Below are 60,948 nucleotides of genomic sequence, written 5' to 3'. Positions count from 1 at the left end.
AAAAGATGCAGCTTGACTTCAAATAAACGGCATTCTCCTCACACGAATGACCCACTGTGTCTGTGTGTTGTCTGTCTTGTCTGTCTCATAACCCTAGTCCCTCCGCTCGACTTGGAGCTCGGGGTACGTGGCGACGCGGGCGTTGCCAACAAACGAGTCCAACACCCACTGATGAATTCACAAGTCAAATGTATTCTATTCCAGTAGTAGAGTATTACTTAGCCATGTGCTTCAACATGAACAAACCTGGAAATCATTGCAGTAAGTGAGAGAAATTAGATGCAAAGGCCACACAGTTTAGCAGTCCCTTTGTATGAAATGCACAGAGGTCAACCCAAAGTGACCGAGAGCCAATGACTGATTGCTGGGCCTCGTGCAGAGAGTCAGGCATGAAGTTAAGGATGTGGGGTTTCTTTTTGGAATGGTGACGTGCTCCAGAACTGGTGATACTGGTTGTACATGTTGTGCGTGTAGTCAGTTTCAGTAAATGGCCAATTTGAAACTGCTGAGATTTTATTTAAGAGGCAGACAGCCAGGAGAGTGTTCACATTTGCTGGTTCCTTCCCAGATGCTCCCGGTGGCCTGCCGAGCTGGGCCAAGGCTAAAGCTAGGCCTTGGGAATGCAATCCAGCTCTCCCGTGGAGGTGGTTGGAACGATCAAGGCCTAGACTGGAACGAATGCGCTTTTGCCAGGTTCTTGCCTGCTAGAGAAGCAGCCTAGGAATAGGTCCAACTACAGACAAGGTGACAACGTTTATTTAAAATATGAGGAAGTCACATACACACCTGTGCCCTGTTCAGGGGTAGAGTGGGCCAGGAATGGTGGGGAAGGGATGTTTTCTCTGCTAGCTCATGTGTGTCCCCCAGAAGAGACAGAGAAAAATGCCTCCCCGATTGCCAGGCTTCTTAGGAGCCTAGGAAGGGGAGTGATTACTGAATACTGCCCCCAGGTCCCAGGTGAGGGGAAGTGCAGCCTGGGGCCAAGGGGTCAAGTCAAGTGCTACTGGTTGGTTGTGTGACCTTAGACCTCTAGGTTTATCTTCCCATCTGTAGAACAGGAAGCCAGTCTTGCAAGTCCCTTTCTCCTTCTCTTTTTTCCTTCATCTTTCTTCTCGCTTTCTCCTTCAGCATATTTTTCCATTTTCTGAAACTTAGCTTCATCTATTCGTTTCCCCCAGACAAGATCTAAATCTTTTTACTATGCAACTTCCTTCAGTGGCTCCAGGAGCACCGGTGTTTTTCTCAGTAGCAGACACCAGGAGAGATTCATTCCATGTCAGCCAGGGTATTCTGTGCACTGCAGGTGGAGCAGGGCAGCTTCCAAAGGGACTGGAACTAGTGGGTGTAGATAAGTGGGCCCCGGAGTTACAAGCTGTCCAGCTTGCAAACCACACAGGCTTCCTGTGGGCCACGCGGTACACCGGCCTCACCAAGCACTTTAACCATCATTTTTGGGCAAGGGCTCCAATGGTAGGATTATAGAATGATGTGGAGGGATGTTAATATAAGTGTGCAATCCTGGCCTGATTGAACCCTCAGAGAGCTGTGATTCTGCAGTTGCCCACCTAAATTTTCTTTCTGTGTATAATTTGCAGCAAGGTAATAATGATGGTTAAAAATGTGCACTCATTTCCATCTTATTCTTTTTTAAAAAAAAAATTATTTACTTTAATTAGAAAGACAGATTTACTTAGAGAAGGAGGGACAGAGAGAAAGAGCTTCCATCTGCTGGTTCACTCCCCAAGTGGTCACAATGGCTGGAGCTGAGCTGATCTGAAGCCAGGAGCCAGGAGCTTTTTCCAGGTCTCCCATGTTGATGTTGGGTCCCAAGGCTTTGGACCATTCTATGCTGCTTTCCAAGGTCACAGGCAGGGAGCTGGATGGGAAGTGGAGCAGCCAAGATACAAACCAGTGCCTATATGGGGTCCAGGCATTTTCAAGGCAACATTTAGCCACTGAGCCATCATGCCAGACCCAAATGAATAACTTTATTCAAAAAAGAAAGGATTTGGTTCATAAATGAAGACAGGGAAATGGAGTTAAATGAACACAATGTCTACTTGCTGTGCTGTGGCCAAAAGTTTGACCTTGAACTAGATCAAGCTTCCAATACCACAACACCAATTTACAGGAATTAGAAGGAGAGAGAGGGTTAAACTAGCCTGGCAGACATAGCAAAATCTAGACTGTGAGAAACCCCAAATAGCAAATAACTGCATTCATCAATATCAAAATAAAAAAAGAAAGAACACAGATTAAAGGCAAGAGACAGAGAGGGAAAAACAGAGGGGTCTTCCATATGCTGCTTCACGTAAAAAAAATATATATTACAAAGTCAGATATACAGAGAGGAGGAGAGACAGAGAAGAAGATCTGTCCAATGAATCACTCCCCAAGTGACCACAAAGGCTGGTGCTATGCCGATCCGAAGGTGAGAACCAGGAACCTCTTCCGGGTTTCCCTTGCGGGTGCAGGGTCCCAAAGCTTTGGGCTGTCCATGACTGCTTCCCCAGGTCACAAGCAGGGAGCTGGATGGGAAGTGGAGCTGCCGGGATTAGAACCGGTGCCCATATGGGTTCCCGGCACATTCAGGACAAGGACTTATGCCACTAGGCCACAGCACCGGGCCCATCTGCTTCTCTTTTCAAACGGCTACACAGGTCTGGGCTGCATCAAGCAAAATCTAGGAACCCAGAAATCCATTCTGATCTCCCTGCGGTTGGCAGGGGCCAGCATACTTGCTCCCTCCTCTGCTGGGAGTTGGATCAAAAGTGAGAAGCTGGAGGTTAAATTGGCACTCCCAGGTGTGACGTGGGTGGTTCGGGTAACATTGGGACCCATTTCATCCTCATGACCTACCCCCCATGTTTGGGATGTTGCTCCCCAGTGGCTGGGGACTTTGCAGGACTGTCTCACACAATGGAGAATGACTTGATTGCTGACTTCAGTGCTGAGTTCCAATGACAACATTTCAGAGATGCACACTGAGGTATCTACGGGTGAAATGACTCAGAACAGTGTGGGGTAGGGAAGCAAGTGGCGATCTGGGCTGTCAGTGGGTTGGGTAAGGAGCTGGGCTCAGATACACTCTATTTCTATTCAGATACATTGGAAATTTGAACAAAGCATTTTTAAAAATGTTTATTCTGGGCCCAGCACCACTGCCTAGCAGCTAAAGTCCTCCCCTTGAACGCGCCGGGATCCCATATGGGTGCTGGTTCTAATCCCAGGAGCCACACTTCCCATCCAGCTCCTTGCTTGTGGTCTGGCAAGCAGTCAAGGACGACCCAAAGCCTTGGGACCCTGCACCTTTGTGGGAGACCCTGAAAGAGGATCTGGTTTCTGGCTTCAGAATGGCGCAGTACCGGCCGTTGCACTCACTTGGGGAGTGAATCATCGGATGGAAGATATTTCCCTCTGTCTCTTCTCCTGTCTCTCTCTATGTATCTGACTTTGCAGTAAAAATAAATCCTTAAAAAATTTATTTCTACTGGAAAAGCAGATTTGCAGAGAAGAGACAGAAAGATCTTCCTCTGCTGGTTCACTCCTCAAATGGCTGCAGTGGCTGGAGCTGAGTCAGTCAGCAGCCAGGGGCCAGGCGCTTCTTCCAGGTCTGGCATGTGGGTATTGGCTCCCATGGCTTTGGGCCATCCTTCACTGCTTTCCCAAATCATAAGCAGGGAGTTGAATGGCAAGTGGAGAGACCGGGGCAGGATCTGGCATCCATATGGGATGCTGGTTCTTGCAAGTTGAAGATTTGCCAGTTGGGCCCGGTGTGATGGCACAGTGGTTAAGGTCCTCGCCTTGCATGCCCACGATCCCATATGGGCGCCGGTTCTAATCTCAGCAGCCTCACTTCCCATCCAGCTCCCTGCCTGTGGCCTGGGAAAGCAGTCGAGGACGGCCCAAAGCTTTGGGACCCTGCACCCACGTGGGAGACCCGGAAGAGGCTCCTGGCTTCGGATCAGCTCAGCTCCAGCCATTGCGGCTGCCTGGGGAGTGAATCATCGGAAGGAAGATCTTCCTCTCTGTCTCTCCTCTCTGTATATCCGCCTTTCCAATAAAAATAAAATAAATCTTTAAAAAAAAAAAAAGAAGAAGATTTGCGAATTGAGCTATTATACTGGCCCCAGAATGAAATTTTTGTTTTGTATGCATCTATTTTATTTTTCATGTTGTTTATATAGTTGAGAGGGATGCATGCCCATGTAGCCTTTGATTAGACTAGGGAGGGTCAGTAGTAGATGCATGTGGGCGGGACACAGTTTCAGATTTGCCCCACCCCTCCTTTGTCCTCAGGGGAGAAGGGGAAAGGTGTCACTCCTTGCTGCCTAGCAGGATCAGCACCCAGGGGTGGGGGTGGTCTTTTGATGATGCCAGTGTGGGGCAGTGTTCATGAGTGGTTTTGATAGTTTTGAGAAGTGGTTGGTTTCATTGCTCCAGGGTTGAGAACATCTTTCCAAGGGCAGCTGGTTCACAAGGCCCACCTTAGTGCATCCCCAGGCCCAGCAGAATCCAACCTGTTTTATTTTCCATCCTCTGATGAAGCAAATGACACCCCCTGCTGGCCTAAATGAGCTTGCCATCATTTCCCATCCTGCATATCTGGAAATGCTGTCCACTGCAGAGGCATCTGCAACTGAGCAGGCCCAGTTCTGATGCACAGACTCCAAGGTTGGACCATCCATCCTGTGATTTTCTCCTGTAAGCAGGGTCTGAGTCCAGTAGTCCGGGCGGGGAGTCTCCCAGGAAGCCTTGCCTGGGTATGACCTCAGGTTGGGCTCTTATGTGTGCCAGCCAGCCAGTGCAGGGTCAGGTGTGATCCGTCACATGCACCAGCCAATGATGTACCGGTGGGATGCAGCTGCTTGGTCAGTTCTGCCTCAGCCCCCAAAGCAACAGGTTCTGCGGCTTATCCCACCTAGCCCAACATAGACCTGATCCTCATACATACCAGGGAGTGCGTGACCTAGTTAGAGTGACCCTTAATATCCCTCATCAGGCCCACCCCAATCCTGGTTTTTGCACATGCCAGCCTCTGCTGCAGCCTCCCTTGGGCCCATCCCACATTTCATCCAGCTCCTGAGCACACCCATGGGTTGTGGTGCTTAGCTCAGCTTGACCCACCCCCAGACTTAGCCCTCATGTATGCTGCCTCCTGGCTCTCCTTGGCTTACCCACAGCTATAGTTCTTGTGCTCTTCAGTGGTAGTAGGTACAGGCTAGCAGGGGTGTGCCCACAGTTCCCCCTGTCAGGCATGTTCCCAACCCTGGATCTTATACCTGCCAGGTGGCGATGTGATCCAAGGTGACATGACTCATATGCAGTATCAGCACTTGCCACCTGGTGCTGTGGCCTAGCTCAACTGCCCTGCACCTATTCTAGCTCTCAGGCGTGTCAGTGGGTTCAGCAGCCTAACCCAGCCTGACCCACCCTCAGATCAGCCCGTCCTCTGTCCAGCTCTCATGCTCACCAGTGGGAACAGGAGCCCAGCAATGGAGTCCCCAGAGTTTCCCTACCAGGCTAGCTCCCAACCCTGGGTCTGGCATGTACTAGCAGGTGCTGTGGCTGAATCTGAAATGGCCCTACCCCAGTTTCCACATTCACCAGCAGGTGCTCGAGCCTGGTTCAACCCAGCCCAACCCCAGTCCCAGCTCTTATCAGTACTTGCAGAAGCCTACCCAAGCCTAGCCCACTTCAGCCCTCATGTGAACTGGTGGGTGTTGTAGTCCAACCTGGCCTGGCCTGCCATCTGTCCTGGCTCTCACTCATGCCAGTACCCATTCTAGCTGTCACCAATGGGAGCTACAGCCTAGCCCAGCCTTGCCCACACCCATTCTGACTCTTGCAAGCATCAATAGATGCTGGAACACAGCCTAGTTTGGTCTGCCTTCAGAACTAGCCCATATGTATGCCAGTGGGTGCTGCAGTCCAGCCTGGTTTGTCTAGCCCCTCAGTGAGAGCTGCTGCCCAGCAGAGGAGTCCTCAGAGTTCCCCTACTACACCTGTTCCCAGTCCTAGTTCTTGCGAATGCTGGAAGGTGTTTCAACCCAGCCTGACATGGCCCATCTGCAGTCTCAGCTCTCGCTGGCAAGTGTTACAGCGTGGCCATTAAGGCATGGTCCACACCCTGTCTTGGTTCTTGTGCAATGGGTGCTAAACCTGACTCAGCCAGCTAGTCTTCAGATCTGGCCTACACAAACACGGTTGAATATTGCAGCTTTGCCTCCCTGGCCTGCCCCCCAGGGAAGTTCCTCAAGTTTCCCTTCCAGGCCTGCTCCCAGCCCAGGATCTCATATTGCCACTGGGAGCAACAGCCCTACTTGGCATAGTCTGCTCTCAGTCCTAGCCCTTGCATGTGCCGGCAGGTGCTACAGCCCAGCCCTGCCTGGCATTTTCCCAATCCCAGCCCCAGCCTCAGCCCCCATGAATGTCAGGTGAGTCCATGTCAGGTGAGTTCTGTGATCTAGCCTGGATTGGCCAATCACCATGCCTAACTCTCTGTGTAATCCAGTGGGTGCTGCAGTCCCACATGGGTGAGCCCACAGTTGCCCTACAGAATCTGCCCTAGATCAAGTCCTCTCACATTCTGGTGGGTGCTGTGGTCCAGCCTGACATGGCCCACTCCCTGCTCCAACACTTACGGGAGGGTTCTTCCATATACTCCAGCCATGCATGATGCCCTACCCCCAGCTTTTGTAAGCACCAGTGGGCAGTGGATGCTGCTGTTTAGCCCAGTCCAGGTCTCCCACATGGGTGGGTTCCTTGGCTTGACCCAGACATGCCCTCTGGTTTCCCCCCTTTTAAGCCACTGCATCCCAGCTCCCTATCTTACCTGTGAGTGCAGTGGCCCAGGCCATGGAAGACTCCAGAAAGAAGTACTTCTCTGTGAGATATGCGAAAAGAAAAAAGAAAGTAATGTCCTAGCCTCTGTCAAAAAAAAAAAAGAAAGAAAAAAGGCAACTATGCTGGTATACTGGTATACTTAACCCAAATTTAGCATTGACCAGCCTCAGAATGCCTGCCATCTATTGGCTGATTTTCTCCCCGCACTGCAACACTTGCCTAGGTACAAAGCAACCTAGGCAGTTGTCTACAGCTGGGGATGAAGCAATTTTTTAATTATTATTTTACTTTTACTTTTGATGATCTTTATGTAGTTGATTAGTGTGGGAAGGGTCGAGGATTAGGGAAAAGTGGGTGAGGCTGTTGTTTACAAATTTTATTTTTCTTCTTTCTGCATCTGGGTAAATGGGGGAGAGAGTGGGAGAAGCCACACGCAGCCTCCCAACTGCCTCAGTACCCGGGGATGGGGAACAGCCACCCGATGTCATCCCAGGGTCCCCAGTGTGGAGCATGCTCAGAGGGTTCTGTTCAAGTGGTTTCAATTGTCCTGAAATACTGTTACTATCACCTATTAAAGGATGAGGAAATCCTTCCTAGGTCCAATGGCTGACATAGTCTACCTTAGAATCTCCATTCACCCAGATATTTGCTGTCAACATTTGACGGGGGTGGTTGACCAATTTGTCCCACCCTCCTTTCTCAGTTATGATACCTGATGTCCTCCGCAGGCTCCAGTGGCCTGCCATATCCTCCATGTGCATCTGGGTATGCCATACACTGTTACTTTTTTTTTTTTTTTTAAGATTTATTATTTCTATTGTAAAGGCAGATATGTACACCAGAGGGAGCTGCAGCCTAGTTAGAGTCCCCACTAACCCTCACTAGGCCCGCCCCCACAGCTGTTCTTGTGCTTGCAAGTATGTGCAGCCGACCGGTCCAGTCTGTCCCACATCCCATTCAGCTCTCGCACACTTCAATGGCTGTTGAAGCCCAGTTCAACTCAACCTCACTGTTCAGTTCACACTCTAGCCTGGGGGTGTCACTGCCTGTCTAGCCAGACCTGCCCCCAGCCCTAGTGCTCGTGCTTACCAGTGGGAGTTGCAAAGCCACCAGAGGAGTACTCACATTTTCCCTACTGGGCCCACTCCCAGCCCCCGGACCTTGTACTCTTCAGGTGGTTCTGTTGTCTAACTTGACAGGGTTTGTCCCCTGTCCCAGCACTTGCCAGCTGATGCTGCAGCAAAGCCTAAGAAGCCTGCACTTACTCTGGCTCATGCCTTCACCAGTGGGTATGGTTGGTTAGCCCTGCCTGGCTCTCCCTCTAATGCAGTTGACATGCAGGCCAACAGGCATTGTAGCGCCTCCTGTCCTGTTCTGCCCCTTATCCCAGTTCTTAACACTCACCAGTGGAAGCAGTGGTCTTGCTGGGGAACATACGCAGCCCCCCATTGGGCTCATAACCCCCCACGTCCATAGCAAAAGTACTAAACCTGTATATTTGGTATTGCAAATACACTTATGCCTGATCAAGCAATGGATTCACAGTGAAATCCACAGCTGTGCAAGCCTGGGAATGATTTACAAAAACTGTAGAATCATTAAAAAGTTGTTTCAAAATATACACTTTTTGTGCCCAGCCTCATGGCCTAGCTGCTAAAATCCTGACCTTGAACACACCAGGAAGCCATATGGGCGCCGGTTCTAATCCTAACAGCCCCACTTCCCATCCAGCTCCCAGCCCTGGAGGACGACCCAGGGCCTTGGGATCCTGCACTGCATGAGAGATGCGGAAGAGTTCCTGGCTCCTGGCTTCGGATTGACTCAGCACTGGCCATTGCGGCCACTTGCCACTTGGGGAGTGATTCATTGGACAGATCTTCCTCTCTGTCTCTCCCACATCTACATATGTATATATATCTGACTTTGCAGTAAAAAGAAAGAAATCTTTTAAAAAGCTAATCTTAAAAAATATCTATACTTCTTGCTGTAGACACCCACTGTACATACAACTATAAACTTTGTTCCCTCTAAACAAAAAAGGAAACATGTAAAAAGGAGACTCGAAAAGTCTGAACATTTTCTTCCCACCAGATACTAAAGTCAATGTCTTTCATCTAAGACATTATATTGAAAAGACTATTATATTTTTAAATTTATTTTATTTTCGAAAAGTTTAAAAAAGATTCATTTATTTTTATTCCAAAGTCAGATATACAGAGAGAAGGAGAGACAGAGGGGAAGATCTTCCATCCGATGATTCACTCCCCCAAGTGACCGCAACGGCCGGTGCTGCGCCAGTCCGAAGCCAGGAGCCAGGAACTTCCTCCAGGTCTCCCACACAGGTGCAGGGTCCCAAAGAGTTGGGCCGTCCTCGACTGCCTTCCCAGGCCACAAGCAGGGAGCTGGGTGGGAAGTGGAGCTGCTGGGATTAGAACCAGTGCCCATATGGGATCCCGGGGTGAGTTCAAGGTGAGGACTTAAGCCACTAGGGCCCAGGACTATTATATTTTCAGACAAGATTACTGTCACCATAGGTATTCTTTCTAAAAGTTAAAAGAAAGCTACATAGCTGTGTTAATTAGAGTGCTTATTTTATACAATAAAATAATAATGACCTTGAATTTCTTTCAAAAATTACAATAGGCTACAGTTATCGAAGATGCAAAGTTATCTGAGTAGTTTATACAGGAGCTTTTTGGACTTTCATTATGCTAAAATAGTGGTGTTTTAGGATTTGCGTGATCGTCCTCTCCAATACAAACAATGGGGCCTGTTACAGTATACAGTCCACTATTTTCATACATGTGCAACATTGGTGGAGGAAGCCTCTGGGTTTACCAGCTGCACACTGTAGGACTATTATGGAAGTAAAAATCTCTCCTGTGATACTGAAAGGTGATTAGAGTGTGCGAACTGATACAGTAGCTTTCATCTGCCTCTTGATCCCTCATGGCTGTAAATTGTTCCGTTTCTGCAGTATGTAAGATTTCAAGCATCCACCATTGTGCATCTGCTTCAACTTGGTTTCTGTAAGAATCTTCTATCGTGCGATCATACTTTTCAACAAAAATTCCTTGAACGAACTGTTCAGTCAGAGCAGACTTTCCAATACCCCCTGAGCCAAGACTAGCCAGTTTATATTCACGCATGATGCAAACCTGTCAAGATGTAGCACCCTCTCACGCTGTCACTGGGTGCTGGCAGCCAGGGTCACGTGACGCCTCCTTGGGGTCGCTGTTCTGGGCGTCCAGGTGGTCCTTTTGCTGCCGGTGCCGCTCCAGCTGAGTTACACGCCTGACTTTGGGCGAGGTTTCAAGGCGAGCAAAATTTTTTTTTAAAGATTTATTTTTTTAAATTTTTATTGGAAAGGCGGATATACAGAGAGAGACAGAGAGGAAGATCTTCCGTCCGATGACTCACTCCCCAAGTGAGCGCAATGGCTGATGCTATGCCAATCCAAAGCCAGGAGCCTCTTCCGGGTCTCCCACGCGGGTGCAGGGTCCCAAAGCTCTGGGCCGTCCTCAACTGCTTTCCCAGGCCACAGGCAGGGAGCTGGATGGGAAGTAGGGCGCCGGGATTAGAACTGGCATCCATATCTGATTGCGGGCGTTCAAGGCGAGGATCTTAACCACTGCGCGACAAGGCGAGCAACTTTTAAAAAGGCCCATGAGGTGACTAGCCATCTCTGAGCCTTTCTTAAAGACCTCTTCCTCTGTTTTTAGATTCTTCAGAGGCTCTGCTTTTTGTTTTCTATTGGGTCAGGCTGAAGTTCTGTGTCCTCAGATCCGCCCACCCTGCTGACAGGGAGGGGGAAGTGTGTAGGCTGACCTTCGCAGTCTATTTCCTCCTCTGCACATAGCAACAGAGGCGTGTCTGCCAACCAGCAGCTGCTTGTCCGTTCCAGTTCACATCTTGTCTAGCATTGCTAAAATTGTGACTTTGTTCTCTACCTGAAATAGCGGTCTTTGGTTTCCATTCGACCCAAAGTCTTTCAATTCAGTCTAACTTTCATTTGTAGAGTTAGTTTGGAAAGAAACCCCCTCTTTTCGGTAGCAGAATTTGTGTACTATCCGTGTGATCATCTTCTTTACACATGTCATAGACTCTGTGTGGTCATCTAGGTGTAGGCTTGGTTTGTAAAAAAAATAGTTACACTATAAATCAATTATTGAATCTAGAGATTTTAAGCTATTTCTTCTCAGGTGACGCTTCATAGTTTGTGTCTGACAAAGTTTTAATAATTTTCACCATTAGTGAGGTCAAGTTTTTCATGATTTTATTTGTCTTTTTTTTTAAAATAAGAGTTAGATTTTCTTTTATTTTTCTTTCTTTTTCTCCCTCCCTCCCCCTCCCCCCTCTCTTTCTCTCTTTTTCTTTCTTTCTTTCTTTCTTTCTTTCTTTCTTTCTTTCTTTCTTTCTTTCTTTCTTCCTTTCTTCCTTCCTTCCTTCCTTCTTTCTTTCTTTCTTTCTTTCTTTCTTTCTTTCTTTCTTTCTTTCTTTCTTTCTTTCTTTCTTTCTTTCTTTCTTTCTTTCTTTCTTTCTTTCTTTCTTTCTTTCTTTGCCTTTCTTCCATTCTGCCTTTCTGCCTCTCTTTCCATTCCTTCCATCCCTTCCATCCCTTCCTCTTTCTTTCCTTAGGAATCTTTATTTGAAACAATTACAGAGACAGAGGGAGAGACACATAGACTCACACACATAGAGCCAGCGAGCAAGAGAGAGAAAGAATGAATTAGCTCTTATGTGTTAATTCACTCCTCCAATGGAAACCTTGTCCACCATTGGCCCAGGCTGAAGCCAGGAGCTTAGAATTCCATCTGGGTTTCCCATGTGGGTGACGAGAGCTCAGATACTTCAGCTGTCGTCTGCTGTCCCAGCTGCATAAACAGGAAACTGAATTGCAGGTGCAGCTGGGACTCTAACCAGCACACATAGGAGATGCCTGTATCTCAGGCAGCAGCTTCACCTGTTGTGCCACAGTGATGCCCCGAATCCAAGTCTGCTAGATGACAGAAAATAAGCAGGCACGTAAAATTTCTTTGTTCACATTAGAAAATATACTCAGGGCCCGGCACCATGGCCTAGCGGTTAAAGTCCTCGCCTTGCATGTGCCGGGATCCCATGTGGGCACTGGTTCTAATCCTGGCAGTCCTGCTTCCTATTCAGCTCCCTGCTTGTGGCCTGGGAAAGCAGTCGAGGACGGCCCAAAGCCTTGGGACCCTGCACCCATGTGGGAGACCTGCCTGGAGGAAGTTCCTGGCTCCTGGCCTCAGTTCTGCGCAGTACCAGCTGTTGCGCTCACTTGGGGAGTAAATTGTTGGACAGAAGATCTTCCCCTCTGTCTCTCCTCTTCTCTGTATATCTGACTTTGTAACAACAACAACAACAATAATAATAATAATAATAAAATACACTCAAGTTTAAAATCTTGGCTTTTATACATTCTTGTATATTTGGTTTTTGTACAGTGAATGTGAGAGGCAGGAAGCTAGGGGAGAGGTTGAAATTGGTTTGTAGCCAGTCACTATGAAAGCAGGCAGAGGGATGGTGACCCTGAGATTCTGTTACTTCCCGGAGAACCTCGGAGAAGAGACAGCTCTGGGCAGGGTTGTTGGCTGTAGGTCCCGGATTGGTCATTATCTTCCCTTTCGTGTTACTGGCATCCAGCCCCAGTGTTGTCAACAGGCCTGTTCATTCCAAACACTGGGATTTTCTTTCTTTCCTATTTTTTTTTCTTTTTCTTTTTTTTTTTTTTTAAGATGTATTGTATTGGAAAGTCAGACATACAGAGGAGAGACAGAGAGGAAGATCGTCAGTCCATTGATTCACTCCCCAAGTGGCCGCAATGGCTGGAACTGAATCAATCCGAAGCCAGGAGCCAGGAGCTTCTTCCGTGTCTCCCACGCAGGTGCAGGGTCCCAAGGCTTTGGGCCGTCCTCGACTGCTTTCCCGGGCCACAAGCAGGGAGCTGGAAGGGAAGAGGAGCTGCTGGTATTAGAACCGGTGCCCATATGGGATCCTGGGATGGTAAAGGCGAGGACTTTAGCCGCTAGGTCATGATGCTGGGCCCTAAACACTGGGATTTTCATAAGCAATCAAGCCTCAGGCAATAGTTTTCTTTTCTTTCTTTCTTTTTTCTGGAATATGAAAAATTTATTACTAGACTTCTGACACCGACATTTATGATCTTGGTCTCTCTTTCTCGTCTTTGTATAAGGCCAGGAGGGACACATTCGCTCCTTTGACCACCTTAAAGCAGACTCCGGGAATGTCACCAACAGTGTGGTCCTTCCGCCCAAATCGAGCCACCAGCACTTGGTCATTTTCCTCGATGAAGTTGAGGCAGCCGTCGTTGGGCACGAAGGCCGTGATCTTCTTGCCGTTCTTGATCAGATGCACCTGGACGCACTTCCTGATGGCCGAGTTGGCTTGCTTGGCCTCCACGCCCACTTTCTCCAGCACGATGCCCTTGTCGTGGGACAGGCACCCCGGAACGGATTGGCCTTGAGCGCCGTGCTCAGGTGCGCCTTCCTGTACTGTTTGTCGTGCCACTTCTGGTCGCACTGGTGGCTGCTGACCTTCCTGACCGGGCGGAGGCCACGGCACTTTCCCATCTTGCCCATGACGTGCGGGCCTGAGCCAAACTCAGGCAATAGTTTGGGTCCACTTTTCAGGGCTTTGTCTGGGGCCAGTCTGAAACGGTGGGAAAACCATAGCTTTGGGAGCAAGACAGACTAAGCTCAAAATTTGGCTTTGTCCTTCATGAGCTGTGACTCTAGGGCAAGCTCTGATCATTCTCTGGCTTTGTAGTGCCACTGGGGTGTTTAAATAAGAGAAGGTATGCATTGAGTACGTGACATTGAATCATAGTGACTCTTGAAGTGTGCCTAAGCATAAGCATTGCTTGGAAACTTGTTAGAACTCGCCTTCTAGGTCTTTCCAAGGCTTGGTGAGGTCTCAGAGCATATTCTTTAGCACCTGATAGAAGTGCAGAAAATGCTGCCTTTCCGACTCTGTTTGTTTGCTCTCCGCATAGATGATGTCTGATACTTTCGCCAATGCGACAGTTCAGGAGTCAACACGTTCTCTCCTCTAACCTCTCTTTCTTTTTGTTTTCCCTTCCTCCTCCCTGGTGAAAGTTGACATTCATCACACAAACTCAGAGAATGTTAACATTGCCAAGTGCCAAGTAAGGAGGGAACCGCCCCCCGTTGGCATTCCAGAGGCTTTGTTTATTTATGTGACTCATAAAGTGCTTGGGCTCAGCGGGTTATCAGGAAGATTCAGAGTGTGCCTGGAAGGAGTCTTGATGTAGTATCGTCTCCTGCTAAAACCGCTGCAAGTTCATGGCCACCTAGTCCTGATGAGGGCATATGGCCAACTTAGCACCCAGGATGAGCACCAGGGAAAGGTAAGATCAATAAATGAAAGAAAAACGTCAGTTGTATAAAAATGATCATAGGTAAAAAATAAAATCTTATTTACATAGAGTGTCATCTTTCAAAAGAAGATTTATTTATTTTTTATTGTAAAGTCAGATTTCCGGAGAGAAGGAGAGACAGAGAGATGTTCCCGGCACTCGCCCTTGGCATCTCTCTGCAGGGCCTCATCTTAGCTGGACTAGATGATTGTGGGTAAGTGGCTCAACTGTTCTGCCTCAGTGTTCTTCTTCCTTTTTATTATTATTTTTTAAGATTTATTTATTTTTGTTGGAAAGGCGGATATGCAGAGAAGAGGAGAGACAGAGAGGAAGATCTTCTGTCCACTGATTCACTTCCCAAGTGACTGCAACAGCCAGAGCTGAGCCGATCTGAAGCCAGGAGCCAGGAGGTTCTACCAGGTTTTCCATGCAGGCGCAGGGTTCCAAGGCTTTGGGCCATCCTCAACTGCTTTCCCAGGCCCCAAGCAGGGAGCTGGATGGGAAGTGAGGCTGCTGGGACACTGACCAACACCCATATGGTATCCCAATATGTGCAAGGTAAGGACTTCAGCATCTAGGCTATCATGCTGGACCCAGTTTAAAGCAATCTTGCAGAACTATTGTGAGAAATGTACAAAATTCCCAGACATTATGTGACCTTTTATGAAACACCCTGCAAATATAATATTGTCAGGTTATTACTAAGTGGTAATAGGCATCAGGTGAATAGTGATTTGATTAATGGCTAATTGAGTGATCATTTGAAGGAATGAACAAAATCTCATGCTTTTTGATAGCAAAGGTTTCTCTCCCGGCATGAAAACAAATTTCACGAAAAACTGTTGTTTTAAGTACTAAGTGCACCCCAATGCCTGTAAATGCCTGGATCAACACAGCTGAACAACACAATTTAATGTGTACTAGCCTCAAGCTGGAAGCCATCCAAAGGACTGTCAAAAGATGAATGGACTGGGCCTGGCGCGGTGGCACAAGTGGTTAAGGTCCTCGCCTTGCACGCCCGGGATCCCATATGGGTGCTGGTTCTAATCCCGGCAGCCCCGCTACCCTTCCAGCTCCCTGCCTGCGGCCCAGGAAAGCAGTGGAGGATGGCCCAAAGCTTTGGGACCATGCACCCACGTGGGAGACCCAGAAGAGGCTCCTGGCTCCAGATTGGCATGGCATAAGCCGTTGTGCTCACTTGGGGAGTGAATCATTGGACGGAAGATCTTCCTCTCTGTCTCTCCTCTCTGTATATCCGCCTTTCCAATAAAAAATAATAAAAATAAATCTTTTTTTTTTTTTTAAAAAAGATGAATGGACAAAGAGATTGGCTGTGGGATGTTCTTACACTGGAAACCAGCAAGCAATACCAAGGAACTACTGACAGGTGAAACGACTTGAATGAAACTCAAAAGCAGGATGCGGACCAAAGCCAGCCAGACCTTGAGGGGTGCATAGATGACTTCATTCTAGAACATTGTAGAAAAGGCAAACTTAACCTGGAGTCAGGAAGCACAGCAGTGGTTACCTGATCAGGAATGGTCTTTAGGATGAGCAACAAAAGGGGCTGATGGAGAGCTTCCCTGGGGGTCAAGAAGTGCTGAATCTTGGGAGTTGTGGCAGCAACAAAACTGTAGGATTTTGTTAGACTCCATTGTAAATGGATGGATTTTATTGTCAATGACGCTTCAACTAAAGTTGCCTGCGGAAAGGGAAAAAAAAAAGTACAGTTACAGTAGTCTGCCCTGTGTCTTCGGTGTGCTGTTACTCAGTCTCCTTTACCAATGCTTGCCACTCCAAGGGGGCACAGCAGGGGGAAGGACTATGTGGCAAGCAGATATTCTGAGCCTGTTCCCCAGGGGCTTTCCTGTGTTGCTCTTATTAAATGCGAACCTTTTTTTAAAAATATTTATTTATTTATTGGAAAGTCAGATATACAGAGCGGAGAGACAGAGAGGAAGATCTTCCGTCCAATGATTCACTCCCCAAGTGACCGCAATGGCCGATGCTCTACAGATCTGGAGCCAGGATCCAGGAACCTCTTCCAGGTCTCCCACACGGGCACAGGGTCCCAAGGCTCTGGGCCATCCTTGACTGCTTTCCCCAGGCCAGAAGCAGGGAGCTGGATGGTAAGTGGAGCTGCCAGGATTAGAACCAGTGCCCATATGGAATCCTGGTACATTCAAGGCCAGGACTTTGGCTGTCAGGCCATGCCACCATGCCTGCGAACCTCTTATTTTAGCACTAACCTGGCATGTTTCCCGAATGCATTTAACACCAGTGCTCAAGCCTCGCAGGAATTATTGGGGGGACCTTGTTCATTCTTAGCGAGTTGTGCCACTGTGACAAGCTGTCACATCATTTTCCAGCCTACACAGTGAGAGACAGTGGCTTCCTCCCTGTTGGGGTGTGGTTGCAGTGATTTCCCCACGCCTGAAAGGAAAAGGGCCAGCATTGGATGGAGCAGTAGGAATGTGGAAACTGCTGGGTCTACCACCTCCCAGCCAGCTCTGAGCTCCCCCTCCCCCAGCTTAAGCAGCAGGCCGCCCCCAGCTGCCTAACATAGTAAGGACCGCCCTGTTACACAGTAACTTGCTGTCCCATCATAGCTGTCTGGTCAACATCTTTGGGGTTCTCCTTAGAAGGTTCCTGAAGATACCAGAGAGCATTGGCTGCAGCATGTGCAGAGCACCTCAAGCTGAGCTACCTTAGGGTTCATTATGATCTTGAGTGACACACCTCCAATGACAGCATCATCTGAACCATCAGCTACCCCATAAAAGGACTGCCCCAGTTTTGCTGGAGAAGCAGTGGCCATTCTTCCTCTAGAAGAGTCTGCTTGCGTTGCTCTCAACACTGCCCTCTGCTGGTGCCCTATTGTGTCTCCTTGACACAATCGTGCTCCATTTGCCCTAACCACACTTTCCCCAACCACTTTCTAAAAGAGAAAGTAATTTGGTCTCCCTCCCCCTCCCACCACTCTGTCTCCTAGAGAGCTTGTCATTAGAACTAATCTCTTTCTCAGATGATGAGCTCACTGTTGTTGTTGGAGTTGTGCTTTGTCCACAAGTGGATAGACCTGTTGCCTAACAACATATCCATCTCGTATCTTCTTCATGTTTTACTCACTGAGCTGAAAAATCAAAATAGTCATTTGACTCATTTGGAATCTAGGAAAACTCTCAAAAAACTACAGATAACTGTTGATTAAATGTTGGGTCTCTTTTAGTTTCAGGGATGTACTTTTCTCTTCCCTCCAACTTATTTAAAAGAAAAATATGATCTTACTGAACAAACTATTTTATTTTTTGATTTTTCACCACTTAATCATCTATTTGGAACATTTCCTTGAGTCATCGAATACTCTGAATGAACTTTCTGTTAATTAACTATTGTCCCATAACAAGTGGCATCAGATTAGTCTCATTTAGCTGTTTGAGGTCAGTTTGGGTGACCTTGGTCCATTTGTCTTCATCCTACTCTTAGGATCAGCAAACAAGTTCTAGAATGATTTCACGATGACAAGAGTGCACAGGCCACACCTAAACCACACACTTCAAGCCTCTGTGTTTTCACATCTGCTAACACCACAATGGCCAGAACGAACCGTATAAAGTGAGCCTGATGTCAGGGACAACGCCCTAGAATCCACTGTTGTGGGAGAATTGCAGCTATACAGCGAAGGTTGTAAATAGAGGAGAGGTTTAACCTGGGGCCAATAATTAGACCCATTACAAAGCTCCTATTCAGGGGCCTGCACAATGGTACGGAAAGACGAATCCTCCACCCTGCTACTGTTATAAATGCTTTAAAAATATTGAATTCTCAGTACAGGCTTATGAAGGATTAATTATTATTGAACATCTTGATGTGTTTATTAGAGAAGGAGAGTGGCAGACATGCACACACACACACAAACACAGAAAACTGATGCAATGTTTCACTCCCCAGATACATATTACATCCAGTGTAGGGCAACGCTTGGAACTGCAGGCCACATCTCCTCTATGGGTGATCTGAACAGGACTGCCTGAGTCATCAGCCCCACCTCCCTGGGTCTTCACTGGCTGGGAACAAGACAGGAGCCAGAGCTAGGAGTCATACCTGGAGCTGGAGCTAGGAGTCCAATCCATGTACTGCAAGAGCAGGCATGGGCTCCTTAATGACCAAGTTAAATGCCTGTTCCCAATAAGTACCATCATTCACTTTATTTAACAGACAAGAAGACTGAGTTAGGGGCCTGGCATGTTAGCCCAGTGGCTGGAGTCTCTGCCTTACATGCGTGGGAATTCAATATGGGTGCTGGTTCGTGTCCCGGCTGCTCTGCTTCCCATCCAGCTCCCTGTGTGTGGCCTGGGAAGGAGTCGAGCACCGCCCAAAACCTTGGGACCCTGAACCAATGTGGGAGACCTGAAAGAGCCCCTGGCTCCTGGCTTCGGATCGGCACAGTGATGCCTATTGCGGTCACTTGGGGAGCGAATCACTGGACAGAAGATATTTCTCTCTGTCTCTCTTCCTCTCTCTCTCTCTATATATATATCTGACTTTGCAATATAAATAAATAAATCTTTAAAAAAAGATGACATCCATATTCTCTCAATTCACACACAGAATGTTCCATTTATGTGTAAGAGATGTACAAAGCTATTTAAGCAACAGAATCAGCTTAAAAAGCACATGAATACACACAGTGGTAGAAAAGTGTATTAGTGACGGTACTGTGAATATAGAAATACAGATCCTCAGGCTTGAAATGGCATGTTATTTCCATTCATACCAAAGACCAGAGTCACTGCTATGAGTACAGCACATCATAGAATATTGTAAAGAAGTTGGCCTGCCCTGATGATACTTCTAGACAAGGTGGAGGAATATTGGTATTTGTGGAGGCAGAAAAGTTATTTGAAAGCAAATCAGCATCACTCACACAATACTGTATATTAAATGATGCTGTGTGCAGAAAGGGAATTCTATTTACATTTGCCTGAATTTGGTCAAAAAAAAAAAGTCTGAATGTTCTTCAGTTTTTTCACAAACCTAGAAATGGCACCAACTGTATTGCTTAAAATATATTATACACAGGAATATAATCTCACAATCTATGCTGAATTTGCAGATTTAGAAGCTATCCTGTTTCAGGATTTCAACTGTTACATCTTGGTGGTACTCACTGAGATAAATTAACATTGGTAACTTGGCACGGTGACATGGCCTAGCAGCTAAGGTCCTCGCCTTGAACGTGCCGGGATCCCATAAGGACGCCGGTTCTAATCCTGGCAGCCTCACTTCCCATCCAGCTCCCTGCTTGTGGCCCAGGAAAGCAGTCGAGGACTGCCCAAAGCTTTGGGGCCCTGAACCTGTGTGGGAGACCCCGAAGAGGTTCCTATTTCCTGGCTTCAGATCGGCGCAGAACTGGCCATTGCGCTCACTTAGGCAGTGTATCATTGAATGAAAGATCTTCCTCTCTGTTTCTCCTCCTCTATGTATATCTGACTTTGTAATAAAAAAAAAATAAATCTTTAAAAAAACAACAACAAAAAAGATTGGTAACTTTAAACGTACAAAGTCTTTTTTCTATGAAGAACTTAGGTAATGATTGCACACTGTGTAGCAGAAGCTGGGTCACACTCACTCTAGGCAAGTGTACAGCAGGCAGACGCTGTGACCACACTAGGTGGCCAGGGGTTTGCACACAGAGCAGGAATTTACAGGTTTAATGTGCAAAGCTCCACAACCACCTGAAGCTGGAAAGCATGAATGCTGAGGAGCGTGAAAGCACTGGTACGCCACAAGGTGGCAGCAGCGGACAAACACACTGGTTACCTGGCTGTCTGAGGTGCTCAAAACTCACAAAGCAGCAGACACATAAGCTGGTCCTTTATCCACAGAAGCACATCAAGGCCAAAATCTTAAAACAAAAGAAATGAGCAGGGGTACCAGAAAAAGAAATTGTTCAGATGAAAAATCCAACACTCCCCCCAAAGTTTAACAATAGTAATAATAAAAATTAGCTCAAACTCAGAGTTGTGAGACGGAGACTTTGAGGAGCTGCATGATAGAAATATTAAAAAATAATCAAGAAACAAAATAGTCATGAAAAAGAAAAAGACAGTGAGAAGGACTGGGAAGAGCCTAAGGAATTAAAAATAACGTTTTTACAGGAATTCAGCAGGTCCAACATGAAATTTCACAACTGAAAAACACAATAGCAACCTTGACCAACAGAATGAATGCTGCAAAGGGAAGAATGTCAGACATAGAAGATAATCAGATTCAGAACACACAACTAATAAGAAACCTGGAAGCAAATCTGATCAAAACCAAGAAATCTATACAGGAAATTAACAACAGCATCAAATGTCAAATACCAGAATTATAGGAAATCCGGAAGGTGTGGGGAGTCAGTCATGATTGCAGGAGGTGTTGAAACAATTGTGTAGGTGAATAACCCACACTTGAAGAACATAAAAGCAAGTCAAAATCAGGAAGGCTGGAGAACCCCAAACAGATCCTATCCACAAAGACCCTCACCCAGACACACTGTAATCAAGCTCCCCTCAAATGAATAAGGAAAGAATGCTGAAACAATATTTGTCACTCCTGTGTTGGTAACTCAGTGGCGTGTTTCATTTTCTTGCAGTCTTGTAATAGCCTCAGTCTCCATTCTGCCTTAGCTATTTATTCATCTATTTTATTCTGTAATCCTAAACTGACTGGCACAGGGTTTTCAAAAAGATTCAATTATTTTAGAAGCTTTTTTTTTTCAAATGAATAGTATTTTTGAATGTGAAACATTCATTCAAGACGTCATCCCCTGATAAGATGAAAACTTCTAGAGTATTTCTACTTCCTCCTGATGTTCCCTTTGTACTATACTATACAGCTTTTGCTTTGTGGAAACTGCTTTGCAGAAGGATGGTCTCAACAGAAAGGAAAAATAAAAAGAAACAAATTCAAACTATCTAAATGCACACACGCACCCACACAGACGCACTTTAAAAGATTTGTTAACATAATCTATGGTCTCTCACGCATGTTAGTAGTAGGGTGCTGCACTGGAATTGTGAGGTAGCTGGACCATGAACTAAGCACACTCATATGGGATGCCAACGCTGCAAGTGATCACTTCAAAATTGCTGCCAATTGAGCCCGGCGGCGTGAGGTAGCGGCTAAAGTCATCACTTTGAATGTGCTGGGATACCAAGTGGGCGCCGGTTCTAATCCCAGAGGCTCCACTTCCCATCCAGCTCCCTGCTTGTGGCCTGGAAAAGCAGTTGAGGATGACCCAAAGCTTTGGGACCCTGCGCCCATGTGAAAGACCTGGAGGAAGTTCCTGGCTCCTGGCTTCAGATCCGCACAGCACCGACCGTTGCGCTCACTTGGGAAGTGTAATCATTGGATGGAAGATCTTCCTCTCTATCTCTCCTTCCACTGTGTATCTGACTTTGTAATAAAAATAAATTAATTTCTTTAAAAAAAAAACTGCTGCCACATCACAATGCCCATCCTTAATGTCGTCCAGGAACCAGGAACTTCTTTCCAGGTCTCCCACACGGGTGCAGGGTCCCAATGCCCTGGGTTGTCCTTGACTGCTTTCTCATGTCACAAGCAGGGAGCTGGATGGGAAGCGGGCCTCCGGGATTAGAACCAGCACACATATGGCATCCCGGGGCATTCAAGGGGAGAACCTTAAGCATTACGCTATTGCGCTGGGCCCTAAAATAAATCTTAAACAAAACAAAACAAAACTGGTGTTGCTAAATGGAAAAAAATTAATAAAAAAATATATAAGGAAATTAGTGAAAGAAAAATTTGAAGGAACAATATGGATATATTATGTTTTCCTTAAAACTTTCTTCCCTCAAAATAAGATTTTATTTCTATATATATAGATGACTATTAAAATAAACATGAAAAAATAAGGATGGCTTTTATATAAAATGTCACAAAATTACCATTTGAAATGCACAAAGCAGAACACCATGAGAAGATGATTTGGTTTTCCAAATGAATAAAATCTAAGCATTGTTACGAAGGGCAATGGTAGGGTCCCTGCAGTGACACAACTGGCTTTGACTCCCCTCTGGCCGCCCACTGGTGTCCTGATAGTCCACTCCGGATCCAGCTCCCGACTTGTGGCCTGAGAAAGCAGCAGAGGACATCTTAGATGCTGCATCCCCTGCACCCACAGGAGAGACCCAGAGGGCATTCCTTCTTCCTGGCTCAGCTCCTGCTGTTGCGACCATTTGAAGAACAAACCAATGAGTGGAAGTTCAGGGTGACCCAGAAGAAGCTCCTGGCTCCTAGCTTCATATGAGTTCAGCTCTGGCCTTGGCATCCATTGGGGGAGTGTACCAGTGAATGGTAGACCTCTCACTGCCTCTCCTGCACTATAATTCTGTCTTTCAACAAACAAACAAATATCATTTTTAAAGAAGGAAAAATGATAGGATGTATTAGATATGATTAACCATAGTGAACATCGTGGTAGAAGTATAATGAATTATTAAAATTAAAATAGCTGCAGTTCATGGTATGTAGTTCTAATCTGACACATGTAGCAGGTATGCAGGACTGGCAGGAATGCAAACGTATATGAAACGGGTCCTTCCTTGTACTTAGAGTGATGATCATGAAATGCAGTCCGATGAAAGGAAAAACAGGGAAAGCACAGTGACGTTTTCTTCTGCTTGGCTCGTTATTAATGCTGGCTTCTCTTTCCTGGCCACACCCTGACTGGTTGTTATGTGTCAGTACTTATTCAGATGATCAGCATAATTAAACAGTAAAACAAAATACCCAATCCATTCTAGTTCCATTGACCTTCATTAAGACTTAAAAGAGACAGAGGAGAGGTCTTCCATTCACCCCAAATGGATGAAACGGCCAGAGCTGAGCCAGTTTCTTCAGAAGCGAGGAGCCTGGAGCTTCTTTGGAAGTCACCCCCAAGGACCCAGGGGTGCAAGGCTTTGGTGCATCCTCTTCTAGCAGAGTTTTATTTTGATTTTCCAGGACTGCAACTCGATTTTCCAGGCATTTCACATATTCTTCTTTCTGCGACATTCTCTAGTAGCTTCCCTGTTTTTCATCAGCCGTATTCCTCTTTGCACCTGGGGGCCATCTGTTTTAGTTGCCTGAGATGTCAGTGTCAGCGGTGACGTCATCACCACCGTTTGTGGCAGTGAAGTCACTGAGGGCGTGGTCCGGATCTGGTGTGTCTGCACATCTCCCGATGCAGTTGTGCCACCACCTGGTTGCTGGGCACAAGAATCTGCTGTCCATCAGAGGTGCACGCATACTGGAGAATCGTCAGTGCTGGCCCAAGCAGGTGGATCCCTGTCATCCACGAGGGAGACCGAGACTGAGTCCCTGAGTCCTGGCCTGGGTACGTGTTAGTCTGTGTTAGTCCTACACATTGCAGCCATGTGGGCAATGAAATCAGTGCAAGAGAAGCTCTCTGAATCTCTCTCTCTCTTTTCTTCTGAAACAGAAATGCAAATAATTAAGAGTCTACAATTCTGAAAGTCGTGTGAACGATTCATATTAAAACGTGTGTATACATACCAATTTGTCAAATGATGCAATTGAAGCTGCACAGATAGCAAATGTGGCATAAACTGAGGATATGACAAATTCAACTGCGTTTCATTAAAATGCACACAACTGAAATTATCTCCAAAATTGTATCATACAATAATGAATTCTGACTCATTGTGATTCGATTAACATACAGTGATAAAGACCAGAAATACATATAATTGTAGATAAAATATGATGTCTAGCTTAGCATGTATAGATGGATCTAAAAAGACAATGAAAATCCAGGAAGACTTTTAGGCATCAGGCTTTACAAAATGCTACTTCATTCCTATTTCTCATGTATTGATTATTGTTGCTTCTGTTTTCTTTTAGATCTCATTTTTTTGTATTCCCATGCAAGTGAAGATTTGTATTCAATATTTTATAAAATAATTTAGAAGATTTAAATGTATTTTCTTAGCCCAGAAAAATCCAGCAAGGAAGTTCAGATTGAGGATTGTGGAGATTCAATAATGATAGTAGTGCCCGGTGCGGTAGCCTAGCAGCTAAAGTCCTCACCTTGAACAAACCAGGATCCCATATGGGCACCAGTTCTAATCCCAGCGACCCCACTTCCCATCCAGCTCCCTCTTTGTGGCTTAAGAAAGCAGTCAAGGACGGCCCAAAGCTTTGGGACCATGCCCCTACGTGAGAGACCTAGAAGAAGCTCCTGGCTCCTGGCTTTGGATCGGCGCAGCTCCGGCCATTGGATGCTTGGAGAGTGAATCATCAGACAGAAGATTTCCCTCTGTCTCTTCTCTCTGTATATCTGCATTTCCAATAAAAGAGATAACTATACTAACAGTCATGATAAGGTAAGAAAAAGAAAAATACGGGAAAGAGAATAAGTAATTAAGAACATTGATTAAATCATTAGATCTGAGCATTAGAACAATCAAGACCATGCAGCACACCTTTCTCTGCCTTTTTAGAAGGGTGCATCTTTCATATCAGATACCCAGGGAAAGGGGAGCCAACTGCTGTCAAATTTCACCGTAATCAGACTCACTGATGAATCCGGATGTGTTTCTGCTCTAAGATCACTTGGACAAATTCTGTTCCACCCTGAGAAGTGTAACAGCCGAAACACACAATACATAGCTGTAACCTCTAAAGTCAGCAGGAACCTGAGTTGGAATTAACCCCGTTCTCCTTGTCCAGCAATATGGAGTCTTCCACAGCTTCTGCTCCTGCAGAATTTCATATTCCCACATGTGATCCATCGACCTCGTTCAGGTTGCCCTGGCATCCCAGGTCGCCTTTGACTCTGTTGTAAATCAGTTGTATGCTTCTTTGTTTTTTCATTTCCGTGTGCTTTTGCCTGTTTGATTTTGCGGTGTGAGCAAAATTTACTTCAAAAAGACAAATGGGAGTGCAGCTGAGCCCCCTCGGCAGGTGGGTCTGCGCTGAGTGCGCAGTTGGCGTCAGCCGCAGCAGGCACCAGAGCAGGGCTGTGCGTCCTAGGTGGGGTTGCAGTGCTCTCCCTCCTGCCCTGGTTGGCTTCCTGGACAGCACTGGAAGGAGGTGGGGGGACCCGCCCTGGCCGGCCACAGTCACCTCCCTCCCCCTCATCGGCTTGGTGTACAAGGTGGTGAAGATGCTGACGGCTGACCCACTTGATGGCATCAAGTTGTTCCCCAACCCGGAGGACCACACTGACCTGCATGTCACCATTTGGGGCCCTGAGGGAACCCTGCACGCATGCTGGAGGCTTGTTCCCGCATGGTACTCCTGCTGGGGAAGGACTTCCCTGCCTCTTCCCGCAAAGGGCTACTTCCTGACCAAGATCTTCCACCCTCACGTGGGCGCCAATGGCGAGAGCTGTGTTAATGTGCTCAAGAGGGACTGGACGGCAGAGCTGGGCATCCAACACGTGCTGCTGAGCATCAAGTGCCTGCTGATCCACCCCAACCCTTAGTCTGCACTCAAGGAGGAGGCCGGCCACCTGCTCTTGGAGAACTGCTAGGAATGTGCCACCCATGCCCGCCTGCTCACTGATCCATGGCAGCATGAGAGTCGAGGGTGGCCGGGCCCTGGTGAGTGAGTGGGGCTGCAGCTGCCTCCTCCGACCCTGGGCCCGGGGAGGGGCTGAGGGCCCCAAGGCTGAGAAACATCTGATGAGCATGATAAGAAGCTGGTGGCCAAGAAGACAGACTAGATGCTGCCCTGCAGAGGCTGTATCTGCTCTCGTCCCCCTCCCCTTCCCCCTCCCTACAACTGTCTCTGTTATTTAAATTATGGCTGGGTGGGGGAGGGCGTGGGGGGCACTGGGACCTGCACTTGTTTTTCTAAATAAAGTTGGAAAAGCAACAAACAAACAAACAAACAAACAAAAAACAAGAGCCCAATTGGGAAGATATAATCAGAGAGAGAATTAAGATATACTTAATTCTTCATCATGCAAAGAATTTTATGTTTGATATATGAGATACTATTACCTGCATTACTCCTTCCATTTATAGGTGAATGTGTAAGCTGGGGAATGTAATCTATATTAGCAACCATCTTATCCAATTATTAGTAATCCAGATCGTTCAGTTAGATGGCAGAGGAAATTCTTTGCATCATCAGAGTGCTGCAGGGTTTGTCTCAAGGGATAAAACACCCTCCACGCTCTTGTTCTAGAAAGTATTCACATATCTTTGCTCTATGTATTAGATGTTAAGAAATTTTCCATTAAGCGAAAAATAAGGAATTTTCATTGCATATCTTTCATTTCCTTTTTTTATATAAAGATTTATTTATTTTTATTGGAAAGTCAGATATACATAGAGAAGGAAAGACAGAGAGGAAGATCTTCCATCTGATGATTCACTCCCCAAGCGACCACAATGGCTGGTGCTACACAGATCCAAAGCCAGGAGCCAGGAGTTTCCTCCAGGTCTCCCACGCGGGTGCAGGGTCCTAGGGCTTTGGGCCATCCTCAACTGCTTTCCCAGGCCACAAGCAGGGAACTGGATGGGAAGTGGAGCTGCTTGGATTAGAACCAGTGCCCATATGGGATTCCAGCATGTTCAGGGCAAGGACTTTAGCCGCTAGACTACACCGCTGGGCCCTTATCTTTTATTTTCATTGCTTATCTTTCCCTTGCATTGAATTCACATAATATCGTTTTAATGAATATATCCTTTTTTATTTCCAAAAATCTATTGAAACTTTAGCATGTGACAGTGCTGTGAAATCCAAAAGGTATAATGACCACTGAGGTCTGTTTTCTGATTTCAATTTCCCTCAGGAGGGAGAAAATGATTTAATGAGAAAGAACATTGAAGAAAGACCACAAGAAACATGAGAGAGGTGCATATTTTAGGGCCTAAAATCAATTCAGAATGAAAATGGAGACTCGGGTCTGGAAGGAAATGGCATGACCCAAGCAGGTTTATTGTGTGAGTGATGGGATTTGAGTCATGACTCCACAAAGAGGGAACTATGAAGGATATATTTTCAAACTGGCTTCATGTACACTTTTCTCTTGATGTGATCATGTTAGTAATACTATCTATTTCACAAAGCATGATAGCACTAATGCATGCACTATGGGACAGAGGATGTGGCAATGATGGGTAGGCATTGAACTCTACTGGGTTCTAGCTCCCTGTTGGTGTGTATCCTGGGAGACAACAGGTGAGTACTCAACTAGTTGGGGCCATGATACCCAGCTGAAAAGCCTGGATTATTTCCAGCTGAGGCATTTGTGGAGTAAATCAGCAGATGGGATCATATTGCCCTCTCTCCATCTTTCATTTCTTTCCATCTCTCCTTCTTAACTACATGCTAAGTAAATAATAAATAGGTAAATAAATAAGTAAATAAGCAAGTGAAGATGAGCCAGTGTGTCCAGATGACTTTTAATTTAAAGCATGATCTCAAACTCAACTTGTAACCGTATGCCTCCTCCATCTCTGTCCGTCAAATGGAAGGACAACATATTTTACAGGTTTGTTCTTTTTTTGTTTTAGATTTACTTTATATTGGGACCCGGCGTGATAGCTCAGCGGCAACAGCTTCTCAACGCACACCACTGAGAACTTGCTGTCTCCGAACCACATGACCCAGCGGGTCCCCTCAGCTGCTGGACTCCAGCCCGTCCTCCACCAGGACACTATGCGGCCTGGCCACCAGGAGAAGCCCCGCAGTTTCCCCCACACCAGCTCCCCAATGCCAAAGCCCCGGCCGTCCTCGTACTCCGGCTCGTCATGGGCAGATTTGGTAGCATTCTTGTCCCCGGCATTGGCGCCCACAGGCTCAGGTGTGGTGGCCACAGTGGGGGACGCAGGGTCGGTGGGCTGCTGTACAGCAGGAGGGCTGGCCTCCTCCACCTTCTGAGCATCCCGGAGCCCTGGTGTTCCTCGACGGCATTCATTACTGCAATGGCCTTGGCTTCCTTCTCAGCCCATAAGGCCAGGTGCAACCCCTCTGCGGTCGGGCTCAGGTGTGAGCCCCGGCCGGCCCTGAAGCTCTCTGAGCAGCTGCCCGTCTTGGGGGAGGGAAAGCGGGCGCTGGGGCTGGGGGCAGAGAGGGCCACCGGGAGGGAGAGGGCTATTTCACATTTCTGATGAGCTTTTCAGGATCTAACGCCACTGTAAATCAGGGAACAGCTGGAATCCTCAGGCAGTTTATTTATGTTACACTGGATTTTCAAAATCTCCATGACAGTCCATTAAATGTGTGGCATGCAGGATGGGCATTGTCACTTGGCAGCAACTTTGAAGTGGTCACTTGGAAGGCTGGCATCCCATATGAGTGTGCTCAGTTCAAGGTCCTGCTACTTGCCACTTCCAATGCAGCACCTGCTACTAACATGCCTGAGAGAACACAGATTATGTTACAAAAGCTTTGAAATTATACATGTGTGTGTATTTGTGTGTGTGTGAGCCCCTCCTTCTGCAAAGCAGGTATCACAAAGCAAAAACTGTATAACACCAAGCAAATATTAGGAGGAAATAGAAATATTCCATAGAGGTTTTCAGTCCTATGGGATGATGTCTTGGAGTAATGTTTTATATTCAAAAACAGTGTTCATTTTTAAAAAATGAGCATCTAGCATATCAGAATCTTCGTGAAAACCCTACCCCAGTCAATCTCTCATATCCTTCAGCACCTCGCATGCTTCCTTATATTCCACAACTTTTTCTAAAATCAAGAATATATATTAAAAACACATCCTTCAGTAAATTTTCCTCTGGAGTGAGTACAAGTAGTTATTGGCATCACACTTTAAATATTTTCTTTCCTTATGAGCTTTTTTCTACTGTCTAAATTTGCCTTCCTTTACCAGCTTATTTTTATTAGTAGGTTTCCCTTCTCTCACTTCCTCACTTTGGGGTTTAGTTGATTTCTTATTATATTGATTTTTCATACAAAAGAAATCCATTCCTTGTTTAGAGATACTCCAGACATTTCTGAGAAACCTGACTTGCAATGGAACACGTTGAATCTATTTCCAGCTACTCTGTTTTTTTCAAAGAATTATGATTTCCTCATTAAAGAATGGTATTGACCAGATATCCGTCGACTGATGACTGAATAAGGAAAAGGTGGTATATATACGCTATGGAGTACTCAGCCATAAAAAATGAAGTCTTTTGCAACAAAGTGGATGCAATTGGAAACTATTATTGCTATTAAAATAAACCAGTCTTAAACATACAAATGTATGTTTCTCTTGCACATGGCAGTTAAGATAGAATACAAATATCTATAGAAATAAATGGATCATTTTGGTATATGATTATTGGTTTTAGTCTTTATTTATACTCATGGGGATTTAGGGTTTTCTATACCTGTTTAAAGTTTGATTTGTGGTGGATAAAGCCCGTAGGTATAGAGTGGATTGAAATGATGTCTCGGCAAAAACCAACAGAGTCCAGAGGGAGGGAGCGGGATGATGGCAACAGGGGAGTAAGAAGAGTGAGGTGGTCTTGTTCAAACTACCTATGCAGTGAATGAATCCAGCCCCTTCGTGCTAATGTAATAAAAGAATGCTGTTGAAAATGCTGTCCTTAATACCATTTTAGATGGTTTCAAATGAACTCTTTAGGGAAAATGGAAACACAAAAAAGAACAACAGTGCAATCGGATAAAGCACAACCATTTAGCAGCATAAAAGTGCTTAGTGAGCTGGGTACACTGCTTTTGGTGGAGATGTGCCGTGTAACACTTGATGGACAGAAAGTGAGACAGAAATGGAACTGTGGGTCATAAATACTTTATTTTTCTTGGAAATTGGAGTAGAGACATTGGTTATTGTTTTATATGAAAGAGTTACTCAAGTGAAGTCAATTTCAGTATTTTTAATAAAATATTACATTTGTATGCTGAGGGAAAAGTCTAGGTGGTATAGACGAAAGGGTTAATAGACAATAGAAATTTGTAGAAGTTCTCAGATTAGAGTTTCCATTGTGCTTAGTGAAATAAAACAAATTAACTGTAAAATATGATTGGAGGAATCTTGGGGATTGAGGAGAGAAAAATTGACATACACATTTTAGGAGAGTAGAATACAATATTTTCTTGCCAAGAGTAAGAAGTTCAAAGATGTTCATTGAAATTGACATTCATTGAGATTGATTGCATTTTATATCACAGGAATCAAGGCAAACAGTTTTTTCTGTCTTTACCATGGTCAACAGCAATGTAATGTGTACTATATATTGAAATAATAGGGCCCAGAGGCGTGGCCTAGCGACTAAATCCTCGCCTTGATCACTCCGGGTTCCCGTATGGGCACCAGTTCTAATCCTCCCCTCTCACCGCCCCCCCCATGCAGCTCCACTTTCCATCCAGCTCCCTGCTTGTGGCCTAGGAAAGCAGTCGACAAGGCCCAAAGCCTTGACACCCTACACCTGTGTGGGAGACCCGGAAGAAGTTCCTGGATCCTGGCTTCAAATTCGCATAGATCGGCGTTACGCTCACTTGGGGAGTGAATCACGGATGGAAGATCTTCCTCTCTGTCTCTCCTCCTCTCTGTATATCGGACTTTGTAATACAAATAAATAAATCTTCAAAAGGCATATATGTAGAAGTGTTTGGGTTAGTTGGGAAGCCAGGAATTTAAAAATAAATAAATAATAATAAAACTACTACTAATAATAGACTGGGAACGGCGGTGTGGCCTAGTGGGTAAAGTCCTCAGCTTGAACGCGCAAAGATTCCATATTTGCGCCCGTTCTAATCCCGGGAGCTACACTTCCCATTCAGCTCCCTGCTTGTGGTCTGGGAAAGCAGTTGAGGACGGCCCAAAGCCTTGGGACCCTGCACCCACATGGGAGACTTGGAGGAAACTCTTGGCTCCTCACTTCGCATTGGCTCAGCTCTGGCCATTGCAACTACTTGGGGAGTAAAACAGCAGATGGAATATCATTCTGTCTCTCCTCTCTGTGTATCTGCTTTCAAATACAAAATGATTTAAAAACTCCAAAACACAAAAAAGCTCATTATTGGTAACTGAATGAAAAAACATGGAGACAGGAAATAAAAAGAATTGAAATATATATCTCAGGAAGCTATCTTCTAATTTTACTGAAATCTTTGCACACACATTATTATACTTAAAGGAGAGAGAGAGAGGTTGAGAGACAATCTCCCATCTGCTGATTCACTCCCCAGAGCTGAGAGCTGGGTGCTCCATTCAGATCCCTGACAGGGCTGACAGGGGCCCAAGTAGTTGAACACTCATCTACTGCTTTCTAGGCATGTGGAACAAGTGTGTTGGCATTTGCTGAATGAGAAGCTCTGGAGGTGAAACATGTAGTTTAGGATCTATTGAGTGTTGTGGGCTAAGGAGTTAATTAGCGCTCGTTAAGCTCAGCAGCAACAGGAACTGGGCTTGTGGCTAAAAACACCTAGACAATTGGACTCCTTTGTATCCAATATCCTGCTAAATGAGGACCTGGGAGGGAGAGTAAATAAGGAGAGGGGAAAGAGCAATGAAGGGAGACTTCACAGACTTGCACCATCACTGGTCTCCTGTCCATGCTTCATCCCCAGACCCTCTCTCTGTCCACCTTACTGACTCTGCTGGCTGGTCAGAGCAATTGAGCACCAAAATATGCAATTCTCTATGGAAATAAACACACAAAACATGTGTTGACAAGTTATCAGGGAGCTGGAGCTACACAGATGCAATGAAGCTAAAGCTGTTGTTTACTAACTCTTAGAAACAAACTTGAAGGTGCAAAGTATGCAGGTTTGTGTTGGAAACAGTAGTGTGATATCCATGACGACCAACAGCCGTGGCTCTGCAGGATCGCCTCCTCTTGGTGTCTAACATAATGCTCCATTCAACCTCAGAGGCGCTAGTGCTCACATCTTAGACATTGCATTTTCTTAAGGGGCAGATAGTGCAATGTGATATTGGAAGCTCTGGAGCACTCTCTTTTCTTCTGCAATAATACTAGTAAACTATTATTCCAAAGAGAAGCATCCTTTGTGTCCACAGAGAACTGGCTCAGTCTAAAATGTTACTATGAGACCTGCTGGCCACTCAATGAGGGTCCCTTCCTTAACCTGATGATGTCAATGTCCCTGGATATAAAGTGAGCATAGTAATGAGCAGCTCCTCCTGTTTGCTTTGCAAAGTTGTTTCTAATGAGCTGAGATTCAGCATGGATCTAATGTGCAAGTCTCCATAGTTCTGCCATTTGAGTGACACAACCCTCACATAACAATGCAAGTGCATGAACACTAAGGATTCAAATTCCTATCATTGGTGTCCAGACACAAAACTCTTTGCAAGCAAACTGTTCTCATGAGAGTCGAAATTATAGCAATCATCTTTAAATCTATGGAATAGTTCCAGACACATAAAATGTCATCCTGTCAGATACACTATTCCTAATGGAGGAGGAAAACTAATGACAGTTAAGTTGATTTTATGACCATAAAGTCCTAGTATCAGCCTGTTTTCATATTTGTATCATAAGATTATAGGCCGTGGGAGAAACCCCAAATGTTTGGACTCTATTTGCAATAAAAGTGACTTCCACATGAATGCTACTAAAATCGGGAAATGCACCATGTCTGAAATTCTATTTCAGAATAAACGCTGCACATGGATTAGTTTCCTGTTGCTTCCAAACATAAATTTGAAATTCATGGAAGAACAAGGGCTAGCCTTATACTGTTGAACTGTCAGTGTAACCATTTAAAAATGCAATCAATAAAATTCACAAGCCTACTAACAAATTGCAAGCAGTTATTGAAGTCAAAATCCTAACCAGTTAAATAGATTTCCTTAAGATAATGTGACAATAGCTCTCATTTTAGTGATTTTGTTACCCCTCTAACCAAATATTTAGGTCATATTGGACAAAAAATGTTTTTATTGGATTTACAAATTATTTATATTACAAACTATTTATATTAAAAATAATGCTGGAGGGCCCAGCAATGGCGCAGTGCTTAAGGTCCTCGCCTTACACTCCCGGGATGTCATATGGGCGCCGGTTCTAATCCCGGCGGCCCCCTTTTCCCATCCAGCTCCCTGCCTGTGGCTCAGGAAGCAGTTGCGGATGGCCCAAAACTTTGGGATGCTACACCTGCTCGGGAGACCCGGAAGAGTCTCCTGGCTACGGATCGGAATAGATTGGTCTTTGAGCTCACTTGGGGAGTGAATCATGAGACAGAAGATCTTCCTCTCTGTCTCCCCTCTCTATATATCTACCTTTAAAAAATAAAATAAAATGAATCTTTTTTAAATTTTTTTTCTATTTTTTTTATTAACATTATATTATGTGAAACAGTTTTATAAGCACTGGGGAGTCCCCCCGCCCCTCCCACACCCCTCCTCCCATAGTGGATTGCTCCATCTTGCTGCATAACCACAGTTCAAGTTCAGTTGAAATTCCTTCATTGTGAGCATGTACCTAGCATAAAGTCCAGCGTCTTATTGTCCAGATAAGTTCAGTGGCCTCTTGGGGAGACCTTCTCTGGTCTGAAGGTAGAGCTAACAGAGTAAAGTTCTGGTCAGTTAAAACCCCCAACAAAACATCAGCGTCGATATACAATGTTATGGGATTAATTGGTATAGTGTTGAGTGAACAATATGTTAAAAAAAAAAAAAAAGTTCAATTCTTCCACACCTCTGGGTTTAGACAGTATCAGGTTCAAAAAGTAACAATCAACCAAGCATAAATTACAGGTTAAATCCAGGCAAACATTAGATGTCTGACATAGTATTGAGTAGACAATATGTAAAAATTACATGTAAGTTCTTGATTACCTTCTACAAGTATTTCAATGTCACCTCCTCAATTGAGGTGTGTAACGATTTTGGGGGGTGTTGCAGAGAAATCTCTCATACCTTGCTAATGAGTACTTGTTCTTTATGTTCCATCTAATAGTATATGAGTGAGTCCTTGATGACCTATCTTTATTGTTCTTTGGTTATCTCATCCTATTAGTGTGTGTATATGAGTGTGTGTGTGTGTAGGGGGGGAGGGGGGTTTAGGAGGAACCTTGTTGGTCTTTATAGGGGGTGGAGGCCCAGAGCTGAAACTAGGTAAGGACTGGAGAGGATTCTTCCCCCACTGTCCCGCCAGAAGTTTATTGATCTTCTGGTTCTGATGACCGATCGTGGTTCCTAGTTGTTGTTCTGATGTCGTTGGTTCCTATGTGGAAGGACTCGGGCTTCTTCCATCTCGTGTAGTTGGTCCAAAGAGAGGGGGTGTCTGTCCTCTGGGTTCACAGCATTCGGATGCATTCCAGATCCCCGTGTTCTCTTTGGCAGTTGCGTTGACGTTCTTGTGTCCGTTCTGATAGACCTTGGTGGGAGTCCAGGAGTCCTTATGGGTGGGGAATAGGCCTCCTCCAGTCCCTCTGTTCCGCTCTGGGGTTCTCCCCTATTCTGTGCATATGACCACTTGTTAATAGACTGTTCGGGTCGTTCCTAATTCCCCTGTGTGTCATTATAGCTTTTGCTGTTGTCTAATGCTGGTCTGGATCTATCAACTTTAAGATACTTATCTAGTTCCTGCAGGTTACACTACATGGATTCCTAGCTAAAAAGCAATAATAATGCTGGGCCCGATGTGGTGGCCTAGCTGATAATATCCTTGCCCTGAACACGCTGGGATTCCATATGGGCACAGCTCAGCTGCACTTCTCATCCAGCTCGCTGCTCCTCTGTGACCTGGGAAAGCAGTCAGCACGGCCCCAAGCCCTCGGACCCTGCCCCCGCGTGGGAAACCTGGAGGAATCCTGGCTTCAGATCCACGCAGCACTGGATGCTGCTGTCATTGTTGGAGTGAATCCACAAAGAGAAGATCTTCCTCTCTGTCTCTCCTCTCTCTGTGTATTCACTTTGCAATTAAAATAAATCTTTAAAAAACCTAATGCTGAAGATTTGAGTTGAGTGTATCCATGTACTAACTATTGTTAGATTCGCTGCTCAACAATCCATAGACTCGCCGACCACCAGGAAAAGAATAACTCAGTCAAATATATGAAAAGAATTTAGATGGTCTTTATTTCAGGGAACCACTGTCACGGGCTTCCCTTCCCCATGCAGCAGAAAGGGCAGACAGGAAGGAATGAGCTGCAGAGGAAGAAGAGTGGGGAAGAGACTGGGAAGGGGCCCTTTTAAACTCTCCTTGACACAGAAGCTGAAATGGGGGGTCATCTCGGTCCTTATTGGTGGGGGGATATGCATCTGTGCCCCTCATTGGTGCAAGGGTGGTCTCATGGCCTGAGGGGCCCACGAGAATTCCAGCATCAGTTCCAGGTTTGGTTGGAGGCAAACTCCATCCTTCTCTGGCCACCATGGTAGCCATCATTCTGGCCTCTTGGTAATAGGAAAGGGGGCGATGAAGTCCATCTGGCTGCTTCCTGCTGAAGAGGGTCGTCGTCTCTAAGTGAGGTCCAGAAGAGGCTACAAGGGCACCAGAGTGTAGGGGTGGAGCAGCGTTCATTTGAAGGTGGCCCATGGGGCAGATTGAGTCTGGGTGATGAGTCTTCAGTAGAACCGAGTCTCTGGGTTGGAGAGGAAGGGCATCTGGGTCCACTGATGTGTTCGAGTCAGGACACGGGAGACACAGGTCTGCGTGTTCTCAGAGAAGCTTGAGAATCAGAGTCAGATAAGGTAAACAGTTAGCCAAGGTAGAAGACTTTGTAGGAAGCTGGTGCTTAACCAGGAGGGGTCGGCCACACATCAGCTCAAATGGGCTCCATTCAAGGGGCTTGTGAGAGGTGACCCTGATGTGTAGTAGGGCCCGGGGGAATCAATCCACCCATGAGGATCTGAGCTCCAGGTGATGGGTAAGACCTCTGACACCTGTTGAGTGACCTGTGAGATGAAAGCCGGCCCATTGTCAGACTGGATGGACAGAGGCAAACCAAACCTGGGAATGATGTGTTTCAGGAGGGTCTCTGCCACCACTGCTGATGTCTCCTTGGCCATTGGGAATGCTTCTACCTAACCTGAAAGGGAGTCATGTTTTGAAGTAGGGTAATGAATTTCTTCAGTGTGGGCATATGGGTGAAATCTATTTGCCTATCCACCAAGATGATCACCTCTAAGTTTGTGAGTGGGCACCCTTGGTTGAAGTGCTCCTTGTGAGGAGAATACGGAGCAAGTTGGGCATGAAGTGTGCATCTGTGTGAGAAGCCCACATATATTAGGGCATGAGAATAATGGGGTAAGAATCCGGAATAAGGATTCAGGCCCCACATGCAGAGAATCATGGGTGTCAGCGAGGAGGGCAGGGCATCAAGGTTTATCCTGTGGGCTGTCCCGAGGAGACAAATACAAATCAGTTAAGTTTAGGACAGGAGTGTGTAGTGAGTGGCCCCTTAGGGGCTGGGAGAAAGGAGGCTGGATTGAGTGGTGGTGATTGGGTCAGAGTGCTGTCTGGGTTTTCAATGAAAAGTAGCAGCAACTGTCAGGGCCCCGCACTGAGCTGCCGCCCACAGTCCACAAAGAGTGAGGTCAGGTGACTGTGGAGGCCAGGATGGGTCGAGGACATTTCTCCCGTTTGATTCTTCAAGCTGAGTTTGGGCATGGTGTTCTCTTGGTGGGGGTTTCAGTTTGGTGTGGGATGAATGGGAGGTTGCTAGCCCTGCAAAAGAAACTGGTTGATGGTTTGACTAGACATTGAGTGGTGACACTAGAATGAAGGGAGGGGTTATTTATAAAAGCCCCTTTGAAAGGATGGCTGGAGTGCTTGCTGAAGCTCACTGGAATAGGCAGTGTCTGAGGGTGGGTCTTGAGGAGCTTCTCGGGGAGCCTCTGTGCTGGCGGATGGATCATTGTGGCAAGTGTTGACCTTCCCAGCCAACTCCGCATTCCCACCATCTTCGGATGGAGTGTTCATTTGGCTTTGGCAGGGAACTAGGGTCACTTGTACTCAGCCCCAGTATCCCAGCCTTTTGTTGTATGATCTTAGTGGGGAGCCTTAGGCTGGAACATGTGTGAACAACTGAGTAAGCCTGTCTAGTAAGGCTTTAGAAAGAAACAAGATATAAAAAGAAGCAACAAAATAACATATATGTTTGTGGGAAAGAGAAACATTTCTGACCTTATTCTAGTGGAGATAAACTAGCCTGCTGTTGGTCCTATGCTCTTTTTCTCCCCCTGCTCATGGGACTCTGGCTGCCAGCAAGAGCTAGGGTGATTGTTTTGGTCTTTCTGAGTTTAGCAGGAGGAAACTAAGGGCCTGCGGTAAGGCCAGGGCTCCAAGTGACAGTGACCTTCAGGGCTCAGTGCCAGCTAGCAAAAACTGTTTCTGATGACTTATATACATGTTTACTCCAGTTCGAAGTCTAGATGCTCCCAGGAAAATTGTGAGGTGGGTTAGGTGCATGTGAGGCCCAGGACCATCTATCTCTTCCTGTGGGGTGCTGGAAAAGATAACATAAAGGAAGTGTGAAACTCCATGGGGAAACAGCCCGTTGATTCCCATTGCCTGGCTGGACAGAAAGGAGAGCTGGCCTTGAAAGGGAGGCTGATACAGAACAGATGGAGTCTCTGGATGAAATACACAGCTTTACCTGTGATGCTGTTGACCGTAGGCCGTCCCTCCATGGCAATGAACACTTCAGGAGCTGGGCAGAGCTGACAAGATGCTTTGAAAGCCACTTCTAGGATTGGCAGCTGCGTGCCCAGTCTTCTGGCTTCCCAAGTTCAAGCAGGTGCGACTTGAGGGTGGACTGGCCCTGCTGGGTCTCCTTGAGAACAGGTTACTGGATCAAGCCACATGAGCAGGCCTCCTGTTGTCTGGCTCACTACTCTTCCTCTGGGCCCTGGTCCAAGTGGGCCACAGAGGCAGCCTTGGGATGTCAGCCAGGGGGATGTTCAATTCTATCCCTAAATTCTTTAGTGGACTGAGCTAGAAATTTGTAGTCATGGACACATCCTGACACTTTTAAGATGATGTCCATGAGGAGGTGATTAGGCTAATAAGTTAGCCACACCTTTATGGTCTGAGATCAAACTGTGCACTCTGAGTCCTCAGTGTCAGAGAGAGAGAATGAGGAGAGATGAAGAAAGGGGCTGGAGACACCAGATTAATTACACAACATTGTCATGTGAAAACTGTCAAATAAAAGCTCTAGAAAGCATGTACCAAAGGTCTGAAGTGGGTTGTACCTTTGAAACAAGAAAAACAAAGCTTCCTGCAAGAACTCTAAAAGTGAATTGACAAGATCAAAAACATGTTTTGATCAATAAACACAGATAATAGCAAATGATGACAATTTCAAACTTTTTCAAAAGCCAAATGTTGAGGCACACTCTGTGTGGTGCCACACACACACACACACACACACACACACACACACACACACACACACACACATTTAGATCCAAGCTCGGCAATGCAATCTTTGCTTGAAATTAGTAACTGAAAAGTTATGTTAACTCAGCTCAGTTCAAAATCTTGAGAAAAAAGGATTATTGCTGGGCCCAGCTGTGTGGCCTAGCAGCTAAGGTCCTTGCCCTGAATGTGCTGGGATCCTATATAGGGGCCGGTTCTAATCCTAGGTGCTCCACTTCCCATCCAGCTCCCTGCTTGTGGCCTGGGAAGGAGGTTGAGGGCTGCCCAAAGTCTTGGGAGCCTGCAACCACATGGGAGACCTGGAGGAGGTCCCTGGTTCATGGCTTCGCATCGGTACAGCACATTGCCATGGCAGTCACTTGGGGAGTGAATCATCGAATGGAATATCTTCCTCTCTGTCTCTCCTACTCTCTGTGTATCTGACTTTCCAATAAAAGTAAATGAATCATTTAAAAAAATGCTCATTGCTGTGAACTCAAGTTACAAGTTAGTTGTATTTCCTCTCACCCTCCCCCCAGGCTTTCTGCTCTTCTTTTTTTTCTCCATTATAGAGATGTTTTCCTCTTACCTCCATGCCGTGGGAGGAGAGTTTGACAAAAGAGAAAAAAAGGTGAAAGCAGCAGAGCAGGACAGGGAGAAGCAGGAGCAGGAGTGGGAGGGGGCGGGCCAGTCCCCTGGTTCCAGACTCTGGTGCTGGTGGGGACGTGGGAGGCGGGGCTTGGCCCATGGCTGATAGTATGACTATTATCAGACTCAGCAGCATGCTAGGGTGTAACGAATATTGTTAAGGTGTTAGTTTTCTAAAGTTGAGAACTCACTTGACCAAGTGCTGTTATTTCTTTTAGGCTTACTGAAGCAAACATAGTGCTTCCACAAATATCTAATTCAGTATTTTGTTTGAATTAGATTTCAGTCCCGAGCTGCCTCTTTCTACAGTCCAAGTCCTTGAGGACTATTTCAGGTTGTTGAGGTCATGTTTAGCAAGCTCTGATGAGATCTGAACATTAGGTAACACACGCACAGATCTCTGGAGTTTGGAAGAGGCTGCTTTGTGGTATGTTAACGTATTTAAAGAAGGGATCATGTCATAACTTTTAATCAATTTCTGAAAAAAATGTTTCCAAACTGAGATTTTCATACTTTTTCAGAAAGTTTTTGAAAAGGTGATACGTTCTGAAAGCAACTGTTTGAACACTATCACACAGCACTCACTCAGCAAATACGGAGCTGCAGAAGAACTATGACCACACCCTGACAGTGGACGAGCCTGTCAGTGAAAGGATCTCAACTGAGGAACATCCAACCGATCTACAAAACACACCATGGCAGGAGCCTAAGCAGCACAGCCACAACCAACCTGAAATCCTGGGGTGAAATTGACCTTGCATTATCCCCCCACAGCTGGATATGGTAGACCAGTACTCCATCACTATTTCCATAATTGAGAAGCCATGAAACAAGTCACCAACTGGTATGAGCTAGACCAACAGCCACAGCAACAACAACAAATGACAGCACCATGAAAAAACATGTCACTGAGTAACCATACATCCCTGCTTCCAGACGAGAGATGAACTCCCAATGAAACTGTTGGACATGTGTAGACAATGAGATGCTGGCCTGTCTGACATTGTCTGTCCCAACAATGTCGGGGTACACTTAAATAAGAGACTGATAGAATTATGATGCTTTCTGAAGGACTAGACCATTGTAGTCAAATGGGGGAAAGCTGGAAAAAAATATTTTAAAAAAGAATTATGCTTTGCTGCATGATTGTCACGAGACTTGAGTTCAAAAAGTTCTTTTGCATGTGGTATGGATGAGTTGGTTTTACCTAGAGCATTTTTGAGACAAGGTATGAAGGGATGTTTGCCTAGAACATCACTCCACATCGGGGCCCCTTGGTTGACATATGGTGGCTGCTCCCCATCCCCGGGTACTGGGGCATTTGGGAGGCTGGGTGTGGCTTCTCCCGTGCTCTGCTCCCTACTGCCAGATGTAGGAAGAAAAAAAAATCTGAAAAAGATGGTATCACCCACTTTCCCCTAACAGTTGATCCTTCCTACCCCGATCAACTCTGTCAATATCAGCAAAAAAAATAACATTTAGGAAGACAATCTTGCATGCTTTACCTAGGCCCTTATGTGTTGGATAGCCAAAACCCAGCTAAAATCCTAGGCATAAAGATTTAAATAAGTATAATACTTCAAATAAAACTACCAGAAATGTAGGATATTTTTTCCCCCAAATTTGAGTTTTTAGAAAAAAATGAAATCACCAAAACAATCAATAAAATGCATTAAATGGACATGACGGTTTAAACACATACTAGAGAACAATTCAGGAAAAAAAGCATGACAAATGTAAATATTTTCCACAAGTGCAAATAAAGACTGTATTTACAACACAAATACAGAAGCTGACAGATCACTTTGAAAGAAATACAATGCCCAAAGTGGAAAAAGGCATGCACATTCATTGCATGGAAAAGGCACTACCAATAGCATGACAACCATGTATGCATTGGGCTAATGTGAGGGTAGGAGCAATGGTAGGCATTTGACACAGAACTGAAGGTGCCCTTTGATGTGTGCACCACATCAGAGGAACTGGGCTGTGCTCCTGGGGCAGGCCTAATTCCAGCTTCCTGCTAATGTGCCCTCTGGGAGGCAGCTGGTCACACTCCAATCCATGGGTCCCTCCCATCCCTGCTCCCAGCTCGGGGCAGTTCTGACTGTAGCAAGCATCTGAGGAGTGAACCAGCTGAAGGGAGAAATCTCTCTCTTTCAAATAACTGAATCTTTTCAAAAGAATTCTATTCAGCTTAAGACAACTAAGAATATTATACAAGCTACAAAGTAAAAAATCACAAAGTTTGCAATCAAATTTAAACAAAAGTTGTAAGACAAGCCCAAATAAAGCCCAAGGCTGCATTTCCCAGCCTGTTGAGAAAGTTCATGATGAGGCTGTGGGGATTCTATCAAAGGTCCTGCCCAGATGCCAGGTGGGGGCACATTTTAACTTATACTAACATGAAACATTCTCATACAAATGTCCAAGTGTCAACAAGTCTGACGATCATGCATTGCTATCAGTTTCAATTACTGTCTTCATAAAATGCAAAGGCCCTGAGGTCTAAAACCTGCAGGTGGCTTTCAAAGCCTACAGCTGCACTGCAAGTGCTCTATGGAGTAAACGCTTCCCTCCTGTTGTTGGTTCATGACTTTATGCTTCACTCATGGCTGCTTAAAGTGTCTGTGAATTACAGTTTTCTACTCTCCTTGAAAATACACAACCATTTCAATATGGTTCATTCTCATTGATAAAAGCAGTGTCAATTGGTGGTCATTTTAAGACATCACCTAAGGAACTAAAGACTCAACAATATATATTACTACAGAAACTACTTGTTCTGTCATATCATGTGTGTTGTATGTGTGCTTACTGTGTTTCTATATGATACAATTTATTGAGGAAACTCGTTCTAATTGGCTGAAAAAAGAACACTCCTAAATTAAAACTGCTACATAGCTCAATATGTTTGTAATTCATGTGACATATAGGCTGGTTTGGACATATGGTAGAAAGAAATAAAAATGTGTTTAAGTCATTGACACATTCATGCTCCAGTTTTCTGGGGAAACAGTATACACTTGTTTTACACATTCAATATCAAATCCAACTTAGCTCCTACAGATGTTTGATAAATTTCATGACTGAAAATATAACCATGTTGTTCTAGCATTTCCTACTCTTAAATATGTATATATCATTCAAGTGCATAAATGTAAATGCTACATGTTTCCCATACATATACTCAAGTCTTAAAATCTATAGAACACATTGTTACTTGGGTCAACATTTCCTTAGGTTATTCAAATGCAACAGTTAAATTCTTAGGTTCTCAGTTAATTACTCAGAACACAACTTTAAAAGCTATGCCTCATTCCATCGTTTCTCCTTGGTTCTGAGATGAAAAATTCATTCCACTCTGAAGGAATTTCAAGATGGATACTTAGATCATGAGACCTTAGAGAGGGATGGGTGTCTTTCTCTGTAATCATGCCAACAAATACACCACGTGTTTCTGTAGTTTGGGGTGGAGAGGTCTTTCAGCATGAGCTCCTCTGCACTGCTGGCAATCAGGACTTCCACATCAGAATCAGTGTGTAGCGCTCCTCTGTACGGCATGCAGAGGTATAACAAGACCATCTAGGATATAACCTTCAATTTCAAAGTGGATTTAGCATCACAAACTCAATGAATCTGACATATCCAATCCATAGAACACAAAAACTGCAAGACAATATCACTCTGCACAGAGAAAATCAATGGACAGACTTCCTCATCAATTGACACAAAAATCCTCCATGAGAATGACAAGAGTGCCAGTCACCTGGCACAGGTATTACTCAAAACAGAACCTAACATGATCACACCGCAGGGCCAATAGAGTCTGGCTCCAAGGACAGCAAGAACAGGATGGGGGACATTGTGAAAACTGTCATTTCTGCTGAAGCCAGAAAGGAAAGCTACATAAGGAAAGAAACATAAGTGGGGACAGGATCACCTTTCTAAAGCAGAGATTTTCTGCTGGAGCTCCCCCTTCAGTGTCAGTGCCATGCAAAGGGATGAAGCCAGCACTGTACTGGCAGGGTAACCTGCAGGCATGAAATCATCTGGGGCTTGCTGGCTGCATGGGCATTGGCAGCCATTGGCTAGGGAGATGACCCTGGGTCATCAAGGAGTATATCGGCCAGGGTGATGGGGATGCCTGCTACCAGCACCTCTTCTGCGAGCCAGCCCGTGACAGTAGCAAGTGGAAGGGCAGCTGTGAGTGTGAGGGCGGCCACTGAAATGGTCTCTGTTGCAGGCAAGACTGGGACTGGGGTTGTGGGTGTGTGTGGCTCTCTCAGGAAGCGATCCGTGAGATGGATGACTCCAAGCGTAGAGGTGGGGCATGGCAGAGTCTCCAAGCACTGTGGGGTAAGGAGGAGTGGATGTGGCAAAGCAAGTGAGAGAGGCTGGTGGGGGCACAAGTATGTGCCCTGTCAGGTGGGCAGTCTCCCCTGGGAAGTGAGGAGAGGAGTGTGCCTGGAGGTTAGAAGCCGTGGCCCACATGGGGTCACTTGGGGAGTAGCTAAGGGGCATGGAAGATTCTCTGAGAGCTGGAGAAGTGAGGGCAGACAGTGGGGAGGAGGCCCCAAAAATCCTTGGGGGACTGAGTCTCCTCAAGTTCAGTAGGGCTGACTCGCCCAGAATTGTGGGGCCAGTGGGGGAAGTGCAAGTGGAGACGGAGGAAAGACTGAGAGATGGGAGTGATGCCATGACAATCGGGGGAGAGGAACATTGTGAAGTTCTGGAAACATCAGAAGTTCCCTGAGTCTGGAGGGCTGACTCCCCCTCATCTGTCATGTCGGTGGGCAATGAAGTGGATGAGATAGAAGAAAGACTGAGGGACACAGGACTAGGAGACCTTAAAGGCCCCGACTCACAAGCAGTCCCCGGAAATGGGTGGTCTGATGCAGGTGGAAATCCATGCATTGTTGTGGAGTAGCTAGTTGAAGCATGAAGGGGATTAAGGTGTGGGAGTGCTCGGACTGTGGTGAAGCTGGAAGAAGCATTTGAAAGGCCTGAGACAATGGCAGGTCCCTGAGACAGGAGAGCAAATTTCTCCTCAACCAGGGAGTCACTTGGGGAGGAGCAGTGTGAGATGGGAGATAGGAGGAGGGAAGGCAGTGATAAGCCAGGGGCAACAGGAGAGGAACATCGGGGTTCCAATGCAGATGTGGCACTGGAACATGAGGGGACATAGTGAGAGGCTACCGAGGTAAACAGTGGGCAGTCAGGCCCTGGTGTGCCCTGAGAAGAACATTCCGATGGAACCCCAGTCTCCTCCATGGTAGACATGAGGGCCAAGTCTCCTGCTCCCAGGGAGCCTGGCCTCTCCTCGAGGCACAACTGGCTTTGGTTGGTGTCCTCACGGAGAAATTTTGGGACGGTAGGAGAGTAGCTGGGAGACAGAGGAGACAGTGGCGGGAGAGGGTTCATGGGAGAGGAACAGGGTGAATTTCCTGCCACATTCTGAGCTGCCTCTCCTAGGGGGCCTGATTCCTCCACAATGATACAACTGCTACTCAAGGAGCAGGATGAGATGGAAGACAGAGTGATGCACAAGGGGCTGGGAGACCTTAAGTTGTCCGAGTTGGCAGGAATCCCATGGTGTGGGTTGTCTGACTCAGGCAGAAGTGAGGGCATAGTTGGGGAGTAGTTAGGTGCCACTGAATGTTCATGTGATGGCTCTGCAGAATTTGGTGTCCTAGGATAGGAGGTGCCAGAAGGGGGAGAGTGATGTATTATGGATGGGCATGGTCGTGTTGGTGACAATGACTGGTGGCATGAAGCCATTGAGGAACTGGTGGCACCTGTAGAGCTCCCTATGGGGGATGCTTGCACAGTGAAGGGGTCATTGGGACCCATCAAGGCCGGACCGTGAGGGGATGGCGGCGTGAAGACTGTGGAGTCAGGCTCTGGTGTGCCCTCAGAAGAACATTGAGATGGAACCCCAGACTCCTCCATGGTAGACATGAGGGCCAAGTCTCCTGCTCCCAGGGAGCCTGTGGCTCTGTGTTGGCCTTCCTCCAGAGAAACGAGTTGGGACGGTAGGAGAGTAGCTGGGAGACAGAGGAGACAGTGGCGGGAGAGGGTTCATGGGGGAGGAACAGGGTGAATTTCCTGCCACACTAGGAGCTCCCTCTCCTAGGGGGCCTGATTCCTCCACAATGATACAACTGCTACTCAAGGAGCAGGATGAGGTGGAAGACAGAGTGATGCACAAGGGGCTGGGAGACCTTAAGTTGCCCGAGTTGGCAGGAATCCCATGGTGTGGGTTGTCTGACTCAGGCAGAAGTGAGGGCATAGTTGGGGAGTAGTTAGGTGCCACTGAATGTTCATGTGATGGCACTGCAGAATTTGGTGTCCTCGGGGAGGGTGTTCTAGAAGTAGGAAAGTGATGCATTATAGATGTGCATGGTCGTGTTGGTGACAAGGACAGGTGGCTTGAAGCCATTCGGGAACTGGCGGCACCTGTAGAGCTCCCTATGGGGGATGCTTGCACAGTGAAGGGGTCATTGGGACCCATCAAGGCAGGACTGTGAGGGGATGGCGGCGTGAAGACTGTGGAGTCAGGCTCTGGTGTGCCCTCAGAAGAACATTGAGATGGAACCCCAGACTCAGCCATGGTAGACATGAGGGCCAAGTCTCCTGCTCCCAGGGAGCCTGGCCTCTCCTCGAGGCACAACTGGCTCTGGTTATTGACCTCGCGGAGAAATCTCTGGAGGATAGGGGAGCAGCTGCGCGAGAGAGGAGACAGTGGCGGGGGAAGATTCAATGGGGAGAAACAGGGTGAATTTCCTGCCACACTAGGAGCTCCCTCTCCTAGGGGTGCTGATTCCTCCACAATGATACAACTGCTACTCAAGGAGCAGGATGACGTGGAAGACAGACTGATGCACTTGGGGCTGGGAGACCTTAAGTTGTCTGAGTTGGCAGGAATCCCATGGCATGGGTTGTCTGACTCAGGCAGAAGTGTGGGCATAGTTGGGGAGTAGTTAGGTGCCCCTGAATGTTCATGTGATGGCTCTGCTGAATTTTGTGTCTTCGGGGAGGAAAAGCTAGAAGTGGGAGAGTGATGGATGGATGGGCAGTGTTGTTCTGGTGACACTGACAGGTGGCATGAAGCCATTGGGGAACTAGGGGCAACTGTGGGGCTTCCTATGGTGGATGCTCGCACATCAAAGGGGTCATTGGGACCCATCAAGGGAGGATTGTGAGGGGATGGCGGGGTGAAGGCTGTGGAATCAGGCTCTGGTGTGCCCTGAGAAGAACATTCCGATGGAATCCCAGACTCCTCCATGGTAGACATGAGGGCCAAGTCTCCTGCTCCCAGGGAGCCTGGCCTCTCCTCGAGGCACAACTGGCTCTGGTTGTTGTCCTCACGGAGAAATTTTGGGACAGTAGGGGAGTAGCTGGGAGACAAAGGAGACAGTGGCGGGAGAGGGTTCATGGGAGAGGAACAGGGTGAATTTCCTGCCACACTAGGAGCTCCCTCTCCTAGGGGGGCTGATTCCTCCACAATGATACAACTGCTACTCAAGGAGCAGGATGAGGTGGAAGACAGAGTGATGCACAAGGGGCTGGGAGACCTTAAGTTGTCCGAGTTGGCAGGAATCCCATGGTGTGGGTTGTCTGACTCAGGCAGAAGTGAGGGCATAGTTGGGGAGTAGCCAGCTGCCATGGGTGAGAACCTGTAGGGTTCGGTTGAGGGGTCAGGAGACTGGATGGGGAATCCTGGGAAATTTTGGGCATCCCCAGGTGGGTGTGGGATGCTGCCTAGGTCGTCCAAGTCCTTGCACAGCTCTTCATGGGAGCCGGGACTTTCCCCACCAGGAGGGGTGGAGCTGCATGTTGAGGGAAGTGTGAGCATGTCGTAGATGGTGGAGCCCCCTGAGGACTCAGAGGATGGCCCTGCAGATGACACTGCAGAATTTGGTGTCCTCGGGGAGGAGGTGCCAGAAGGGGAAGAGTTTGGTATGGATGTGCATGGTTGTGTTGGTGACAATGACAGGTCACGTGTAGCCATTGGGGAAATGTCGGCACCTGTGTGGCTTTCTGTGGGGGATTGTCGCACAGTGAAGGTTTCACTGCGATACCCGAAAGATTCACCAGGCGATGCTGGTCTGATGTCTGGGGAATCATGCCTGGAGGACCCTTCAGAGGAACTGGATCGGTCCCTAGTCTTCACTGAGAAAGACATTATTACAGGAAGTGAGCTGCAATTCTTTGGCCTGTGTTCAAATGTACAACTGAGGGGCCGTGAATTGGATTTTGAGGCTGAGGCTGCGGGGTTGGGGCTGCGGTGGGTTAGGGGGAGGCTGTGTGTGTGTATTGTTCTGTGTGTGTGTGTGTTTTGGTTGTGTGAGTGTGTGTATGTGTTTGTGTGTGTGTGTTTGTGTGAGTGTGTGTGTGCGTGTATGTGTGTGTGTTTGTGTATGTGTGTGTGTGTGTGTGTGTGTGTGTGTGTGTGTGTGTGTGTGTGTGGTTGAGGCTTACTGGAGAGCCTCTCTCCAAAATGCGGGAATATCCAGAACACAGATGACAGGCCCACTCACCCCAGTAAGTGTTGTGTCAGTCCGTGTCAGGAATCAAAGTCGCAGGATGCTCGCAAGATGCTCGCTGGAAGCTCGCAGGATGCTCGCAGGATGCTCTGGGAAGCTGGGCAGCACAGAAACCTGCTCTGGCCTTCACTTTCCTCAGAGAGAATCCGAGCTCATTGCCCTGGCAACGGCCTTGTATACCCCAGAGGGCGGGGCTTAGCAGAAGGGGCGGGGCTTCCCTTCAACTGACAGCCTAACTGCCACCTAGACTCCGCCCACCCCGCTGGCTCTTCTCATTGGCTCATCTGCTTGTCACTCTTTGGCACCATCCAAAGCAGACCCGGGGGGGTCCCACTCCCTGCATCTGTTTATGCCTTTCATCCCTGTGCTGTGAATAGCTTCACCCCCATCCCTGGTATTTTCCACCTGGAGGTAGTTTGTGTAGAAGCAGACATTGTCCTGTGAGTTCATTGGAGAAACCCCCAGGGCCTGCCAACAGTGACCTCCTTGGATTGGCATGTGTTCCCCGGAGCCTATAAACATAATCAGATCACCTGGGAAGGGCCTCCATGGAGTTCTTTTGATAATCCCATTATTTAGACTGAAGTTCAAGGGAGTCCCAGTGCCTATAAAACTGTGTCACATAATGCAATGTAATCAAAATAAAAAATCATGAGGGCCCAGCACTATAGCATCAAGGTTAAGGTCCTCACCTTGAACACACTGGAATCCCAAAGGGCACCTGTTCTAATCCCGGCTGTTCCACTTCCCATCCAGCTCCCTGCTTGTGGCCTGGGAAGGCAGTGGAGGACGGCCCAACGCCTTTGGCCCTGCACTCATGAGGGAGACCTGGACAAAGTTCCCTCTCCTGGCTTCTGTTCAGCACAGCACCGGCCGTGGTGGTCACTTGGTGGGTGAAGCATCAGACTAAAGATCTTCCCGACTCTCCTCCTCTCTGTATATCTGATTTTGTAATAAAAATAAAGAAAACTTAAAAAAAAAGAGTCATTTAGGCAATGTGTGGGCTTGACACAGTAGCCTATTGACTCAAATCCTTGTATTGCAAGCGCCAGGATCCCATGTGAGCACCAGTTTGTATCCTGGCTGCTCTACTTCCCATCCAGCTCCCTGCTTGTGGTCTGGGAAAGCAGTTGAGGACGGCCCAAAGCCTTGGGATCCTGCACCCACATGGGAGACCCAGAGGAGACTCTTGGCTCCTGGCTTTGCATTGGCTCAGCTCTGGCCATTGCAACTACTTGGGGAGTAAAACAGCAGATGGAATATCATTCTGTCTGTCTCTCCTCTCTGTGTATCTGCTTTCAAATACAAAATGATTTAAAAACTCCAAAACACAAAAAAGCTCATTATTGGTAACTGAATGAAAAAACATGAAGACAGGAAATAATAAGAATTTTAATATATATCTGAGGAAGCTATCTTCAAATTTTACTGAAATCTTTGCACACACATTATTGTATTTGCTTCACAAACAAAATAACTAATATGGTTTTGCAAATCAATTGCGTTGTGATACAATGATTCAAATGGCTTGCTGAAAATTTGGATCAAGTCCAGTTTCAGTGCCACTATTCAAAGAAGTAGTGACAGCTCAATCTGAGTGGAACAAAATGTTATTTCCAAATGATTGATATGAACTCCAAGGGGTGTGAAGAACTACGGTGTCGTTTGTGCATAGGAGTTGGGACAGGTCAGCACATCCCTAATTCTGATTTCAAACAAGCCGAGGTACTGCAGGTTCTAAGGCCACATTAAATTATTTCATTCACTAGAGTGTTGTGCAGAGAAAAACATGCCAAGAATTTACAGCTCAAATTGTTTTTCACATGACATTGCCATGTTATGACTAACACTAATTTCAGTATTTTATTTCTGTCATAACAGGGAATAAACACTTGCCTGTGAGTTAAACTGCATGATAACTTGTGTAAATGCTGTTGTCTAATTTTCAAAGTCAGAAGTGCATCAGGGAAAGCAGACTGAAGGGTTCCTGCAGTGGAGTGTGGCAGCAGAGCTTGACATTGGGACAGCTCCATGGACAGCAAGTGGGGCCAAATGCAGGTTAACACCACAATTCTTAAACTGTGTCTGTGTAGGTCAGGTGCACATTTTAATGTCTGAAATGTGTTCCCACAAAAACCAATTAATGCTTTGCTAATGTCAAAGCATAAAGAGAATTTAGATAATCTGTGCAATTGTAACTAATTCTATTTTTGTAAAGATTCCAGTGTCATAAACATGCATCACTTTACTGAGGACTTTTTCAGTACTTTGGCTTCCTAAGTAGTTTAGGATGACTAATCAAATGGCTTGTGTCATTTTATTCATCAGCATTTTAGCCTTTATGTATTCACTTATCCATTTATGTGTGTATTTCTTTATTTAGGAAGTCTTATGTGCTAATAGTCTTAGTCCACAACCAAGTCAGGGGAAAGTCTCATTTTTGTTTTTCTTTTTCAGAATCAAAGAAAGGACTGTTGCAGCAGGATTCAAGTGCTTACTTCTCTGAAGGAGAGAGAGAGGTTGAGAGACAATCTCCCATCTGCTGATTCACTCCCCAGAGCTGAGAGCTGGGCGCTCCATTCAGATCCCTGACAGGGCTGACAGGGGCCCAAGTAGTTGAACACTCATCTACTGCTTTCCTAGGCATGTGGAACAAGTGTGTTGGCATTTGCTGAATGAGAAGCTCTGAAGGTGAAACATGTAGTTTAGGATCTATTGAGTGTTGTGGGCTAAGGAGTTAATTAGCGCTCGTTAAGCTCAGCAGCAACAGGAACTGGGCTGGTGGCTAGAAACACCTAGACAATTGGACTCCTTTGTATCCAATATCCTGCTAAATGAGGACCTGGGAGGGAGAGTAAATAAGGAGAGGGGAAGGAGCAATGAAGGGAGACTTCACAGACTTGCACCATCACTGGTCTCCTGTCCATGCTTCATCCCCAGACCCTCTCCCTGTCCACCTTACTGACTCTGCTGGCTGGTCAGAGCAATTGAGCACCAAAATATGCAATTCTCTATGGAAATAAACACACAAAACATGTGTTGACAAGTTATCAGGGAGCTGGAGCTACACAGATGCAATGAAGCTAAAGCTGTTGTTTACTAACTCTTAGAAACAAACTTGAAGGTGCAAAGTATGCAGGTTTGTGTTGGAAACAGTAGTGTGATATCCATGACGACCAACAGCCGTGGCTCTGCAGGATCGCCTCCTCTTGGTGTCTAACATAATGCTCCATTCAACCTCAGAGGCGCTAGTGCTCACATCTTAGACATTGCATTTTCTTAAGGGGCAGATAGTGCAATGTGATATTGGAAGCTCTGGAGCACTCTCTTTTCTTCTGCAATAATACTAGTAAACTATTATTCCAAAGAGAAGCATCCTTTGTGTCCACAGAGAACTGGCTCAGTCTAAAATGTTACTATGAGACCTGCTGGCCACTCAATGAGGGTCCCTTCCTTAACCTGATGATGTCAATGTCCCTGGATATAAAGTGAGCATAGTAATGAGCAGCTCCTCGTGTTTGCTTTGCAAAGCTGTTTCTAATGAGCTGAGATTCAGCATGGATCTAATGTGCAAGTCTCCATAGTTCTGCCATTTGAGTGACACAACCCTCACATAACAATGCAAGTGCATGAACACTAAGGATTCAAATTCCTATCATTGGTGTCCAGACACAAAACTCTTTGCAAGCAAACTGTTCTCATAATAGTCGAAACTATAGCAATCATCTTTAAATCTATGGAATAGTTCCAGACAAATAAAATGTCATCCTGTCAGATACACTATTCCTAATGGAGGAGGAAAATTAACTACAGTTAAGTTGATTTTATGACCATAAAGTTCTAGTATCAGCCTGTGATCATATTTGTATCATAAGATTATAGGCCATGGGAGAAACCCGAAATCTTTGGACTCTGTTTGCAATAAAAGTGACTTCCACATGAATGCTACTAAAATCGGGAAATGCACCATGTCTGAAATTCTATTTCAGAATAAACACTGTACATGCATTACTTTCCTGTTGCTTCCAAACATAAATTTGAAATTCATGGAAGAACAAGGGCTAGCCTTTTACTGTAGAACTGTCAGTGTAACCGTTTAAAATACAACCTATAGGGCCCGGCACGGTGGCGCAAGCGGTTAAGGTCCTCGCCTTGCACGCCCGGGATCCCATATGGGCACCGGTTCTAATCCCGGCAGCCCCGCTTCCCTTCTAGCTCCCTGCCTGTGGCCTGGGAAAGCAGTCGAGGATGGCCCAAAACTTTGGGACCCTGCACCCGCGTGGGAGACCCGGAAGAGGCTCCTGGCTTCGGATCGGCATGGCATCGGCCATTGTGGCTCACTTGGGGAGTGAATCATCGGATGGAAGATCTTCCTCTCTGTCTCTCCTCTCTGTATAGCGGCCTTACCAATAAAAAAAAAATAATAGAAATAAATCTTAACAAAAAATGCAACCTATAAAACTCACAAGCCTACTAACAAATTGCATGCAGTTATTGAAGTCAAACTCCTAACCAGTTAAGTAAATGATTTCCTTACGTTAATGTAACAATAGCTCTCATTTTAGTGATTTTGTTACCCCTCTAACCGAATATTTAGCTCATGTTAGAAAAAAAATGTTTTTATTGGATATTACAAACTATATTACAAGCTATTTATATTAAAAATAATGCTGGAGGGCCCAGCGCGATGGCCTAGTGGTTCAGGTCCTCGCCTTGCATGCCCGGGATCCCATATGGGCGCCGGTTCTAATCCCGGCGGCCCCCTTTTCCCATCCAGCTCCCTGCCTGTGGCCCGGGAAGCAGTCGAGGACGGCCCAAAGCTTTGGAACCCTAGACCTGCATGGGAGACCCAGAAAAGACTCCTGGCTTCATATCAGAATAGATCGGCCTTTGCGCTCACTTGGGGTGTGAATCATCGGACAGAAGATCTTCCTCTCTGTCTCCCCTCTCTGGAGCTGATGTGGTGGCCAGCTGATAATATCCTTGCCCTGAACATGCTGGGATTCCATATGGACACTGTTCAGCTGCACTTCTCATCCAGCTCGCTGCTCCCTTTGTGACCTGGGAAAGCAGTCAGCACGGCCCCAAGCCCTGGGACCCTGCCCCCGCGTGGGAGACCTGAAGGAATCCTAGCTTCAGATCCACGCAGCACTGGATGCTGCTGTCATTGTTGGAGTGAATTCACACACAGAAGATCTTCCTCTCTGTCTCTCCTCTCTCTGTGTATCTCACTTTGCAATTAAAATAAATCTTAAAAAAACCTAATGCTGAAGATTTGAGTTGAGTGTATCCATGCACTAACTATTGTTAGATTCGCTGCTCAACAATCAATAGACTCGCCGACCACCAGGAAAAGAATAACTCAGTCAAATATATGAAAAGAATTTAGATATTCTTTATTTCAGGGAACCACGGGCTTCCCTTCCCCATGCAGCAGAAAGGGCAGACAGGAAGGAGTGAGCTGCAGAGGAAGAAGAGTGGGGAAGAGACTGGGAAGGGGCCCTTTTAAACTCTCCTTGACACGGAAGCTGAAATGGGGGTCGTCTCGGTCCTTATTGGTGGGGGGATATGCATCTGTGCCCCTCATTAGTGCAAGGGTGGTCTCACTGCCTGAGGGGCCCACGAGAATTCCAGCATCAGTTCCAGGTTTGGTTGGAGGCAAACTCCATCCTTCTCTGGCCACCGTTGTAGCCATCATTCTGGCCTCTTGGTAATAGGAAAGGGGGCGATGAAGTCCATCTGGCTGCTTCCTGCTGAAGAGGGTCGTCGTCTCTAAGTGAGGTCCAGAAGAGGCTACAAGGGCACCAGAGTGTAGGGGTGGAGCAGCGTTCATTTGAAGGTGGTCCATGGGGCAGATTGAGTCTGGGTGATGAGTCTTCAGTAGAACCGAGTCTCTGGGTTGGAGAGGAAGGGCATCTGGGTCCACTGATGCATTTGGGTCAGGACACGGGAGACACAGGTCTGCGTGTTCTCAGAGAACCTTGAGAATCAGAGTCAGATAAGGTAAAGAGTTAGCCAAGGGAGGAGACTTTATAGGGAGCTGGTGGGTAACCAGGAAGGGTCGGCCACACATCAGCTCAGATGGGCTCCAGCCAAGGGGCTTGCGAGGGGTGACCCTGATGTATAGTAGGGCCCAGGGGACTCAATCCACCCATGAGGATCTGAGCTCCAGCTGATGGGTAAGGCCTCTGACACCTGTTGGGTGACCTGTGAGATGAAAGCCGGCCCATTGTCAGACTGGATGGACAGAGGCACACCAAACCTGGGAATGATGTGTTTCAGTAGCGTCTCTGCCACCACTGCTGAGGTCTCCTTGGCCATTGGGAACATTTCTACCTAACCTGAAAGGGAGTCATGTTTTTAACTGGGGTAATGAATTTCTTCAGTGTGGGCATATGGGTGAAATCTATTTGCCTATCCACCAAGATGATCACCTCTAAGTTTGTGAGTGGGCACCCTTGGTTGAAGTGCTCCTTGTGAGGAGAATATGGAGCAAGTTGGGCATGAAGTGTGCATCTGTTTGAGAAGCCCATGCATATTAGGGCATGAGAATAATGAGGTAAGGATCCGGAATAAGGATTCAGGCCCCATATGCAGAGAATTGTGGGTGTCAGCGAGGAGGGCAGGGCATCAAGGTTTATCCTGTGGGCTGTCCCGAGGAGACAAATACAAATCAGTAAGTTTAGGACAGGAGTGTGTAGTGAGTGGCCCCTTAGGGGCTGGGAGAAAGGAGGCTGGATTGAGTGGTGGTGATTGGGTCAGAGTGCTGTCCGGGTTTTCAATGAAAAGTAGCAGCAACTGTCAGGGCCCCGCACTGAGCTGCCGCCCACAGTCCACAAAGAGTGAGGTCAGGTGACTGTGGAGGCCAGGATGGGTCGAGGACATTTCTCCCATTTGATTCTTCAAGCTGAGTTTGGGCATGGTGTTCTCTTGGTGGGGGTTTCACTTGGTGTGGGATGAATGGGAGGTTGCTAGCCCTGCAAAAGAAACTGGTTGATGGTTTGACTAGACATTGAGTGGTGACACTAGAATGAAGGGAGGAGTTATTTATCAAAAGCCCCTTTGAAAGGATGGCTGGAGTGCTTGCTGAAGCTCACTGGAATAGGCAGTGTCTGAGGGTGGGTCTTGAGGAGCTTCTCGGGGAGCCTCTGTGCTGGCGGATGGATCATTGTGGCAAGTGTTGACCTTCCCAGCCAACTCCGCATTCCCACCGTCTTCGGATGGAGTGTCCATTTGGCTTTGGCAGGGAACTAGGGTCACTTGTACTCAGCCCCAGTATCCCAGCCTTTTGTTGTATGATCTTAGTGGGGAGCCTTAGGCTGGAACATGTGTGAACAACTGAGTAAGCCTGTCTAGTAAGGCTTTAGAAAGAAACAAGATATAAACAGAAGCAACAAAATAACATATATGTTTGTGGGAAAGAGAAACATTTCTGACCTTATTCTAGTGGAGATAAACTAGCCTGCTGTTGGTCCTATGCTCTTTTTCTCCCCCTGCTCATGGGACTCTGGCTGCCAGCAAGAGCTAGGGTGATTGTTTTGGTCTTTCTGAGTTTAGCAGGAGGAAACTAAGGGCCTGCGGTAAGGCCAGGGCTCCAAGTGACAGTGACCTTCAGGGCTCAGTGCCAGCTAGCAAAAACTGTTTCTGATGACTTATATACATGTTTACTCCAGTTCGAAGTCTAGATGCTCCCAGGAAAATTGTGAGGTGGGTTAGGTGCATGTGAGGCCCAGGACCATCTATCTCTTCCTGTGGGGTGCTGGAAAAGATAACATAAAGGAAGTGTGAAACTCCATGGGGAAACAGCCCGTTGACTCCCATTGCCTGGCTGGACAGAAAGGAGAGCTGGCCTTGAAAGGGAGGCTGATACAGAACAGATGGATTTTCTGGATGAAATACACAGCTTTACCTGTGATGCTGTTGACCGTAGGCCGTCCCTCCATGGCAATGAACACTTCAGGAGCTGGGCAGAGCTGACAAGATGCTTTGAAAGCCACTTCTAGGATTGGCAGCTGCGTGCCCAGTCTTCTGGCTTCCCAAGTTCAAGCAGGTGCGACTTGAGGGTGGACTGGCCCTGCTGGGTCTCCTTGAGAACAGGTTACTGGATCAAGCCACATGAGCAGGCCTCCTGTTGTCTGGCTCACTACTCTTCCTCTGGGCCCTGGTCCAAGTGGGCCACAGAGGCAGCCTTGGGATGTCAGCCAAGGGGATGTTCAATTCTATCCCTAAATTCTTTAGTGGACTGAGCTAGAAATTTGTAGTCATGGACACATCCTGACACTTTTAAGATGATGTCCATGAGGAGGTGATTAGGCTAATAAGTTAGCCACACCTTTATGGTCTGAGATCAAACTGTGCACTCTGAGTCCTCAGTGTCAGAGAGAGAGAATGAGGAGAGATGAAGAAAGTGGCTGGAGACACCAGATTAATTACACAACATTGTCAAGTGAAAACTGTCAAATTAAAGCTCTAGAAAGCATGTACCAAAGGTCTGAAGTGGGCTGTACCTTTGAAACAAGAAAAAAGCTTCCTGCAAGTGAAAATGAATTGACAAGATCAACAACATGTTTTGATCAATAAACACAGATAATAGCACATGATGACAATTTCAAACTTTTTCAAAAGCCAAATGTTGAGACACACTCTGTGTGGTGCCACACACACACACACACACACACACACACACACACACACACACATTTAGATCCAAGCTTGGCAATGCAATCTTTGCTTGAAATTAGTAACTGAAAAGTTATGTTAACCTAGCTCAATTCAAAATCTTGAGAAAAAAGGATTATTGCTGGGCCCAGCTGTGTGGCCTAGCAGCTAAGGTCCTTGCCCTGAATGTGCTGGGATCCTATATAGGGGCTGGTTCTAATCCCAGCTGCTCCACTTCCCATCCAGCTCCCTGCTTGTGGCCTGGGAAGGAGGTCGAGGGCTGCCCAAAGCCTTGGGAGCCTGCACCTGTGTAGGAGACCTAGAGAAGACCCTGGCTCCTGACTTCACATCGGTGCAGCACATTGCCATTGCAGTCACTTGGGGAGTGAATCATCGAATGGAATATCTTCCTCTCTGTCTCTCCTCCTCTCTGTGTATCTGACTTTCCAATAAAAGTAAATGAATCATTTAAAAAATGCTCATTGCTGTGAACTCAAGTTACAAGTTAGTTGTATTTCCTCTCACCCTCCCCCCAGGCTTTCTGCTCTTCTTTTTTTTCTCCATTATAGAGATGTTTTCCTCTTACCTCCATGCCGTGGGAGGAGAGTTTGACAAAAGAGAAAAAAAGGTGAAAGCAGCAGAGCAGGACAGGGAGAAGCAGGAGCAGGAGTGGGAGGAGGGGCGGGCCAGTCCCCTGGTTCCAGACTCTGGTGCTGGTGGGGACGTGGGAGGCGGGGCTTGGCCCATGGCTGATAGTATGACTATTATCAGACTCAGCAGCATGCTAGGGTGTAACGAATATTGTTAAGGTGTTAGTTTTCTAAAGTTGAGAACTCACTTGACCAAGTGCTGTTATTTCTTTTAGGCTTACTGAAGCAAACATAGTGCTTCCACAAATATCTAATTCAGTATTTTGTTTGAATTAGATTTCAGTCCCGAGCTGCCTCTTTCTACAGTCCAAGTCCTTGAGGACTATTTCAGGTTGTTGAGGTCATGTTTAGCAAGCTCTGATGAGATCTGAACATTAGGTAACACACGCACAGATCTCTGGAGTTTGGAAGAGGCTGCTTTGTGGTATGTTAATGTATTTAAAGAAGGGATCATGTCATAACTTTTAATCAATTTCTGAAAAAAATGTTTCCAAACTGAGATTTTCATACTTTTTCAGAAAGTTTTTGAAAAGGTGATACCTTCTGAAAGCAACTGTTTGAACACTATTACACAGCACTCACTCAGCAAATACGGAGCTGCAGAAGAACTATGACCACACCCTGACAGTGGACGAGCCTGTCAGTGAAAGGATCTCAACTGAGGAACATCCAACCGATCTACAAAACACACCATGGGAGGAGCCTAAGCAGCACAGCCACAACCAACCTGAAATCCTGGGGTGAAATTGACCTTGCATTATCCCCCCACAGCTGGATATGGTAGACCAGTACTCCATCACTATTTCCATAATTGAGAAGCCATGAAACAAGTCACCAACTGGTATGAGCTAGACCAACAGCCACAGCAACAACAACAAATGACAGCACCATGAAAAAACATGTCACTGAGTAACCATACATCCCTGCTTCCAGACGAGAGATGGACTCCCAATGAAACTGTTGGACATGTGTAGACAATGAGATGCTGGCCTGTCTGACATTGCCTGTCCCAACAATGTCGGGGTACACTTAAATAAGAGACTGATAGAATTATGATGCTTTCTGAAGGACTGCACCATTGTAGTCAAATGGGGGAAAGCTGTCGGGAGGTGGGAGTTTGGAAGAGGGAAATCACAGTCTATATGAAACTGTGAAAAAAATATTTTTAAAAAGAATTATGCTTTGCTGCATGATTGTCACGAGACTTGAGTTCAAAAAGTTCTTTTGCATGTGGTATGGATGAGTTGGTTTTACCTAGAGCATTTTTGAGACAAGGTATGAAGGGATGTTTGCCTAGAACATCACTCCACATCGGGGCCCCTTGGTTGACATATGGTGGCTGCTCCCCATCCCCGGGTACTGGGGCATTTGGGAGGCTGGGTGTGGCTTCTCCCGTGCTCTGCTCCCTACTGCCAGATGCAGGAAGAAAAAGAAAATCTGAAAAAAATGGTATCACCCACTTTCCCCTAACAGTTGATCCTTCCTACCCCGATCAACTCTGTCAATATCATCAAAAAATAACATTTAGGAAGACAATCTTGCATGCTTTACCTAGGCCCTTATGTGTTGGATAGCCAAAACCCAGCTAAAATCCTAGGCATAAAGATTTAAATAAGTATGATATTTCAAATAAAAGTACAGAAATGTAGGACATTTTTTCCCCAAATTTGAGTTTTTAGAAAAAAAGGAAATCAGTGAAACAATCAATAAAATGCATTAAATGGACATGATGGTTTAGACACACACTAGAGAACAATTCAGAAAAAAAGCATGATAAATGTAAATATTCTCCACAAGTGCAAATAAAGACTGCATTTACAACACAAATACAGAAGCTGACAGATCACTTTGAAAGAAATACAATGCCCAAAGTGGAAAAAGGCATGCACATTCATTGCATGGAAAAGGCACTACCAATAGCATGACAACTATGTGTGCATTTGGCTAATGCGAGGGTAGGAGCAATGGTAGGCATTTGAGACAGAACTTCAGGTGCCCTTTGATGTGTGCACCCACATCAGAGGAACTGGGCTGTGCTCCTGGGGCAGGCCTAATTCTAGCTTCTTGCTAATGTGTCCTCTGGGAGGCAGCCGGCCACACTCCAATCCATGGGTCCCTACAATCCCTGCTCCCAGCTCGGGGCAGCTCTGACTGTAGCAGGCATCTGAGGAGTGAACCAGCTGAAGGGAGAAATCTCTCTCTTTCAAATAACTGAATCTTTTCAAAAGAATTCTATTCAGCTTAAGACAACTAAGAATATTATACAAGCTAGTCAGAAAAAAACACGTTTGCAATCCAACTTAAACAGAAGTTATAAGACAAGCCCAAATAGAGCCCAAGGCTGCATTTCCCAGCCTGTTGAGAAAGTTCATGATGAGGCTGTGGGGATTCTATCAAAGGTCCTGCCCAGATGCCAGGTGGGGGCACATTTTAACTTATACTAACATGAAACATGCTCATACAAATGTCCAAGTGTCAACAAGTCTGACGATCATGCATTGCTATCAGTTTCAATTACTGTCTTCCTAAAAGCAAAGGCCCTGAGGTCTAAAACCTGCAAGAGGATTTAAAAGCCTACAACTGCAATGCAAATGCTCTATGGAGTAAACACTTCCTTCCTGTTGTTGGTTCATGACTTCATGCTTCACTCATGGCTGCTTAAAGTGTCTAAGAATTACGTTTTCCTACTCTCCTTGAAAACACACAGCCATTTCAATATGGTTCATTCTCATTCATAAAAGCAGCGTCAATTGGTGGTCATTTTAAGACATCAGCTAAGGAACTAAAGACTCAGCAATATATATACTACAAAAACTACTTGTTCTGTCATATCATGTGTGTTGTATGTGTGCTTACTGAGTTTATACATGCTACAATTTATTGAGGAAACATGTTCTAATTGGCTGAAAAAGAACACTCATAAATTAAAACTGCTACATAGTTCAATATGTTTGTAATTCCTGTGATATATAGGCTGGTTTGGACATATGGTAGAAAGAAATAAAATTGTGTTTAGGACATTGACACATCCATGCTCAGGTTTACTGGAGAAACAATATACTCTTGTTTTACACATTCTATATCAAATCCAATTTAGCTCCTACAGTTGTTTGATAAAATTCATAATTGAAATGATACCCATGTTGATCTATCATTTCCTACTCTTAAATAGTGTATATATCATTCAAGTGCATAAATGCAAAACCTAGGTGTTTCCCATCTATGCACTCAATTCTTAAAATCTAGAGAACGCAGTGGTCACTTGGGTCAACGTTTCCCTAGGTTGTTCAAATGCAACAGTTAAATTCTTAGGTTCTCAGTTCATTACTCAAAAAAACTTTACAAGCCATGCATTATTGCATCATTTCTCCTTGGTTCTGAGATGAAAAACTCATCCTACTCTGAAGGAATTTCAAGATGGATACTTAGATCATGAGACCTTAGAGAGGGATGGGTACCTTTCTCTGTAATCATGCCAACACATACACCACGTGTTTCTGTAGTTTGGGGTGGAGAGGTCTTTCAGCATGAGCTCCTCTGCACTGCTGGCAATCAGGACTTCCACATCGGAATCAGTGTGTAGCGTTCCTCTGTACGGCATGCAGAGGTATAACAAGACCATCTAGGATATAACCTTCAATTTCAAAGTGGATTTAGCATCACAAACTCAATGAATCTGACATATCCAATCCATAGAACACAAAAACTGCAAGACAATATCACTCTGCACAGAGAAAATCAATGGACAGACTTCCTCATCAATTGACACAAAAATCCTCCATGAGAATGCCAAGAGTGCCAGTCACCTGGCACAGGTGTAACTCAAAACAGAACCTAACATGATCACACCG

General features: G+C 46.2%; 1 long non-coding RNA gene and 2 pseudogenes across 1 annotated transcript; 2 read left to right on the top strand and 1 right to left on the bottom strand.

The window, feature by feature from the left end:
• The first annotated feature begins 673 nt into the window (after positions 1–673).
• Positions 674–1,024, top strand: LOC121166686. The gene is made up of 2 exons (XR_005885457.1): positions 674–744; positions 986–1,024. It is a non-coding gene; the product is annotated as an uncharacterized LOC121166686 (long non-coding RNA).
• An 11,956-nt stretch (positions 1,025–12,980) lies between these two features.
• On the bottom strand, positions 12,981–13,457 carry LOC121166682 (annotated as a pseudogene).
• An 11,192-nt stretch (positions 13,458–24,649) lies between these two features.
• On the top strand, positions 24,650–26,000 carry LOC121166687 (annotated as a pseudogene).
• The last annotated feature ends 34,948 nt before the right edge of the window (positions 26,001–60,948 follow it).

This window comes from Ochotona curzoniae, unplaced genomic scaffold (assembly GCF_017591425.1).
Source record: "Ochotona curzoniae isolate NIBS_2020 unplaced genomic scaffold, NIBS_Ocur_1.0 patch203, whole genome shotgun sequence".
NCBI classification, from domain to species: Eukaryota; Metazoa; Chordata; class Mammalia; order Lagomorpha; family Ochotonidae; genus Ochotona; species Ochotona curzoniae.
Note: the sequence above shows the minus strand (reverse complement) of the source record. Positions and strands in the feature narration are given on the sequence as shown.